Source organism: Strix uralensis, chromosome 5, assembly GCF_047716275.1.
Source record: "Strix uralensis isolate ZFMK-TIS-50842 chromosome 5, bStrUra1, whole genome shotgun sequence".
NCBI lineage: Eukaryota > Metazoa > Chordata > Aves > Strigiformes > Strigidae > Strix > Strix uralensis.
This window is the reverse complement of record NC_133976.1, coordinates 56138576-56194185: the sequence shown is the minus strand read 5'-3', so window position 1 is coordinate 56194185 and position 55610 is coordinate 56138576. Positions and strand designations below refer to the sequence as shown.

Genomic DNA, 55610 nt, shown 5'->3' with positions numbered 1-55610 from the left:
CAGAAAATTCAACCAACATGCAAAATGGGCTGCAATGGATTTGGATGCTCTTCAGCTATCCCGCAGGTTAAACTTCAATAAAGGGAGTAATTAGATGCATTCAACATCTGCTACAAAGCCACCAACATGGTTTTTTGAAGCTTTGTACCAAGACTCATAATTGTATTCCCGATCTCTTTCCAAGTTAATTAAACTGGGAGGGAAAAGAAAAATACCTTTTACAAGTGAAACGTGTTTTGTAACTGCTTTCAGTGAAAATACTGCTCCTTTCATGCCTCTTTTGAATGAGTGTAAAGTTGCCCCTGCTGAAAGGCTGTTATTGTTGCTAGTATGATGGATCAGTTTTCTAAATGTAAATGCAAGTAGCCACAACTATCAAGGTACTTCTAGGTACCTGAATAATGATACCCACAGTTTTTGCTTAAAGCAGTAAAAACACTGACATGTTATATGGCAGAAAGGTGTATATGTTCCATACACACCCAGCCTCCTTATTTTCAGCAAACTACCATAAAATCAGGACCAAGGCCATTGGCTTGCCTTTGACTGATTACTGAACATGCATTTAATGACCAGTCACAAATCTGCCTCCTCTTCAGCAAAATGAATATACTATTTCAACTTCCGCAGTATGAAGCAACACAGACCAACAAGACATTCAACTGGAGATTCAATTAGGAGCTTTAATGAAAGCATGGACAGTAGAGAACATGGTATTCAGAGTTTCCTCCCCAAAAGATAAAAAAATCCTTTGTAAGTATTTTACAAATTTACAAAATGTAGATTTTCCTTTTACAAATAAGATACAAATGTTTTTCACTACAAAATGAATAATATATTCCTATGTTATAACTGTTGCCTTCTTTTAGAATTATGTATTCCCTGAACTGTTCTCCTTAAAAAACAGGAGAGTATAATAAATCCAGAAGTATAATAAACATATTGCTAATGAGGGTGGTAAATGCTGAAGAAAATGATTCAAAACATCCAGTTCTTTTATCCATCAGATTGCTAAACTAAATGGATTACTCACATGAAGTATATTAACATAAATAAAATGTTTTGAATGTCAAACCTCAAAGCAAGATTGAACAATAGTCAGTCAAATCTCCATGCTCTGAAAAAGATATTAAGAGAGAAAACAATCCTTATCGCCAAAAAAAAGGAAGTGAAGGTATTAGTATTGAGATTTATCCAGAAAAGGACAGTGTTCAGAATATGGTTTGTATTTTACCCCAGACAGGTAATACATAGAAGTCTTTATGTATTATCTGATACCCTAGTAATGGCTTTTGGTTGTCACCGTCATCCTCTCTACGTGCCACATTCCATCACTTGCTGAAGTAGATTTGTCTCAGTCATTTAACAAATGATTCTTCTCCAGAGGCCAGAAGGCTTGCTGAAAAAAACCCCCCAAAGCAGTCCAGTAACTCATGTGAGAAATCTGGGGAACATCTGAGGAACATTTTGATTTGTGGACAGGTGTATTTACTACTAAAAAACTGAAACACTGAATGAGGAATGGAGAGTGGTGCAACAGAAGAGGTACCAGTAAAGCTTTAACAAAAAAACCCCCAACTTGCTGTATGGTTTGCAATCTCACTGCACTACACTCTTGCTCAGCTGGATCGACCTGTTTGATTGTCTAAAGTCCTGCACAGAAGGAGATACCCAGAATGCACAGGAAAAACCAAGACTCACATCTTACAGCCACACACAGAGTAGTAACCAACCCGGTCCATTCTGTGACACTAACTTAAACGGGGACTCTGTTCTCCTTGGCCCACTTTTTCATGATGCGGACAATGTATTCTACTTGAGAATTACCAGTGCTCTTCAGAAGATGCAGTACTTCCCGTAGAGTCTCTCTACAAAGGTGAAAAGCAAAGATTTAAATGAGAGTAAGACTTAACTGATACAATAACCAACTACCCACATCCAAACTATTTTGAAAAACATCATTCCTAGACAGAGAAGTCCACCCATCTGCAGAGCAGGAATAGGTAGAAATGCACAGTAGATGAGATCCCAGGGGACACACACAGAAAAAAGGTCATGTATACAACTGCAACAAGGAGAGAAATTAAGTAAAAAAAAATCAGCAAAATGTAATTAGTTTGGAGTTTAGTGTGCATGCATGAGTGTGTTTATAAATAAATCCTTACTCTTGTAAAATAGTTTCCCAGAACAAAGCACTTTTTTTTTTTGTCTTTAATGCTACTTGCTAGTCTTCAGAATGGCAACATCTAGCTTAATGCTGCCAAAGCGCCTTACATATAAATACAAATAGCATCAAAATGAATATTACCAATAGGATAAACCAATATGAAGCTGCGGTTTGCCAGCTACTTTACAGCAAGAACTTGTATGCACATTGAAAAACAGGCAAGCTATGTGTATTTTACTGCATTTATTACAGTAATTGCTAAAAGGACACTTGAAGGGTGCAGTAGTTAACGAGATTATTCCAGCAGAGAAGGGAATGCAAGGAAGGTGTAGAAGCCAAGATACACACCTACCAGTCATGCACGAAACAGGAACTTTGGCCAGAGGACAGTGGCCATCTGCCATCACAGCAGAATATTCACGAGGGGACAGTTCTTAAATACAACTTCACTACTCACTCTCATTCTCCCATCCAGTGAAATGGGTGAAAAGCAAAATTAGCAGTTACGTAGATAATTTCCTTCAAGCTTTCATCAAGTAAGTATATTTGTCTGACATGGACAGTGTCTTCAGAAAGCAAATTTTAGTGAAAACACAGTTGCATCTACTCATTGTTTAGAGAAATCATGTCCTTCCTACAGCACTGAGTAAATGTTTCCTTAGTTCTATGAACCTTAAAATGTCATGGGACAGTTTTCCATTCTTACGCTATCAACATGAAATGAGGTTCTTTTCCTTCAGTTCATGAACATACTACATTTATAACTTAGCTCTTCTTAGTATAATGACTAATGTAGTTTGGTTTCCTACAGTTCATAGCATTCACTGGTAAGTTATTCTCCACCATATATTCTATAATTGTTGGTGTGGAAGATACACTTCAAATTGAATACTGCATATGGAACCACTGGGCAGAGTGTCTATTCTCTGAAAGGTCAGTAAAAATTGGAAGAGGACATGTAGTCCTGAAGCTAAGATTATGATTCTGGCTTACAGCTAACTGGAAATAGGAAAAGAGCAAAATAAATTCAGATACAACACAGAATACTCACTTTGCTTCTCGGCCAGCTAAGATCATTTGAAAGACACCCACACAAGCACCTCTCTTGCCTTCCCAGTATTCAGGATTACTGTCTAGTTTCTCCAGAACATCAAACGCTTTGGCTGAATAGTAAAATTGATGCATCTGCACAGAAAGTGAAACATTATTCCTGACTATATGGACATCTTTCAAAAGGAGATTAAAAATTTTGAGCTCAGTTTTCTGAAATCAGCGAGTCGTAGAAGCAATGTGTGTTTTCCTGTTTTTCTGCAGGCAGCAAGTGACACAGAACAGGCACACTTCAATTCTACACAGGGAAACAGGTGGTATTAGAACATTACTGCTCTATGTCTTTGAACATATTATAGGCAAACGGCACTGTGAACTTTATCAGTAGGCAACAATCAGCACTGTTGTTTTGATCATATACAGGTAACATTAGCTTACAGAAATTCTTTTTACAAGGTGCCCTATCTAGTGTTGTACCAACTATACCAAAGTCCTTGATAGAATATCAACTTCAAACTAGTCCAAACATTTGAAAACAGAACCACTTTTCCTCATGTAGAGATGGTCACAGAGACATATTTGGATGTCTTTTGGGTTTAACTTAGAGCTAAACTTTTTTCTTCACTGTTACAGTACAGTATGAAATAAGATTCTGTGACCAAAATTTTCCTGAGCATAGGAAAATCCACTGTGTAGCCTATCTTTTCTGCTTTAGGTTCTTTACTTGTAAATGGGAACAAGAAGCAAGCTGGTTGGCAAGTCAGTGTGAAAGGAGTGACCACAGTAACTGTGGCTTTTGAAGGCAGCATAACTCGTGTGGACCTTATCTATGACTGTGAGTGTTCTTCATTTGGGCAAGCCTGAACAGCAATATGTTTGTGGCTAGCATCTTCCCTTGAGAGAGCACAGAAGGTAGACTGAGCACAACCTCCCATCCTTTGGTGGCTGGAAGCCTGCATCTGCTGAGAAAAAAGGACAGGCTGTGGGAGTTACATTTGGAAACCTTAGTCAGAGAAACACAGGCACTACAGAATGAGTAATAATTCCCCTTTCTTCACATAAATGGTGATTTTAACCACAGGTGGCTGGCAAGCACTTAAATGGATGGGAATAAAGATAGTACAAACAGCATCAGATGTGTCAGCTAAAAAGAAAAAATTGAATACTGATCTCTCCAAACTGGCATCTGATCTAGTTCCATGAAGCAGGAAATGCTTCACCCCAAGTCATGTGCTGTTCCCTATATGGATAAGATGGGCTATTGCATGAAAAGCAGCAAGATATTAGCCAGAAGTCCTGCATCCTAACTTCCTCGCTGAATAGCTTCTATCAGCATACCAATGAGGCATCCAAGCACACCTAGTCTCAGGACTCTGTTGACCTTGCTCCATCCATGTTCATTCAGCATTCTGTTGAATGAAGCCTAGTGCAACCGCCTTCTTAAGTTACAGCTATGGTGCTGTCTGTGGACCTCCAATATAATATGTTTCAGAAAAAAACTGGAAAATGCTACATAAACTCAAACAACATGGGCCTTGCCATTTAGTGGAAGAGGTACAACAGTTGGTAGTGTAGAAAGACAAATTATAATACTATAGTAATCATTAAATTCCTTGGTCTTTGGAGCAGTCATTCATGGCCATATGGAGGCACATAATTAGGCTGAAAAATTTAGTCCTGTAAGAACAGTTTTTAAGACCTCTAAATAAATCCAAAGTGTGGAGCTGCTTCTCCTGTAGAGTACAATAAGATTTTGAGAACAACTTAGGCAAAGCAATCAACTGATTCAAGTGAGACTTAAAATGGTCTAGAGAGAGATTTTACATAAGGTCTGATTGTCAACTTGCTTACACAAATTGCAGGTACAGGAAACAGAAGAGGCATAAACACCTGCTTGAGCAACAAGACTTTTAGGGTGACATGGTGGATTGAATACTTGAAAGATGTGCAAGAGATAATTTGCTCAGTTTTAGAAGAATGCTTTTGAGATCACAAGGCAGATTTTCTGACTTTCAGTTATGTGTTAGGATTTTGAGAACACATTACTTTGTCAGATGAAGGAAAAAAGCAAAAAAGAATATTACAAGTAGTATGTGGATATTGCTGCTCTTTGGAGAGCTTGTCTGAACTGAGAATCATTGGGAGGTTTTCCAATAGGACTCAGTTTACTAGCTTTCCTCTATGATGGCAAGTTTGGTCACTGTAATAAGCCTATGCTAATAGCTGCTAGCTCTTGTGTATTCACTTGCACTAGGCTCCACCGAACCAGCTTCATGAGCTTTACACCTATTATCTGTGTTCTGCTCTTCTCACATCAGCCTTCTTAAAAAAAACGAACTACTATATTTGCACAATCACAAAATTACAATCTGTCTTTATATTTAATTTAATCTAAAATAACTTCAGTCCACCTTCTGGCTCTAGTCAATACATTCTGAAAACTGGATGGCCTGTGTCTCATCATGACACTTTTCCAAAGAACGTAATTTTCTCCTATCACTGAGCTGCTCCTCCTCTAGGTCCCAGGCCAGGGCAATCATCCTTGTAGAGGGCAGAGAGGATGCTGGATGCAGCATCCTATTATTGTCTACTGAAATCTTACACAGTAGTACTCTGCACAGGACAACCAATTTTTCTTTCTCCTATAGCACCATTTACAATCCTGTCAAACAAGTTTTCTTTATATGCCTCTACATCCATCCTGTGGATCAAGCTTTCATGGCTTTTTTCCATGCTTTTCTAAACAGCAAAAAGACTTGAACCAGAGCTAAGTCTCACTGTGTATAGACACCATCTGAATAACTGGATGTTAGGAATTTAGGCAGAATTGTAATCAGCTTCCCAAAATCTCTTCATTATTAACATAGCTTTGTATAAACTAGAATTTGGAGGTGTGCCAGCAGTGCATTAGCACAGAGCATCAGAACTAGTAAACACAATCTAGAAGCTTAGTACAAGTGAGGTAGAACATATTTTAACTTGTTCTAACTTGTCCAGAGCATCCCTACTAAAGTGAATATTGTCTTGTCTAGCTCAACTTTTAAAGATGTTAGACAGCTTAGTCTAACCTCATCTCTTTAAAAGTCCCCTCTAGAAAAGGTTCAAAAGAAGAACTATTATGTGTTAGCAGGGATCCCACTGTAGGCAGTTAAGCTCACTGTTTTTTCTGAGTAGTTTTATTCCTAATGACTAGACACCCCCCATGTCTCTCTGCCCTGCTTGGGCAGATAGAATAGTAGTTGTGGGAATTCTCTTTCCATTTCCTTATGATTAACAAGGGAGAATCTCCCATTGCCATTACAAGCTTTAAGGAAAAAATAACGTTGTCCTAGAAAAAAAAAGGTAGCATGAGGTTCCTTGCTGAATCTATGCTAGATTTTTTTTTCTTAAAAGTTTCTTGTAATTTCTACCAACAATGAATCCCTACTAGGAGAAGAGACTGTTATCGTTATCGATGGCTCAAGCATGCAGTAATTTACCAACATTTTAATCAGTGGGTTGTCTACCAAGAAGGCCTGTAGGTTAAAATACTGACTAATCCTTGCCAACTCATCTACATTATTAGACATCCCATGGTTATAAAAGAAAGTTCACTAGTAATGACAATGATTGAAAGTATCAAAAAAATGGCTGTTGGTACAATCACTGAATTAACATGCTATACACCAAGTTCTAAAGAGAAGACTCACTTTGTAGCAATCATTTGCAATGAGCTGCAATAGGTTAAAGGACTCCCCTGAGGTTTCCATCTTCAGATAGAGCTTCCAGGCCAGCTGTGGTTTCTTATTCATAATATCTGCAATAACAACAAAAAGCTGGGTTTGCAAAAAGAATACGCCATGCACAATACTCAATGGCAGGTGGAATAAATGTTCCTAAATTTCTTTGCTTAATGTAAATGCATGTCTCACCCTGTGAGCACGAGGTTGGGAAAGGAAACTTGTCCTTATCTTCTGCCTTACTAGTGATAACAGCAAATTTATCAGAGAATACCAACGTCAAGAGGAATAATTATGGCATTTACATCTCAATTTATATTTCACAGATACAGCAGTAAGCACAACTCTCATGATTTCAGACGTGATTAAGGAACAGAATGGAAAGCACTAGAGAAGTTATTTTATGCAGGACAATGAACTGTGGCAATCCATTTAGATGGTGAGATTTAGGATTATGTGTTCTTACACACAGAAAAATTTTAATTGGCACCTAACTGAGGTCTTTAATACCTGGTGCCCACCTCAATCTAAACATTCAATTCCCATGATTCATAACAAACCAAAAGCGGGGGAGGAGGGGGCAAAGCCCCTCCAAGCATAAAAAAAATTATTATGCATCTACTAGAAAACTGTTTCCAAATTCCTGAGACTTTGTGCTGGTTTTAAATTTGCCTATATGACTAGAATTTTTCACTGGCCTTTAACTATACACAATTAGAAATAAAAGAATCTGAATCTTCCGTCTCAGCTAGTGGAAATTCTAGAAGGATGTCTGAACACAAATTGTTCTATAACTTCATTTTCTGGAAATAAGAACCCATTCTGTTGAATCTGAGGTTGATATTGGTAATTCCAGACTCATTCAAGTACTGGGAGAAAAGAAAATGAAATTAAGTATTCCTTTCTTTTTCAAGTCTTACCAGCTACTCAGAGAGTAGCTGGCTGTTCACACATGGACCACTCTCGTGCTCTTTCAAAAGAGGGACTCTTTAGCTTATTATATCTGTGCCCACTGTGCCAATACATGTGTTGCAGGTAGAATGGGTGGCAATCATCAACAATAAACATGTAACACCAAATCACAGGATTTATAGACACTTCTCGTTTAGGAAGCTGCAAGACATCAAATCAGGCTTTTATTTCATCTGCTCCAGATACCATACACAGTGGCAAACAGCCAGGTCTTAATTTCCAAATAACAACCCACCTATCTACAGAAATGGAATACTGTGCTAATTCAATGGTTTTTTACCTTCTCTAAGAAGAATTTGATATAAATAGTACAATAACATTAAACAAAAAAATACTGTCTAGGATCCCAAAAAGATGCATCTCTGGTACTTTTTGCCGTTTGGAAATATTTCAGCATTGAGTTGTTTACAACTCAATACCTAATCATACTCTGACATGAATGTATTATAATGCTTTGTAATTTCTACAGCAGCTTTTATCCAGAGGATCTAATAGTAATTTACATACTTGACACAAAAAGATAACTATATTCATCACTGAACAGTTGTTTCTGCAAAGAATTCTAGCAGCTGTTTTGGGAAGGAAAAATCAAAATTTTAAGACAGACACAAAAGAATACAGCAGCTCTACTGAAACTTCAGCAGGAATTCAGAATAGCAAAAGGCACACTCAAGAATAAATAGCAACTCCTATGAAAGAGCTACAAAATTTTTAATTGATAATATGTGTTAATTCTACTTGTATAATAAGTAGCACCTTCAAAGAGTTCTGCATCCCCAGATGTATGTCAAAGAACTAGTATAGCACAGAATCAAAGAGATGAACACTGTCTACTGAACAATCATGAACTCCCTTTGCAATGGGAGCTCTCCCATCAAAAAAAAAAAAAAAATCACATTAAACATTCACATATAAAACACTCAAACACAACCACGTACTGCAGCTTAATGAAAAAGGAAATAAACTGGCACATTCTAAAATAGAGACATAGATAGGCATCCATAGATGTGATGTGCCTGTCTGTAAAGATCACGTTAGAGATGTTAACCACATCTGCGATATGGTACAATGTCCCAAAACATACATATTTACATTCCAAGTACAACTGCTGAAAATTGTTTGATAAGACAACATTTTTGTATTGGGGCACTGTAAGGAAAACAAATTAGCCTAGGGAGTCTCACACTTGAGTCACTGGAAAAGCCCACCTCTATACTATTTTGCCTGTGGCACTGTAGCTATATCTGTAATGAGGTGTACTCTGCAATGTTTTAAAAACTGGTTCAGAAAAACTAAATAAAATTTGCTCTAGGATATTAAACATAGCAAAAGTTTTCTGGGTTCAAGGAAAGAACAATACAGTTTTGGAAGAAAAAACATGCTGGAGATTTTAAAGGACATCCCTCAGGCACAGGAATTTAGACAACACAAAGAGTAACGTGGTAAGAGGAAAAATACCGTGTATGCGTGCCTGATTCTTCTCTTCCTTAAAGATCTGACATTGGCTACTCTTAGACAGACCTTTGGGCCTGACCCAGTATGGATGCTTCTATTTTATGTTTTATTCTGAACATTTTAGAGTTGTAACTCAAGTCTTTTAAGACAGAAAATCTTCACCCAAGAAACTGAGTAGACAATTGAAAAGAAAAAGGTTCACTGGTTAGGACAAAGCTGCATTGATGGAACTATAACAGCATTGCACTGAAGGAGTAATTGCTTACTAAAGCCAGATGTATGAAAGGTGCAATAACCACCCACGCTATAACTAGTGCAATCAGCTTTTCACTTTCACAGTCCTGAATCCACCTACAACATTAAATTCAATTAGGAAAGTGGATTGCCAAGACTGATGCAATAGAGGAGGATCTGTATTCTGCAACGTTGAGAGTTAAGTGACTCACAGCAGCGAGCTAGCCAGCTAAGGTAAACAAAATCATTCTTTATCTTCTCGCTCTGGATCAAAAGGAACACCTGCAGGAAGAAGGAAAAAGAAAGATTATACATGCATGTACTTTTAAACAAACTGAAGGCAGACCTGCCTCGTTTCAACATGCAGCTAAGGCTTAAGACACACGAGTAAGAAAAATTAGGGTATTGCAAGCAGGTGTAGGGGCATTTCTCTGTGTTGGGTAGGTGGAGGATTCAAACAGTGCCATGCTTATCAAGGGACTTCTGCAGCTTCAAAACGCCAAGCTGTGCAGAAGGTGCGGCCTGCTCTGAACAAGTGCCAGTGGGTGGCCATGCAACACAAGCAGCACAAAGGAACACTGGGCCTGTGGGAAAAGCTATTTCAATGTGTTTGTTTAGAAAGCAATGCAAGCAATTACATTAGCATCTTCTTGAAATACCAGAAGTTTCACATATATAGGAGCCTTTCCTCCCCATACATGTTAGAGATCATTCCAGGTCAGCAATAAGCCATTTCTAACCATTTTGGTTTCAGTAAGGTTCTGAGGCAAAACATTCATCTTTTGTAACTTACTGTACAAATACAGGTTTATTACATTCTACATCTAAAGGGATGCATGGGGGGGAAGTTATACATTTTAAAACGTACTCTGGCTTTGCTCACAGAAAAAAGCCATTTGTGCCTCTCTGCAGGTATATTTGTAACTATACTAGGATGCTACTGGCAAAACTCAAAATATGTTTATAGGAGCAGATGCATGTACTGGAACAGCGAGTTCCACAAATTACTGACATTTTTATTGGTTTAACATTGTCAATCCCTTAACTGGGGGGGGGAGTGGAAGGGGTAAGAGGGGAAAAATAAAAAGAAAGCAGCATTATCACTGTAAGTAGCACTTTATCATAGCTTTTATTTCACTATGTCCAGGGAGATAAGCTTTTAAATAACTTAATAAGTTCTATATGTGGAGATATTTTACAAGTTTATGAGACACCAGGGAAGTGTGATCTTTATATGAAATTGTCATCACAATCAAAGATCAGACTTTAGGCCAGACTAATCAATTTAATTACATAATTCTGTTATTTAAATGCATCAGCTACATAACATAAGTTTATCTAGAATAATTTGTAAGAACATAAGAGGAAAAATGTGGATTAACAGCAGTTTACACCTTTGTGTTTCTGCCTGGCTGCAGTTAAAGCTTACTTACAGCATTATCATTTTTATGCCTCGGGAATCAGCACAGCCTGCTAGCATAGCTTTTAAAGATACCTGCATTTTTATTAAGCTAACTAAACTAAAGTAGGTTAATTGAAACATATATCCATTTTGTCTTGGACATTTTTCTTAAAGAGAGATGCAATTTCAGCTCACAGAAATTAAGGGTGCTGGGGAAAAAAAGAAAACAAACCTAAAACCAAACCAAACCAAAAACCAAACCAACCAAACAAAAAAACCCTCTAAAATCCCAAACCAAAAAACCCAAGGGGCTCTGTTGTCAAGAAACCTGAAGAGTTAAAAAGTTAGAAACAGAGGGAAAGAAAACCCCAAACAACCAAACCTATATGATTCACTTTAGACTATGCGGTTGTTTTTTTTTTTTTCTGGCTTGCCTTCTTTGTGGTCTTGTGGAAAATGTTGCTTCCATCTTCATAACTGCTATTTGCTTTTGCATATTTTAGTTGTAATTAAGTTTCAACGGCACATAGACACAAAAAATGCTGCATGTAGAAGTTAATATCTTCCAGCTGCATCTGGATGCTGCTGAATAAGATAGCGAGCACTTCCTCTTTTCCTCCCACATCTCCCAGAGTAAGAGATTTTATTTATTTTTTTTTTAACCACAGATTTCTAGGGACACCTAGAAGCTCTTAACTATTCAGTGTCTTTTACTCAGCATGCCCTAGTCAGTCTGAACAATAAATCAGCCTGGGATCCCAGACAAAGCATAGGAAATCTGATTAAGAGGGCATTCTTTGATCAATTAGAGATAGCTGCAAGCACTCTTGTGATGCCCCACAAGCAGCAGACTCCCCATATACCTCACATTACAAGATTAGCAAGATAATCTTTTCTGAATAGTGTTAACTGAGAGTTTCGGTTCCTCTAAGGGGAAGATGATGTTCCACACAATCTGCTTATTTTCAACCAACATGAAGATGTGTAAGGAGAAAAGGAAGGAAAGAGGGCACTGTGTGGGAAATGTTTCCATTGTTGTTTTTTAAAGAAAATAAATACATACCTCTTCAGCCTCACTAAAATTGCCCATGGCAGCTTTGGCTTGGGCATAGTTGAAGTTAAAAGTGTCATCGTTGTAGAAGTAGCTCTGGAAAATGAGACACACACAAACCCCAAATAAATACAACAAAAACCCCCTCCTCTCATGGTATAACAACATCAAAAGTATCTCCCCCTGCCTCAATCTGAGTCAAACTATATCAAGACAATAGAAAGGAAAAAGAAAAACCCACATTATGAATATACGGCATTTATAAACAGTGGGTAGAAAATTACGGACCGGCTTTCCATCCTACATTTGTGACTACAAACACAGCTGGAACATTCCACAGTATTAACCATGAGAGATCTGGAGAATGCTCCAAGCTCAAAATTGCAGTGGCAGCTTTTGTGGGTATAATTTTCACTTTGGGCATGTGAAGACATGCTGTGCTGCCATGGTCTCTCACCTCCCAAGCACTTATTTCACCACTAGGATGGTAAATAGGCAGTTGACTCCCTAATGGCTTAAGCAGATGAACAGTTTGTTTTTCCAAGACTTCTCAAGGTTCAACAAGAGATCCTGTGGATCTGGTTATGTGACAGATGCTAGTCTGACACACTGGATCACATGATGAAGATGGAACCACAGTACTGGGGTTCAGCCAGGCAGCACACCCTGTAATAGGACTTTCTTAAGCTTAAGCCTTGCTTACAGGCACCCTTCTCTCTCTCTATCTGAAGTGCAACACTAAGTGTTTCTCTCTCATAATATTAGACTGGACACACCTGGTTAATGACAGATCAGGTTGATTTAGCTGTATCTTTTCTGGAAAGCTGCATGGGCCAAAGCAGGAAATATAACTCTAGGTACTGGTTAGCCTGATGTTTGGGTTTGACCCATATAGCTTAGATTTGATCATGGTCAGATGCCCAGATTAAAGTATAACTCAGATGACCACAAGTCAGCTGAGTGTGTTCAACATTCAGCACTGTCCTACACTGCGGCACCAGTAGACCTGGCAGAGGTAAGGTGGAACACAATACTACAGCTACAAGTGTGGATGGGATTGAGGATCCCTGCTGAGGAGAGGGTTCCCTGCTTATGAAAGAGCATGGGAAACAAGCTAGGTGGTTCATCCACTACAGTTACTCTAAGAAAAGCCTTTCTGGGTGCGTAACAGCAAGGTGTGTGAAAGAAACGTTTTTCCTTATATAACATCTATAAAAGAAACAGAACATGTGTAGGAAGATCAAACTTTTGTTTTGTAACCTCATTAAAGATTGAGGAAGAGGTAAAAAGCATAGTTGGGACTGTACAAAAGATACAGGAAGCAAGGGGAAAAATGCTTTCCCAGTGCTCTCTATCTTCTTTCATGATGCAGGGACACTTGATGAACCTCTTCCCTTCCCTGTCACAGGCAGTCAACAAAGGGTACTAATCCAGTCCACCCACATACATCAAGCTCATGCCTTGAGAGGAGAGGTGGGGGACTGCCACCATTTGCCAGATGTCTAGGTTTCACCCAAATAGTCTATGTTAGGGTCCAAAAGCTGGCAAATTTAGCAAGCCATGTGAAAGCATGAGGATGAACCAATCGGGTGAATCTTAAGCTCAGTTTGTGAAAACATTTCAGTACCCTTAGGGTGAACTAACTGGTTTCACCGTATGAGAATTACAACACTTTACTGTATTCTTCCTCAGTGATAGTTTCGTGTGAATCAGCAGAAGTCCCAGGTTAAACAAAGCTGGTGAGCAAGATGCTTAGTTTTACTGCATTAATAGTTTCTTCTGTTCAAATAGCCCACATTGTATTTTTGAATTAAAATGGAAAATAAACTTGTTAGCAACCAAACTCAAAAACTGTGTCATTTTATCCTGGTTGTATTAGTGCTACATACCAGACCTGCTGCAAAAACAAAACCAGTAGAAATGAACTAGTGCCGCTGATAGTGCAACACGTTCACAGCAGCTAAATGTTTTGGTTTTGTTTTTCTTTCTTTTCTTTCTTTTTTTAAACCACATTATACGTACTGCACTTCACTCTTCTGTGGTCTTTTCAGTAGCCTTCAATTTTTTCATAAAACTGTGCTCTGAGTGATGTCCATTTCAATGAGATGCTCAGATACTCAGTTGAACAATGAAGCATTCATTGTGGCCAGAACTCAGCTGATCCTGAATTAGCTTGTCTTCTCAGATGATCCTCAGTGTTATAACGTCACCCTCAGGGCAGCTGGCAATACACTTATAATAAGGTGTCCTTTGAGACATTCTCATGCCTAAAGCAGTTTTAATCAATCATGGATGAAGGTGGTGTTTCCTGAGAGAATATCGTGCAAACAATCTTCACAGAGTACACAGCTCCACTTAAAGAGCTGCAGAGATTTTAATGAAGTTTATTCCTGTGAATGAAACACAAAGGTGACTGTAAAGCCACCTAAACCTTGCCTGTAACATGGTACACGAAGAATTATTTGCATCCCTATGACCTGAAGAGAAGGGGGATGACCTAAGTAAATCTGATCGGTGGCCAGTCTCAGCTATAAAATTATGAGAATGATCAACTACTTCCTTAGTCCTTGCTATTTATCAACTGCATTATGTCTCAAGTTACCAGCATTTATGATTCCCTTCAATTTAACAAATACATATTTTACTTAAGCTTGATCATTTTGCAACTTGCTAGATAAAAATCTATAAAACCTTCCAAACGTGCAACCTCAACCCTACCCTGAACTATGACAATGAGTTCCACAAACTGAGTTTTGAGAGAGACAAAATATATTTTCTTAGAAAAGACATTGTGAATTTGCTGCCATTCCAGCGAGCTGTATCTTGTTTTCAGCCTCTCCTAATACAAATGGAGGTTTCAGATCTACCTTGTTACTCTAATTCTCATTTTGTGCAATTTTATTTTCTTAACTTCTATCTATAGCAAAAAATATCTATCTCCTAAATCTCTTAAGACAATATTTGAATTTCTAATTATTCTCTGAATCACCTTTCTTTCCGCATTTGAGGGGGTAGTGACTAGTATTTCAAATAAGAGTATACCACTGTGCAATGAAAGGCATCAATCTTTTTTTATATCGAATTTTCTTTACTTAGCTTAATATTTTGTTTCACTTTTATAAATGCATTCACATTACAACTGTGTGAAAACCGAGGGAATATTTAAAAAAAAATTATTATATTTGCCTAAATATGGGTCAAATCAAAAGAGATATATGGTTACTGATGCCAAAGGAATGTATATGTGGACAAGTCCAGCTTGCAAGCTGAGATCCACATGCATGTGTTATAATCTGTGACAGTATTTCTACATACTTTCAGCAAAACATCTAAGTTTTTAAAACAAAACACAATACCCAAACAAGCAGTCAGATAACCCTTTCCCTCTCCTATGCACACATAATAAAATAGTTTCTCCCATATCTGACAAGGTAAGAATGCTCATTCTTCTAGTTGATAAACATAGCAGGATTGAAGGCTTGCAAATACCTGTCACTATTTCTGCTTCCCTCCTGAGAGTTATTAAACATTAGATCTATTCCTCACCTATATTTCCCTCTGCATGGGCTCTTACTAACATCTTACAAAATAACACTGAGTATTCTGTGCTCTTTCTTTTCCCTTCAGATCTTCTTTCCAACCCCTCCTACAACACTTCCCTTTATACCCTCAGATGCAAGAACCATCTCACCTAAACCCCTCCCTGTGGCACTGCTCTTGTCTCATGGCTCTGACCTATCCTCTGAGCACTCTAATGCCCACTTTCACCCCCTTAATTTCTGTTTAGTATCTTCATTTCTGGCTCTTTCCTTTACAAACACTAGTCTTACTTTCCAATATTAATGACAACTCCACTTGCCTCCCCAGATGCTACTCCTCTCTCATTTCTAAGCTTTCCTATATACCTTGGAGGTGGTGAGTAACTGCATTTAACTTGAACCTTTTCAGGTTAGAACTAGTTGTTTAAAGGAAATGGAAAGAACCGGGCATTTCTATGGGGTGATGTGGGAATTAAGAATTGGTGGTTAGCAAAATGTAAACTGACCTTGAGGTTAGAAGAACGTTTGTGGATAACTGAGGCAACATTATGGAACACCGTGTTGTGTGAAAAACAGCAGTAAAAAACACCACCTGCAGAGTGTGGTGAGCATGTGAGCAGTAAACAGGCAAAACCTGAAGGTCAGTAGGATGTAAAAGTAAAAACGAACCTATGTAAACAGGTGGTAATAAATTGGGAGCTTGCACACGGTGCAGCAGCATTTGCTCTTGGCAATGTCCCCCCTTCAATAAACTGGTGTGAGTTTGTCATTATTCAGTGTGTCACCCTGATCCTGGCTGGACCAAGATCGACCGGGTGACTTATTCCATTCCAGGATAAGTGTAAGAAATACATAGGATGAATTCTCCCCTGGAAATTACCATCTGCCCCCGTTAGCTATAGACTGAGACCAGATGAACATAACGAGAACTCTGACTTTTAGATGGCTCAGGTTAGGCAAAACAAATCTCACTGTTAGTTTCCAGCTATCCTTTTCTTCAGTTACACACACACTCCAAACTGGGGGGTGTGTGGTGGTGGAGTGTCTCTTCATTCCACTATAGTGGAGCCATTCCAGTGGTTACAGACACTTGGGGTTTCCTCAATGACCGCTTCCCAGACAAAGTTTAGAAACATTACACTTTCATCATTTTTCACCCATCAGCTGCTTTTGGCACCATTACAACCACGTTTTTCTTTAGCTCTCATCCTCCTTAGAACATTGTAATTATGCTCATTTTGTGTATCTCCCTAACAATTTCTTTTTAGATTCTTGTTCCTCTGCCTACCAAATACAAAGTTCTTACAACTCTAGTTTCAAATCACTGGAACAAGACTGCAATCACTTAACTCTATAATCACACTCCAGCCTCTCTCTTTTTCCTCACATCTGATTTATAACTGGATATTTGTAAGTTATACCCATTCTATCCATTGAATTCTGGTGATCTGATAATACTGCATTATGATAACTGCAAACTCCTTCTCTTACTTTGAAAAATGCAACATTGCCTGCAGGGTACCACTTAGATTATTTCTGCTAAAATAATATTCTCAGTTTACTGCTTTGGTAATAGTGCCCTATCTTAGCTCTTCAGCGACTGCTTTCCCTGTAAAATATAAGCATTAATACTTCTAGAGTTCTTCATGTCCTCTCTTCCTTACACACTCTTGTTCACGAAAATGTTGTCCCCAAGTATTAACCAGTGACAATAATCTCCATAATTTCATAAATCTTAAGAAAACATTTGGGTTTTTTCCTCCATATTGCCCACCCCATAAATATCCACAAATTTTTTCATTGTTTTCCTTTAATTTTCTTCATCTTCTGTGATGCCACCAGAAAGCCTGATACTGGTTAAATTGTGTGATGAGACCATCATGCCCACCATGCTGCACAATGCTATCTTATAAACTGCTTCTTTACATTTAGATCTATCTGCTGTAATGACCACTTATGTCCTACTCTTGTTCCTGTGTTTTGTTCTTACTGTTGTGTTTCTCAATCTTTTTATGTTTACATAGTGTCTCACATGGTATAGTCTAATTCTGTAAGTAGTGATTCCATGCATTAGAGTACTACCAATAGTAAATAAATACTAACCTTGATTGAGTTGAGGTAAATCAGGACATTACCAAACTGTCTAAGAAGAAAGAAGCAGGAGGACATGCATTGTCTCCCTGGAATGGTATCTAAAATTCGAAAGATAAATGCAGATTGTAGAAATTATCATTTAGAAAATCACATGGTAACGGAAATCACTGCCAAGATTGCTGGCAACTATGAAGCTAACTTCTAAAAATAGTGTAACTTGCCTTTTCAGGCAAAGGACCATACTAGAGGTTAGAAAAACTATTAGATCATCTTGTCAACTTTCTTTACACCATACAATAACTATTGCAAGACTGTATTCAAAAGCAAATTCTACAGAGACAAATTCTTTAAGTAACAGGCCTTTACCATGACACAATTTATGTAGCATAATTTTACCATGAATTATTCTTATTCTTGGGAAACAACACTTGATACAAAGCCTGAGTTTGTTATTTTATCCTCATTAGCCTTTTTTCTTTAGAAGTATGCTTTTCAGTTATCTTGGACAAAGAAGCTCTACATATTTAAATTTATTTCCAGTAAGAGAGTAAACTTGATACACTGAAAATATTGTTATTAAAATAAAATTAATGCATGCACAGGAAAAATACTCAATGATAAAATACAATATGAAAATTATTTTCCATGCCTTTGGGATTACCACATTGCTCACAAGCAGTAAAGTCATAAATATGTTAGGCATATCAGTTCAAATGAGTGTCAGTAAACTTCTCTGCTATCTACGTCATCATAAACTTTTGCTGCCATCATACTATGCTGTCATCTACTCTGAAATTGCAAGCTGTGTTACTGAAAAACTATTTCAAAGCTTTTTTAGAGACTCCGAGGTAAGTTTACTAAGACTAATTTTTGTTAGACCCAGCCAGCAGAGATTGGTGAGAGATGGATGAACCCAAGTAGCAGCCAGGAAGGCATAAATGCAAGTGATGTCAAATCACTACTATTTCACTACGTCAAATGATCTTTAGAGAGAATGCTGCTCTGTGCACTTTGGTAAAGTGACAGGAGATAATGTCCTAAGGCTATCAACAGCCCTGAAGTAATCTGCTCCTGTAGGTTAGTTACCATCAATCCAACCACACTAGAAAATGAAAATATATTTTCTGTATACTGAAATTTCATGTATCTGAAGACCAATATTTTGATTCCATACCACTGCACAAAATATAGCATTCCACTGGAAAATTGTACCTTCTCCTTTAAATAAGGTAGGGTAGTAATTATTCCTGGAAAGTACTATATAAGATCTCAAAATATATTTCAAAGGAAAGCAGAATATTCTTATTTTTTATCTTTTAGCACTAGGAGATACTCAGCTTGGGTGTCCTGTCATTTCCATATAGAAACAATCCATCCTTACCTATGTCTGAACCACATCATTCAGTCCTCCAACTTAAGAAAATTATTTGGTTATTCATTAAGTGTTCACTTCTGAACAGAAACTGGCCTGTATATTTATCTGTCCTTTTTTACATTCAGGCATACTTATCATGACAGATATCATGACCTGACAGGGCAATAACAAAAACAGTTTTCCTCCACTCTTTTTTTTATTGTAATGAGAATGCAGGTACCTCAGAAGTGCTCCTTTTCTCTCACATTCAATTTTTGAAGTTCATGAACTCACAGCAATTTATTTTAAACAAAATTTTAAAAATGCAAATAAGACTTAAAACTGAGAATACATTTTCAGTAAAAATGAATCACAGTAACAAAATATTAGAACCACGCTTTTATTTTCCCATATATGATTGGAGAGTTTCTAGGTTCCAGTATTTATTCTTAAGTTTGCATTTTGGCAGAAAATTTTGTTATCCCAGCATACCATTCTCCATACACTTTTAGTGAAAGATTTCATTAAAAACCCAAACAAGCAAAACATCTGTAAATCTCATACAACTCAGCAATGAATACTACTAGTGACAAGAAAACTAGAGTTTTATAGTTCTAATTCATCCCATGTGACTCATGCAGGAAGAGGAAAAAGTTCTCATTTTGAAAAATTACTTAGGGTGACCTAAGAATACTTCAAAGAAAAGACTGCACAAAGTCCAGAAGAAACGTTTCATTCCTCCCACTCAACATCAGATATGCCTGATTTGATCCTAAAAGAGGACCACTGAAAATGAAAGGGGTGCTTTTCTCCATTGTGGATGCAGAGGTTTTAGGGTAGTTTGTAAGACTTATGTTAAACACTTGAAATACTGCATTTAATGGAAATGTTAATGTTCATTTACTTTTACTAATGTTCCTCTTGCCCCATTTCCTCCTTAACTTATCTCAGAAATCTGATCTGTTTAATTTTCCATTCAGCTGAGATCCTGGGAGAAGAGCATGAGAATTAACTATAAAAATCTAGTTATATCCTCCTTTGTAATGCTGGTTCCATTTCATGTCATTGGGATTAAGAGTTTGTATTAAGCTTAAAAAAACCCTGTAAACCAAGCTGCTGTTCTGACTGTTATTTATTGCTGCTAGAGGGTGAATATTGACTCCTACACTGTAAGTGCTTCCTGGGTTTTTTTGTTGTTGTTGTTTTGGGTGTCCCTACTCCTCTTAAAGTAGGGACATGAGATGAAATGTGTACATATATTGGAAAGGACTTTCACATTAATTCTGTTTGCTTTATGTTCCTTTAACCTCCAAGTCAGAGATCTAATTAAAAATAGCAAAGGGCTTAATTGATGACTCCAAATTACTTTACAAATATATGACACTATTCTCCCTAAACTGCCTGTTGCTGCTTTTTTCTTAATGCAGTCATGGGATTTCTACAGTTAACAAGCAAGTCAGAAAGACAGGATCTTGTTTTGAAAAAATATTCTACATCTTCATTTTAATCCATTCATTTTTGATAATCCACATTAAAATCAGGAGCCTTGTAGGCCCAGTTGTGAGCAAAAACACAGCATATGATTTTCTCACTCTAGCAAACACAACCTACTTTTGTACTACAAATCTGCAAAGCAGCTAAGTAACTTGATAAAGATCTTAAACAGACAATCTAGTGGTACTAGCTCCTTGCATGGATTGGCCCAGTGGGAAGTGTTGAAGCATGACTTACATGCTTGAATAGCACAGCTGGCTACTTAGCAAAAGCCCAAGTATACAAACAGCAAGAATTCTGTTCTTCGTTCTAGATCCAGCAAACCAAAGGCAGCAGATCAAAAATGACCACAAATATACAACATTGTGGCTAATATGCTAAGTTACGTAAGAACATAAAAATTATCATATTGGATGCAAAGCCCATCTGGTTCAGAAGCTTGCTGAGTAAGAATATACAGCTATAGAAATAATATACTCTGATTTCACATATAAGACATGCTGTAGTATGTAATGCCACTTCCTTTGATGTTTCTCACAGCTTCCAACAATCTGCACTGAGGACTTTCATCACTGAAAAATTTGTGTTAAACAGCCAACGGACTTTTCTTCTACAGATTTCTTTATACCTTCTGGTTCTTGCAAGATTCTGTATCAAATAAGTTGTGTTATGTGAAAAAGTAATTTGTGCTGTTTGTTTTAGTTGTCTTGCATGATGATTTATGTCAATGACCCTTGTTTTTTGTATGGTACAGTAAGTAATTCTCCTCTATTCCTCTTCTCCTTGTCATTTATGATGTTCGGTATGTATTGGAACATAACCAAACTCAGTCATCATTTTCCAGGCCATGTATCCTCCTTCATTCAATCTCTCCTTGTTCAAGAAACTATACCCTTTCTCTGATCATCCATGCTGTCTTTATCGTTCCCTATCTTGTTCTATCATTTTTTTAAAATATAAGAACCAGAACTCCAGACAGTATTCAAGAAAGGGAACTAGATCTGTATACAATGACACAGTAATTATTTTTATTTTGTTCTTTCCTCATCAATTCCTAAGATTGCCTCCAACTTTTCTGATAATTTTGCAAATATATTTTAAGGGTTTCCGCCCCCCCCCCCCCCTTCCCCCCCATGTACTACTTTGCATTTATCAAAGCTAAATTTAATTTGCATATTATTACTCAGCCTCATATATTCTTCCACAGCTTTCATCATTGTGGAAGCTTTCATTTTTCCTACTATGGGTAATTTTGTATCATTGGCAAACCTAGTCATGCCATTATTTGTCTCCTATAGCTCATTAATTATGAATACGAGCCCTTTCTTTAAAGAAACAAAAGGTTCTTTCAAGTGTTCAAATCAGGTGCATTTTATCCTTTTCACTGCTACTTCACTGAAAATTTTCTGTTAGAAATGAGAAAGGTTATTGTGTAGCTTCCCTTCTTGAAATGAGTTCTGTGGAAATTTTTTTTGAGGTATTTGCTAACACATGGATTTTGAATTTGATTATACTCGGATCACACTCAGATCACTGTAACAAAACTGGATTTTCATAATAAATTTTCAAATGAGGTTCTGTGTAATCTCTCTATTGGTCTAGAGTCAACTGTTCACTTGTGTGTTCTAAGAAAGATGAAAACTTAGCATTTAAAAATTCATTCTCTATATCATGTCATGTCATTGCATTTACTAGGTCAATAGGGGCAGAATAGAATTCTCCAACTATTATTTCATTATCTTTCTATATAAAATCTCTAACCTCTTTAATATGCCAGTCACTGTTCCCATCCAGGCTGGCTGGTGAATAATTTAGCCTCAATACGATGAGTCTCCTATCTAAGCATGTAATTTAAAACAATTTTATGTTACTCACTGATAAAGAAAAGATATTTATTTTGAGAGAAGGTTTCTATAATGTTTAGAACCATTTCTCCACTGGCACCACCTATTTAGTAATATCCCATTGTAAATTAAATATGAACAATATCCTACACGTTACCATCCTCCTATCACATTTAAAAAATTATTTTACGTTTATAGCTTCCTCTTCTAAAACCAGGTGTTCCACTTTATTCATCTTCTTGTAAAACATCTAATATTTGTATAAAAACACTTACATATTTGGTCTTCATGTGTTTGCTTTTTGTTACGTCCTATCTAAACTGAACTCTGTTTACCACTTCTATTCCTTATCTACAGTTTGTTGACCTCCACCTGTCCTTCATTTGAGGATACAAAAAAACCCTCACAGTATTTTACCTTTAAAGGAGTTACCTTGAACTGTGTGCTCTTCTGTATATCAGCTTTCTCCCACAAGTTTTTAAAAAGATGACAAAGCAGTCTTACATGGAAGTACCAAGAATGTAACATGCTTGCAGTACTAATGTTTCCATTTACCTTTAGTTGGAACCAATCCTTCCCATAGGCTCATTTTTTTCAATTAACCCACCTTCCTAATTGGACTACATTTCTGTTCACCCTCCTCTTTTTTTTTTTTTCCCCTCATCCATACCTCAAGTCTCAGCCTCTCTATCTTGTTTCGCATATGGGTTTAAAAATATTTCACAGTAAAATTAAGTCTTCTAGCTTCCTAACAATTTAAATTTTGGTTTTGGGCTCTATCTTCACTACACATCTTTTCAGGATAACTTTTCTCTGACTATCTCTGTATTATTTTTACCCATGTGTGCTATGGTCACTCATCACACCTGCATGACTGTTATGGGCATTAGAAGTCTACCACCAGTCACCCTGTGACTTCACTTTACATCACAAACCCAGTTAGCTATATGCCCACTAACCGAGTCCTCCACTACTACAGTTCTTCACATTGCTTCTTTCTGTTAGCTGGGATCCCAACTTCATCCCAACAGCATGAGGTTTGCAAGGGCAACAGAATGGCTCAACAGTATTTCTGAAAGTTTCATCAGTGCTGCTGCTCTGTCTCTTAAGCTCCTTCTCTTTAGTCACAGTGGACACAGGAGACAGCATTCTGTCTCTGAGGACCATGAACTGTCTTCACTGTAAACATGCATAGGTTACCCACCTGAAAAAAATAGTCCTAGTGACAATGCTACAAAGAAAACTGGGAAGCCCCATTTCGGCTGAATCTCTGTGTTCCAGCTACTGGCTTTTTTGATTTGGGATTTTTCGTTTTACTTTGACAAGAGAAAGGGAAGACAAAGACTTGTTTCGGTCTATTATTGAATAAGTAAAAGCAAATATTGAAAATATATTGATTTTTTTGTTGGGTTTTATCATGTTGGGTTTTTTTGATTCAATCAATGAGTTAGTCCCAGAGCCTCCATTTCTCTCTGTAGCCAAACTCCTCTCTACATTTTTAACACCCTCAGTTCCAGGGCAGACTCCGTGCTAGGACTGTACACACTCAATAAGCTTTCATTAGCAGTCCTAGATTTGTACCTGTGAGGTTTCAGCCACACATTTCATCTAATTAGGCTGTTGTCTTTTGTTTCTATAATGGAGATTATTAGCTAAAGGCAAGCTGCCACAGCATCTATCAGTGAAGACTAGCAGTTTGCAGTATCGCCTCTTTTCCAGCCAAATTCATATAGTAAGGTTTGGAATCAATTGAGCCTTCTAATTTAAACTTGCAAATTTGTTTTAGACTATAAACTAGATTTTCTGTTACTCATACTATAGCAACAAAATGCCTAGCAAGAGTCATGCTAACAGTCAGCAGCGAGACAAAGATATGATGGTATATATTTGGATATTGTAAAGAAGCATTACATAATGGAGAAAGAACATTTCAAACATACCACATTCGCTGGCTGATTCACCCACCAACTGGAAGAACTGCTGAGCAATTTTCAGATGATCTCTCTGGGAGAGGAAAAAAAAAAAATCCAACATGAGTTCCAGAGTTGATGCTACACTACACAGTGAAGATACGCTCTGAGGAACAGATGGGGAGCAACTAACAGACAAACCAGGGCTGAATTAAAAACAGAAAAGGTAAATGTGCCACTATGTGCCTAGATACACAAGAACACTGTAGAAAGCTGTGGTGGTTTGACCTTGGCTAAATGCCAGGTACCCACCAAGTCGCTCTATCACTTCCCCCTGCTTCCCCTTTTTTTCTCAACAGGGCAAGGAGGGGAAAGAAAGTAAGATAGGGAAAAAAAACCCCAACCCTTGTGGGTAAAACAAAAGCAGTTTTAATATAAGCAAAGCGAAGCAAAGGTCCGTGTGTGGAAGCAAAAAAAGAAAACAGATTTATTCTCTACTTCCCGTTAACAGGCGATGTCGGGCCTTCTCAGGAAGCAGGGCTCCAATACCCGTAGTGGTTGCCTCAGAGGACCAAGGATGACCCCCACCCCCTTCCTCCTTTTTCCCAGCTTTATACTGAGCAGACGTCATATGGTATCGAATATCCCTTTGGTCAGTTCGGGTCAGCTGTCCTGGTTGTGTCCCCTCCCAAGATCTTGCCCACCCCGTCCCACTGCGGGGGAAAATGTCGGAAAGAGCCTTGATGCTGCGTAAGCACTACTCAGCAGCAGCCACAACACCAGTGTGCTATCAACACCCTGCCGGCTCCCAGCATAAAACACAGCACCGTGAGGGCTGCTACAGGGGAAAAACCAATTCTGGCTCAGCCAGACCCAGTACAAAAGCAAACAGGTTTTTTGGAAACAGGACAGAGAAGCCCAATTCAGCTTGATTTATTGTCAGGACTAGCAAGAGAGACTTGCATTTCACTCATTCTGGACTGAGTACTGTACAGAAGAAGATTAAGAGACTCGGATATCATGCAATCTAAATGAGAAATGACTGCTTCTTTCACTCCATTCCTACAGATCTGTTCATATTCTACTGTTGGAGAACCTGGAGAACCTCACAGGCTTCACTCACCGAGCCCATTTCTTGTCCAAGTGCTGCATTTACCACTCCTTTGAGGATGTACTCCTGAAAAAAACAAAAAGGATCAGAGAAGACAAGGTGAAGATTTCAGGAGACACCGAAGAGCCTACGAGTACATTATTTTCTTCCTAAATTCAACTCTATCCCAACTCAGTTTAATAGGTAGCTGGTTACTATGATATTATGATAGTGCTTCAGCAAGTAGTACAAAGTTACCCCCAAAAATCCATTCTACTTGCTAGCTAGTCACTTCTGATAAATATGTGTGTTGCAAAGGGGTAGTGTGTTTTCTGATAAGTCTTGCACTCGAAGACGATGCACTAGAAGGAACACCGTAACCCACTATCTTGCCCTCTTCACCACCATGAGACCAATAATCAAGTGCAATGTTGTTATATTAATGCACAGATCCCACTTTAAGTATGCACATCAGTTAACCATAACCACAAACATCTTTGCTCCAAAATGCATAGCGTTTCTCATCTAGGCAAAAATGTCAAGAGGTTTGCGCTCTGTGGTCATCTTACTCTACTGAAATTAGGAACAGCAGTAGAGTACCCTGTAATCTCTCCTATGAGACACAACTATAATTCTTCTCTGAGAAAGATTTTCTCAGCATGTAGCAGACTCATTTGTCTTATTCAAATCTTATAATTAAGAGTTGTGACTATAAACCTGTTTTAGTAGGTACTCCTAATAAACCTGGGCAGTCCTGTTACAAATGTTAACACAGAAAAAGAGACATCTACACAGATCAACAATGGAGTGTAAGGAAATAATCTGAGTGTACTAGCCAGCATGCTAAGTAATCATTTTAGCACATGAAGTCTCTTATAGATGCCAAATTATTATCCTATAGACATCATGACAAAGAAATTGGAGAATAACTGAAGGAGGATATACAAGCAGCTTTGTGAGTCTTAGTGGGGAGTTCCTTCCAAGAGTGAGTGAGAAAAATGGAAAAAAAGCACAAAGATTCTAATTTCAAAATGTGATAAAAAATTATACTGTTATTTATATTAGGCATGTATATGGGGAAAACGGAGGCTAAAGTATCAATAGCTGCAGGAAACTATTCAATTAAGTCTTGTTATACTGAAAAACACAAGGAGAAGTGAAAAACAACAGCAGAAGACACTCCTCAGCACAGAATCATAAGATCTATGTTCTTGAGGTTTTCTTTTTCCCTCTCTCCATCTAATCCTCACACAGTCTCATGAAAGGTCCCTTTCATGCCCAGCTATGTGACCTTTGGAAAATAAACTGCAAAGAGGAATAAATCAGAGACTAGAGATGTTGGAACAGCCACAAAAGAAAATTACAGTAGCAGCCAAGGGACACTGCAGTTTTCACTCATTGCAGCCAAAATGAGATGGGATTAGAAAAGACCTATTATTTAAACTGATTAATCTAATCTAGCTCATTTTTATTCAAATGGCTTCAGTACAAACCACATGAGCATGTGAACTAGCAGATCTGATGGATGGTAACCATCACCAGGGCAGAAGTGACAAGCAGTTGTTGGAAGAGGGCTTTTATCTACACACTAATGGTCAGCTCCCCAGAATCAAGTCTGCATACAACAGAGCTGCATTCTGAGTTGACCCCAGGTGGTACAGTAATAAACATGCTAAGTACACATATATGTACATATTAATACTTTATGCATGCACATTGAGTCTATTGTTGATAAAAGGATAGAAAACACAAGAGTTTTAAGAGTGGGAATGGGACAAGCTGTCCTCAGGATACCAGTTTTGTATGTGGCATATTTCACATTAGTTTATAACCTCTGCTTTTATGTACCATTACATCAGTTTCCAATTACCTGTGGAGCTGTAGGTTCCAGGTCTTTAATCAGGTTATAAGCCTCCTGCACATCATCTGAAATACCAGACGTTAGAATGCATAACAACCCATAGCACACTGTATTAGAACAAGTCACTCATCCTCTACAACATTTCCCAATAGCCATAGACTAAGAAATAAAGCATTTAGACAGGAGGAGAAAGGTAACTATAAATCATTGTGAATTTATATCACAATGGTGATGGTTTTCTAGAACTCAAATAACAAACATGGAGTGAGTAATAGCTTCTTTATTACTACAATTTTCCTAGTAGAGATGACTTGGCCCCCTTGTTCATAATCCAGTGGCTGCCTTCTCAACAGTACAAGGTCAACATAATAAATCCATCATCTTCCCGTCTTTTTCTCTTCTTATACTTATTTACCCCTCAAAGAGGATAGGGTAACACGATTCTGAAGGGAAACTTCATCTTTTCCTTATCAATATTTCAAGATCTGTCCAGCAGCTCTTACCTGATCCCAATTCTAACAAGCAAAAACCACTACTAGTATAGAAGATTAAATGTAAAGTTTGAATTCAATAAACAACTTCCTTCCCACCCAAGAGATAAGTAATATGAAAAGATCCTAAACTTTACCTAAGTCAAAAAAAGACGTTGGCACTATGGTTGGCTTCATACACCAGCCTAGTGAAGATGCCCCTTTTACTGGCAAAAGTTTGTTAACACAGCATTATACCAGCTGCTCACAAGAATAAGCCTTATCAAACAAAACTTTTTTTTTTGCTAGTACATACCATACTGCGGGGACAGTACTCCACGGTGACTTAAGGCAATATGCATTGGAGCTGCCAGGCTCCTGCTAACCCCTCCACTTTCCCACCCATTCCCTTGACCAGTCACATAGTAAGTCAGCATAAGGTACTAGACTAGCCAAAAGTCATCACTTATTTTAAAAAAAAAAAAAAAAAGAAAAAAAAAAGAAAGTTTTTTTGTTATTTTTTACTGGGTCTGATCACCACCACAAAAATGACAGCAGCTCTTTTTTTCATCACTGTAGACCATCAACACAGAACTATGCTCTTCAGACTCCAACACAAGCCTCTAGCAAATCTCACTGGAGCAGACTATGACTGGATACCTGGCCCCAAACCCTGCTAAAAGTTACTAACTTAGAGTTGAAAAAAATGGGATGCATATTTGTACTTCAGCCACTCCAGTTCAGAGCCTGTCTTAACACAAGCCTATGTTTACTGGAGACCTTGTAAATTTTGGAGAAAGCTGTAATCATTAGAGGTAATGATTTCTCACATTCTTAACTGGTGCTGCTACACTAGCAAGACTTTAAAATGGAAATTTAGCCTAACCAGGAAAGAGGTTTTAATCCTAATTCCCCTCAGCCTCCTTTATCAGTATGCGACTCATTTGTATATCACCATGAAGAACAGAGCCTAACTAATAAAAATTACTGCAAAGTTGACATCAAATGAGTAAACAAGACTGATTTTTAAATGATGCAGGAGATGTACTTTGCTTCTGTGTAAGCAGAACTTAATTTGAAACATAAATTAATAGCTCCCAGCTATTAAGAAGCTCAACAGGCTAAAAAAAAATGGGCTGAAAGAAATCTCATGAAATTCAGTGGAGGCAAAATGCAAGTCCTGCATCTTGCCTGGTTTGAAACTATCCTAAGCAACAAGATGGTGGGGGGCTGACTGGCTAAAAGGCAACCTGGGGGTCCTGACAGACAGTGCACCCTTGCAGCAAAGGATGCCAACTGCACACTGGATCATATTAGCAGGAATGTAGCCATCAGGGCAAGGGCATCTTCTCTATTTGGCACTTGTGAGATTGCACCTGGAGTCTTGCGTCCAGTGTGGGGATCCTTCGATCAAAACAGACATTGAAAGACTGAAGTGAGCCCCACCTGAGGGCTCCCAAGGCAGGTAGGGAGCTGAGAAGAGATTGAGAGAACTGTATTTGCTTACCTTTCAGAGCAGAAGGCTCAAGGGAGATCTTACCATTGTCTACAACTAACTAATGGGAGGGTACGGAGAAGATGGGAGACAGATTCCATAGGGTGAGATAAAAGGCAGTGGACATAAGGTGGAACAGAGGAAGGTCTGACTAGATGCTCACCAGGAGAGGGCTCTAAGCAACCTGATCTAATTGGACCTACCTTGAATAAAATGTTAATAAAACTAATAAATGTTAATCAAATGAATAAAATAAGATGTTAATAAATAAAAATAGTAAAATCAATTAATAAATGTTAATAAATTGAATAAAATGTTGTGTTAAGAGATCTCTAGAGGTCCCTTCTCACTAATAATGTGATTCTGTTATTTACCTAAAACTCTAAAAATTTATGCAATATAAGGCAGGCAATAATATACATTTAATAATATACAATTGTGACCCTTTGAATTTACTTGAGAATGTATACCTATTTTACAACCATGACGAAATGTAAGTAATCTCATATGAAATGTAAATAACCTTACTGTCATTCTCTAGTATCAAATAATATAAAATAGGGATAGAATTGCCATATTTTGTGAAGACTGATGTTTGCAGATTAGCAAAATCAGATTAATGAGATTTTATTGCATGGTATCAGACACAACAAGAATTTCTATAACCACTAATGGTCATCAGTAGTGAGATATTCCAAAATTTGTCACAGTCTGAGTTGAACTGAAACGATGGGGCAGTGTTTCAATTGTACATGCAGACAAAAGAAGCAGTCCTGGATACAACCGAGCACCAAAGAGAACTTATTCGAACTACAAAGATTAAATCTCACCAGTCTTGTTCATTACAAATCATAAAGATGTTACTCAGAATCAGTATCTGAACTCCAAGTCAATCACACTATAAAAAGCTCACAGAGCTTTTTCAATGTACTATGTTTACGGGTGCTCAGATTCTCTGATGAACTCACTGAGATGCAAAGAATATAAAGTTCGTGTGACTTCCTTCTGTCAGCAGAATATATCTCCTTTTTTCCTGGTAACTTTTCAACATTTTGGAAAAAAATCGCAGGCATGGACTTTATTTAATAAGTAAGAAAAGACATTTTTCTGCTTTCAGATTCTCTGGTCATCTAAATGTATTTTGTCACCTTTAAAAAGTGACAAAATATAAGGCTTACAAGAAAGCAGTGGATGGAAAAGCAATCATTGAATGACCTTATATTAGATGACTGCAGTTAACACCTACTCATCACTCAGTCAACTCACTGTTGAATAAAGGAACACAATGGGAGAATAGGAACGGCTTTGAAACTAAACTCAGATAAAATTCAAAGGAGTTGGTCAACTAAGGAGAGAAAAAAGTAGAAAATCCTTCCCAACTGATTCTGGCTACCTACCTGCATTCTTTAAGAGCTGTAAAGTAGATTTGGAATGAAATGTCTTGTTCCCAAACTGTAGCCTTGTCACAGTCACTTTGGCTCACATTCTGTCTGTGCTGTATTTACAGAAATAGTCATCCTTGCCTTCACAGGACATATGCCTACCATTCTCACATACTCAGGCAGGAGAGAGGTCCTCTCACTATAAACATATAAACACCGCCATCCCTAAAGTCATCTCCCACAACCCAAGAACCTCTAACACTCTGCTGAAGTAGATTCATTTGACTGTACACAATTAAAGCCCTTGTCTGCAAGCCATGCAAACTCTTACATCACTATTTTCCAGAGGAACAGAAAATGAAATAAATTACATTTTACTGCAAAGAAAAGAAACCATTTCATTGAATAGTCAGTTGAGATCAGGTGAATGAATGTCATCCCTGAAGGTATCGATATAGTACACTTCACATTTGCTAGTAGCCAATGCTTAATGATTATGCTAGTAGCTATAGTTACCATATGGCAACAATTGCTAGGTCAAGCAAGAAGTACAAGCTTTGATCTCCAGATCTCAGAAAATAGGTGGAACATCCTGGATCATAAAGACAATGTCTGGGATTGTTTTGAGGATGAAGTATTTGACAACTTGGCAAAGTGACTATTTGCTTACTTAACTTGGCAATGAAACTAACTTTTGAGTGTCCTTAAAGTGAACTGCTTTCATTATACTACTAAAAACCACACCCCTAGGTCAGAAAGACCCCTGCCCAGGTTAAGATCCTTCCCCTGAGCATACATAGTATTAGAAGCATTAGGTAAGCCGTATTATAATTGTATGATAATCACTAACTAATCAGTATCTAATAGGTGTGTTACTGATTTGTTATTAATCAGAGCTGATTATAATGATTTTTGGTGATTTAGTTTAAATAAGGAATAATTAGGCCTAATCAATTAAATGGAATTTTACAGGAGTATCGGCTTTACGATAGTTAGAAAAAGATAGTTGTATTTTAAGTAGCCGTAGAAATATTGTATTTAGTTTAAATAAGGGTGAAGTGTCATGTTTACAATAACCATACAACCAGTCATGCTGCTACAAAGTCCTTCGTAAAGCCCCAAGCTAAGGCCTCCTAGGCTGGTAATAATCATTAACCAGATTTCTATCCAAGGAATAAGATTCCTGACCAGGTACTATTGTTAGGCTGTTTGGTATGGATGATTTATTGCCCTGTCGACCAGGATGTTCTAAGGGATACATTGTGAAGCGACCTTGAAGCATGTTAAAACTGTAATGTGAGCCAAAGTCCTTGAGACAAGGACACTGAAGGGTCTTTCTTTTGAGTCAGTGGTCCATGGTGGTCGTAAAAGCAGCCCTTCAACTCAATTTAAAGACAAAGTGCGCATGACCGGAAAGGGGTGGGATTAAGAAAATGAGTTACAGGAATTATCATGTTTATGTATGAGAACTTGTTTATTATGTGTTACTGTATCCTCTATAATCAGCATGCTACACGAGTTAGGTGTGTGTTGTTGGTGAGATGACTCCCCTGCGCACCCGGCCGTTAATAAAGAAGCGTCTGCTTATCTACATCAAATTGGTGTCAATAAGTTTAGTGACAGGAGTGTTATAGAGAAGTACTAACTTCTGATTTTTGTGTACAAAAGGAGCATGAAAACCTGCAGTTGGTGAGCTTGATTTGCAGAAAAGTCCATAAAGCAGCCAGGCCTGAATAAATACAGTATCTCTCCTGAGCATGTTAAGATTGGGTTATTGCACGTCGGGCACGAATCCGCTTTTCAGGTAACAGTATGAAAGAGCCAGAGGAAGGTGTATTTACCTTGCCGGAGGTAGTAAATCACAAGATTCAGTCTTGCCTCAGGAATAACATCAACCAGAGGAGGCAGGACCTGCAAAGCCCCTTCTCCTCCTCGGAACACCACCTAGAGAGGAAAGCAGCATATTGATAACTGTATCAAAATCTTGTCTAGGATCTCTTAATTCAAGGAAATTAATCCTTAAATTCCTAATTAACAGTAGGAAAAGGTCAGTGGTACTGGCATTAGCATAATCCCTGCTTTAATAACTATAGAATTACAACACGTGACAGTCTTTATTCTGAAGAATATAAAGTATTTAATCCATCAGTAAAGATTAATTTATTTCAGCTTTTAGCAGCTCAAAGCAGTGATACATTATATATCAAAGATTTTAAAGAATAATATGGTCTGAGACAAGAGTAAGGGGAACACATACTGAATTACAATTTGCTTATGAGGTACTCATATGCAAAAATTAGGCTAACAACTCTACATTTATTTAGAATGCCACAAGATCCGAAAATGATCAGGAGCAGTCAAGTCTTTATACTTCAGTTTCACATGACAGTTACTCCGACAAAACCTAACATACTAATTCAACAAACCACTGGCAAAAAGACCAAGTTCAAAATAGATGTTAACCTAAAAAAGTCCAGTTTGAAAGCAGTTTTAACTCTTGGGGAAAAAAAGTGTTAGCTTGTTGTAACTGCTCTTGAAAAACAACAAAGGAAGTAACTGCACATCATTAAGTAAGAGCAATCTACTGTTACCAGTTGTGCAGCAAAGTAGTAATACTGCAGGGAAAATTAACAGGCGATTAGTGACTCTCTTACTGCAGAACACACAAGTATTTTGGCCTTTATGAGCATCTTTTTCCCTACAAGCTCCTTGTTAAGTACATTTTGGATGAAGACCATTTTCCCAAGTTATCTTAATTCTGCTCATATTGTTGCACTAAATAAGAGTTCAGGGTCATGCATTCTAACTTGTTTCTACAGAGTCCTTATTGGCTGGGCTCCACAAAATATCTTGCAAAGGTATTCTTACAGGACATAAATTATTTTAATACGCCTTTGGGTGTAAAAGCAACAGCATTATTATTTTCTTGACACAGTCTCAAAATGACAGGGAAAAATTCCAGGGAAAAAAAATACAGTCAACGGCACATTGATTATACAGGTAGGATTTCTGAAATGGGACTTCTATGGCAGCAAAGATTCAATTGGGTCTGCAATTCCCAAAATATTTCATTTTATGAATCATCAAGAAAAGAGCTACAAATGAGTGCAGTTCATATTAGATGCAAAAAAAATACATTACTCACCAGATTGTGCTTAATGAGCTCCTTGCCAAACTCAAAAGACGATGAGGCACTGTCCGTCAAGTTCTTGAGCTCTGTCTGGAATTAAATACATTCCAAAATTTTAACACGAAACCAAAAAGCACACGAGCCTAAATGGAGCTTCATATGAGCCCCAAAGCTGACAGAAAGACACCTCCAGCAGTGTTGGGTCACTGGAAGATTTTTGCCTTCCCACTTCTATGTGATGATTTTAGCAATTGGATAATACATATAGACAAAAGCTCAAAAGTGGAGTGGGAAAACTGTAAGACCACTGTGCACACTTGTAGCCAGATGGCTTAATACCAGGGAAACTGAAATAGGTGACATTGCTAAGAGAAAGACACAATGACAAGATAAAGGCCATTATCAACATTACTAATTAAGACAGGTAACAAGGAAAAGAAACCCGTACAGAATCTTGAACTAAAATAAAGGTGAATCGAAGGGCTGTCCAATAGATACCTCAGCAGCCTTCCCATTGTAAAGTCGGAAATGGTTACAAGCCTTAAGGTTAAGAGCAATGGTGCTGTCAGGAACTTGCTGAAGATAAACAGCTAGCACTTCCTGTGATACATCATAGTAATCCAGTTTGTAATAGCATAGGGCCACATATACATTCAAAGCCAGGTATTCCCTGCAGGAAAGAGTTAAAGAGAACATTTAAATCCCACCAGATAGTCATACTACAGAACATTAAAATCAGTGATAAAGCTTTCACATGTCTATACATGTTTTACAAGCACATCAAAATTGGGGTTTCTGAGAAACAGTTAGAGCTTTTAGAGCTCTAGTCTGTTAGCTAAGATTGCAGAGATGCAGATTTGCATTAGTTTTTTCAATGGCAGGTACCGCAGCTTTAAAGAATTACCTACAAAACTTTTTGTTTGCAAATCTGGGAAATGGTAGCAACTTCACACTAAGGAAGTGCACAGAACATGAGCACTGTATTTGGCCTGGCAGAATAGGATTTTGTATGCAATACACATAAAGACATTTAATATGCACATAAACCTTTGAAAATATTTTAATGGATCTTATTATCTTATACCAAGTACAATTATTAAAAAAAAAAAAAATTCCTTGCTATTACAAGCTATCAAGCCAGAAGAACTAGACCCAGAAATAAGACAGGCATTTGTGGAAACAGTAAGTAAAAGGATAATTGTTACAAAGGTTACTCATATAGCTTTGAGTGATTGCTTCTACAGGACTTGGAAGTTAAAATCTTTTCCCCAAGCATTACATGACATACTTACATACATTATGATGGACTTCTCTGAAGCATTCAAAAGGAGATACTGCCAAAAGATTGCTATGTATTCTGGGACAGCAGTTTCTATTTGATTAAACAATACTTCCAGCCACTTAAGAATTCAATTTATTCCTTGTTAAATTCTGAACTAAGGACTTGCAGAATATGACAGGAGAAACCATCAACAAGTGTCATAGCAGGATAAATAGAAATGGAAAGAACTTCAGACTTAAAGGAATACAAGGAAGTCTCTACATAAAAACTAAGAACTGAACCCTACTTAGAAAGGCTAAGAAATGAAGGAGAAGTCAGTAACCACAAGCAAGGGTCACCAGACTGGCCATCAGAGGGGGAAAAAAGAAAAAAAGACTAAGCAGGTGCATAACCATGTATCATTTCAGAAGTAAGTAACAAAATAAAAAAAGATCTCAGAATGAATTATACGAAAGTATCACTAAAAGAAAGCAACAGAGTGCAGACTTCTTTTTAAACATGCATTTTTCAATAATGTTTTGCAGCGGACAAAATTGAGGGGGCTGCAACTTGTGCACATTTTGTGGTGGGAAAGGGACATAGTAATTGGGGAAAATTCCTACTTTCAGAAACCAAGCAACTAAAAGGAATTAAAATACCAACAGTATCAGAGACACTGCAATAAGGTTTAGAATAGAGATGCCCACCGATTATCAAGAAGAATGCGTTTGTAGATATCAATAGCTTCTTGGTAGTGGGACCGCATGTAGTGGATAGATGCCAAGCTAAGCTGATCTTCTGTAATGTCTTGCAGATTCTGGTGAGAGCTCATCAATTTCTTCTCATCACTGAACTAAAAAGAGTGTGACACATTTTCAGAAGAGTTCAGTGAGAAAAATGTTTTAATTAGCTGGATTAGTTTTGTCCTTGCTGGCAAACAGCAGGTGATTCACATTAAACATCTGGAAAACCTCTGTTACTTTAAAGATAATTTGACCAGTGGAGAAAGCCAAACATTAAAGAGGCAGACCAGTTGAAACTGGATAAATGTGAGGCTAAAACTAAGAACACGTTTTCCTTTAAGGTGTGATTTAGACATAATTACATGTCACATGCCTTGATGGATAAGAGGGGAAGAGATGAATTAATTATTCCACAAACTGAGTTTTGCAACACATGATTTGACTGTTACTACTCGAGCCAGCAGAAATTTTGCTGTTTGTAGATCCAAATCTTATTTCTCATGGATAGCACAAAAATGCAAGACTTGCCAACACACCAGCACTAATTTTCAGAAGATTTCTTTACAGCACTAACAAATTCTCTTTCATTATCCCCTTAAAATTCCAGTTTCTTCAACTAAATGGTTTATTTTTAAAGGCGTTGCTGCATAGCACATAACACACACACAAGGATAAAAACAAGGAACAGAGTTAAACATACCTGTTATATTTGTAACAGTAAAGCTGAGGCTATTCACCTAATCAGTCTACTCAAATCACTTATTCCAGTGGTTCCCTTTGCTGGTTCTGCTGATTTAACAGTAATTCTGAATTTCTTTTACACAAAAATTCTATCTTATGTATTTGTTTTTCAACTATCTGCTCAGTTTTCTTCAAATCATTTTCCTTTCTCTTTGAGCCAGTGACAAAATGATACTCCAGTACAAACGCAAGAGGAGTTGGTTAACAGAACTAAAGGCAATGGGCTTTACAGTATTGTAACCCCCCTAATTTCCAAAGACTAACTAGATCAACTAGGAATTATTCAACTTCTCTATCACAGACATCTGTAAGTGCCCGTGCTACTACAAAACTGTTTTAAGATTTCTTTCTTAAATTTAACAGAGGTTTAAGTAAAGAGAATCTGATATCAAAGCTAACATTCAGGATTTATACTTTCAACTCGGTCTTCTCAGTAGCACAATACTTGTTAAGTATAACACAAGATGGTACAAAACCAAATTTAAGGGAAGATAGTTGTGTGTGGTAAGTGAAATAAGCATTTAATTGTTGTTGAAATTAAAGTCAATTTCATGCTATAAACAATATTACTTCTTGGATACTGAATGACTTAGGAGGATCAGTAATAGCACATAGACCATTTTGGTCAAATTGCCAAGTGTAAGACAGCTGCAAGTTAGGAAAACTTGGTACACTTGAAAGAAAATAAGAAATAGTGGCTTATACATTTCTGATTCTATTCAAATTCCAGGTTCCTCATGATCAAAAATACCATCAGGTTCCTGTTGTATGACTTATGTGAAATGCGTTGGTAAGACTTTCCTTAGATACATGCTGAGGGCACCTATTCTGAGATCATGTTTTCACACTTACTTTCTCCTCCACATTTTAATACAGTGGGGTGGTTATGGAAAACGTTTGTTCTCCTGCCACCACAGACATTTTAATTATCTGACAGGTTGCCAGCATAAATTACACATTACCAAACTGAAAAGAAAACAAAGTGTGAGTGAAAAGAAGACATCATACCTTATGTGCCAGGTGAAAGAGTAAACGGTTCTGGAGACGACTCTCAGGTGCTGAAAGGAAAATTCAGTAAATATTGCTGCAAAGAACAACTCAGGGTGCTTCTTTTTTATTTTTACCTCTTCTTCTCAATAGACATGGATGCACCCATATTCTTTCATTAACTAGCCCCAGTACTGACATAGCCTTTGCAGGACATGCCCTGGGGCAGGTTCTACCCATTTTAGAGCAGTTTAAAGGCCTTCCTGCTTCCTATCTTCATTCCCTGATCATTTATTTTGAAATCCCTGTTGAAAATAACTTTTCATTGGCCTTTGTCTTTCACAAGCTTTAAAACTTTTATGAATGGTGCCATCATTTCTCTGCTGAGCCTTCTGGATAATCCTCTGTTTTTGTGACACACAGCACTGTATCTTTTACAAAACAAAAAGCAGCAACAGATAAACTCACAGTCAAGGTTCCGTCTATGTTAGTAAGTTGTGATTTATAATTCTAGGAATCTTGTCAACTTCCAGTGTATTGCAAAACCCATTGCTGCTACCATTTTGTTATGTATGCACATTATATTATACTTAGTTCTAATATTTCTTCTGTCCTTAGGAACAAAAGGCACATGAAAAAAATCCTTCAGTCGGAGCAGGTAAAATTCAAACTAAGATATGGTGAGAGATTTAATGGAGACATCTCCTTTCTAGAGCCGCTAAAGTTCATTAAATTTCTTGCTCTAGCAGGATTAAGGAATTCCATTTAACTCACTCCATATGACACAAATTGTTAACTGTAGAGCTTTAAGTCACTAGAGAGAGCCTTGTGCTTCACTGAGAGCGACAAAGGTCCTTGTCCAACAGAGCTATTAATTTCTTTTGCAAGCAAACTTTCAAAAAGCCTTCCCTTGTTTCCTGTATTTTCTTTAGCCTACTCAGTTAATGAGCACTCTCATTCTTGCTCAGACCAACCAGCTGGCAACCTATGTTCCACAGAAAGGATGTACATGGAATCTTTACAAAATAGAATTACTTACGTGTTTATGAGGCCACAAAAGTGCAGAGTTAGCAAAGCAATAGCCTGTAATACAAGGCTATAATTCTTCTGACATCCTAAATCATGAAAGAGGGCTCAAACCACCAAAACCTCTTCCCTCTCCCCCCCCGCCCCAGATGGAATTTTCTAGTAATAAGTTAAATTTTTATTTTTTTTTAAAAGCAATTTAGGGAGAGATTTCCAGACTTCTTACTCTTTCTCCACATAGTAAGAAAACTTTGTAACACAGTGGACGATGCCAAAACCCAGGCCATTCTCATCAGGTTGGCAGTGTAAGGCTGCCCACCTACTTCTGATAGGTACAGCAATTATTTCTCCCCTTTCCTCCTTCCCAAGCTGTGTTATTTAAGCATGTTCCTAGAAAAAGAGGACAGTGAATATATCTTTAAAGAGCTGCTAGAACAGAGGAGTCCCAAAAGGCAAAGGCAGTATGAGAGCATTCTCACAAAACCACAACATCTTGAAAGGTATTACTAACAGAGCATCAAGTTGTTAAGAAGCTAAATGGTCTTCAATTTAGGATATATGTGGGAATTCTCATTAGCCTAATTATGGAAGAACAGAAAGTTTTTCTGATCTACAATCAATATTGTATAAGCAGCAGTAGTAGTATAACTGACACGATAACATATTCTAGAAATTGTATCATCCATTGACTTAGGAAAGTTAGGAGTACTTTAATTTAAATGCAAGTTCTTCAAAATGTTGTCAGCAATGATACTGCAGTAACTCCACATGTGCCCCAGCATTAACTGATACGTTTTAATATCAAAGTTTAGAAAGGTTGCACATGGACCCCACATGTGCTTTTGTGTGAAACTTAAGCCAACCACAACCACCCTTCACAATTCAAAACATTCAGTCATCAAAGACTCCAAAAATACAAGCAGGACAGATTGTGGGATTTACACTGAAAATAACATATTGTATAATCACAGCACTACGGGTAAAGACACTGAAGTTCCTTTTTTGAGTAGGTTTTGCTTTTTTTTTTTTTTTTTTTTTTTTGAGTGGGTTTTAGCATTAATTTCACTGTGAAAATTGTGACTTGCAAGCAGTACTGCCTCAAAAATCTAAACCAAGGAATTCTTGTTTCCCTGGTCAACCAATGACTGCAATGCTGCCCTCGCAAACCTGGCATCTGATCTGACATCAAAATCATTATTTACTTCTTGGCAAAAGCTGGAGGGTTAGTCCACGTTATTTTATGCCTAAAAACAGGCAAAAGATGAAACCTGAGTTTTGTGTTGTGCACAGATATATGGAGGGAGAAAAAATGTCCTGCTTCGTAAGATATTATATGATACTAACCATTTGATATTCTTTAAAATAAGACACTTCTACTTAACATCAGCCAGAGGAGGAGAGAGGTAGACACCAAAAAAATGTAGTCCTGTTGGTACCGTAAGCAGAACCATGGAAACATTCAATATCAGCAGTTTCTTTTCTCCCAGTGCAAAATGTATTTTTTGAGGAAGACAAGGAAATATATGAAGGTCAGATTATTTTCCAGAAAGAATTTCATTATGAATATTGGATAAAGCTGTTGTCAATCACTGGAGCAGGAAGTGATACAACTGCCTCAGAGACAGTGATTTTTAAAGGATGTTAGTCTGGTTCTTTTATTACTCTTTGCTGCTACCAAATTTCATTGTCACTGATCTATTAATGCCATAAGGAAGCACAATCCTTCTCTTCCCATCCTACTTTTTCAAGAAGATGACTGTACATTTTGTTATTTTTTTTAATTAGTATTAAGTAATCTAGGGATCATAACAAACATGATGACAATGCTGCATGGCAACAAACTGGACCCTGCTCCAGGTCTAGTATTGGCCTTGTGCTGAAGACATCACTGATGTAGCTGGATAAGCTATATCTCTTTCCAGACAGGAAACGCACCAATATTCCTAAGCTAGAATTTTTGTCATGATCAGGGCTGATGTTCCAGGCACTAAAGTCATAGTTGACATTGACCTTAGAAGTGTTCTGTGTATTTTTAAGTGCTGACACTGAACAGGCACTTAGCGAAGTATTTGCTAAAATATAATAAACAGCCAAAGTAAGAGTGAAGACAGTTATCTTCACTAATTATTAAACAAAATATTAAGCTCACTAGAAATGGCACTAGAAATTGCTGCCACAGGCAGTAAGATGATGATGAAATAGAGTCATGGACAATCTGGCATCTGTGTCCTCTCGTAAGAGTGCAAGGCAACGCTAGTCATGCATCCCGCATTAACAAATCCCACCTAGCAGATACAATGCATAGGCTATAGCAGCACTTCACACATTAACAGATGTAGAACACATCTTTAACATACACAGCAGGAGCTGGTAGGAATGGAACAGTGTTGAGGAGGCTCCAGCCTGACAGCACAGAAAATATGACCGCAGGAAACTTTATTCTCCTGTCCCTGAGAAACAACACCCTGCTCACCTGAGTACAGTAGCTGAATGAAGCTCTCTGTGCCTCAGAACCACAGTCTCACTGGTGGAGGAAAAACGCAAGGGTATGGGAAAAATGTTTGGAAAAAACCATGGTCCAACAGTGAGGTCCATGCTTGCAGACAGTTGAATAGTTCAACTGTTCATAATTTCCTTGAATGAAATTTACAGAGGACACTCACTGAAATTTTCCCATTACTGAAATACTTAAAAGGCAGTTCAACTATGTTCAGTTACTTGCAATATATAAACATTTCTTTTCAGTCATGCCTAAGCAGAATAAGTTAAATATCATTGAAGCAAAAAATTCTTCCTGTTCTGTAGCTTTCACCATACTTTAAAAAGTAAAACAAGAAAATAAGGTTAGTAGTTTTTAAAGTTTAAATATGTATAAATTGATGTTTTCACTTGTGCACTTTGAAAGTTCCATTTATCAAACTCTGCTGGTTCAAAACCACAGCTAATATGAAACTGAACTAATGAACTACTGTTCTCAATAAATACAGTACAAGCAGAAAGCAGATAATTTTGCCTGTAGGTGAACATGCAGCGTAAAGAAAAAGAAAACCCAGCAACCTTTCCATGACCACTTGTAACAGCACATTTTCACTGGTGACAACTATCTGACACCTGGCAAACATTAGTACATGCATAAGCAAAACTTGTTTGGGAAAATGTCATTGTTCTTACTAACCCATCTCTGTTCTGCTTTTGTACAATACTGCTCCTTCCAGTATAGGCTATGAAATGAGAAGTATCTCTGTTCAGTTAAACCACATTCAGATCTGACACATGTGGAGTTCTGAAGACATAAAGTAACTACAAAGCTTTGCCCATCAAAAATTAGAAGGGGGGGGGGGGGGAAAGAACTTTAACGACTGGTTCAGCAACACAACCCTGTCTGTGCATGAATCTTAAATTTAATTGCAAAATTCTGTTTATCCTAAAAAGACCGATTTTCGTAACAGATTTAACTGCAGCCCCACTTATGTGCATGTTTTGTGGTTTAAAAGAACGCTGTTAGTTCTTGTGCTTTTCTTAATGCAGTGCTAGCCAACGGCTTCTGAGAGCACTACGCAGGCTTCTAAACACTAGGATCATTTGCCAGGATCACCACGCAAGTGTGCCCAGCCGAGTTTCTGGTCCTTGTCCTTTGCAAGGCACAGGAATTGGGAATGCAACATAAGATTATTTGTTTTTATAATTAAAAAATAGTAATGTATTATTATAATTTATTAAATCAAGATGAAGATGTTCAGCCTTATTCTCCCAAGACTGGATAGGCTAGCACACAGCACGGAAAATATGTTCAGCCAATGGATGAGAACACAGATGCAAAACAAGTAAACAAAGCAGCATCACTTGGCAGCTTCACTACGGGATGACTATGAAACAACAGTAGCTGACCTGAAGTAACTCTACCTTCACCTCAGATCCAGGAATATTAGTAACTGTAATGTAAGGGGACAGCAGGGAAAAAGGAGATGCCAGAAATATCTGAAAGGAATTTGGAAGAAAGCCTAGAGGAGATAAAGTACAACTGTAATGAAAAACCTTCAAAGAAGGATTTTTCTTTATTGCCTTTTTGCTCTACTTAGGTTATTTTTGCAGTAATTCTGGTTTATATGACTTTTGATATACAGATTTATTCTCTCCTGAGAGAATGTACCATGAAGTTTTAATTAAGTAACAACAAGCTAAGAGAACACTTCACATCTATTAAAAAATAAACATAAAACCTCGCTCCACAAGAGATTGTGGACTATGTATCTTGTATGAAATGCAATAATTACCTCATGGCTTTTAATGCTAATTTCCTAATTTTTAAGTATCCTGCATATTTCTCCTCAGACAGTTAACAATAATTTTCTTAAGCAACAGCAACAGCACATAGCAAGAAGGAACTTCTGTTTGATTTCTAGATATTTACATGTCTGTGTGGAAAATCTATTCCAGGAAGCTAGCTGACATTTATGTTCCCTTTCACACAGAGATTCCATCACTGTAGAAATTTAGAATTACAGATGAAAATAAATTATTTCTCCCTCATTTGTTTTAGTACTATGCTGCTTTCAGGGGCTTAGCATAACTGCAACAATAAACAGCAAGCAGTATGCAAGAATTCAGGCAAAATAATCCCAAAGTAGCAATGGTAAGCAGCCCAACACTAACACCATCTATCATTTTTTTCAGCAGTATTCAAGGCAGTACTGGATAAATGGTATTCTTCTAGAGACTTCACCTGTTGTGTCTATATCCAATGAAATATTTTGCTTCTTCAGGATCTTTACAAAACCATGGAAGAGATCACAAGATGTAATGGCCTCAGCTGTCAATAATATATTGTGAACAGCCATCACTGATGCAATCCTAAAATGTTAAAAATACCTAAAAGAGGATCTGTCTTGAGCGAACATAAAATGGTTCAATCTCAATGTAAGAAAGACAGAAGTGATGGGAGTGGAAAGGGGAATATACAACACTTGAAAGTCTTCAGTGGAGAGAAGTGTTACAAATCTTCAGCTGTTGCTGCCTTCCCACCACGCTTAAGTAGCCAGAAATCATCAGTATTACAGTACTCACAAAAAACGTTTAGCACCTCACTACAAAAACTGGAATGCTGTCCTTAAACAATTACATAAAATCAGGAACTGATACTGCAAGCAGGAGCACTCAGTTATTCTCTGTTCCCTCCCTCAACTACACTCCCTATGTCTCGCACTCCTTTGTTAATATTCCTGCCCTTTCCTCCAGCACCTGAGTACCACTAACCACACCCCCTACCCTGCCACTCACCATGCTACTACGAACTAATCTGACGGGGCATGAAAAATTAACCTTCCCTCACTTCCAGCTCATTAATAAAGGTGCATGGCCAGCTGTGTATCTGTCATCTCTAGAATGGATTGCTGCAATTCGCATGATGTGAAGCTGATGACAATGACTCCAACTGGTACAGGATGCAGCTGCTTGCTTCCTCCATGGTTCAGGTCAAAGTGACACCTCAGGCTCTATTGCCCAATCATTTTTAGATTCCAGTTCAAGTCCTAGACTGTAATCTCCAAAGCTCAAATTTGTGATACATTAAAGATTAAATTATTATCTGTGAATATTAGAAATTTATGCACCTCTTCAACAATACAGATCACAAAGTTCTGCATGAAACTTTTTACAGTTAGAAACAAAAGATTTCCAGTTGTGGGATTCAAGCTCATCATGATCTTTCAGAGGATTTTAAAGGGATACAAGAATCTAATTATTTCTAAAAAATACTACAAAACTGTCCATTTTGAAGGCACTGCTCCACAGCAGCAGAAAGTACACCATTATTTTCTCCCTACCCTATTTTCAGCCCAAGACTAGAAGACTAAAGAAAGAAAGGAGAAAACCCATACTTCAATAAGAGTTTTATCCTAAAAAGGCAAGAGTCAGAAGTTGACTGAGAACATCACCACTATTCTACTTAGAAAGCGCTGAGATACTATGGTTATGGGAAACAATATAAATCACTAAGATAAATAGAAAGTGATGGGTAACAAAATTAAATTGCAGAAACATTTTTAGGCAGTAAAAACTGCCTTAGAATCTAATTTCCATTCCTCTTCTTTAAATGATTCCATGCATGTTCAAATTAAAGTAGAACTGTAACAGTGTGACTGCAGTGAATTCCACATCTTGAAGAATCACATGCCTAATATCTGACTTATAAGGCAAGAAGACCACTTACTAAGTCACTCAAACTATGTAAACAGAGTTCTTGTACACATGACGGACAATGCTGAACTCTCAGATGCTTTTTTTTCAAAAATGTCACTGGCCTAATTAGCTTTATCTGCACTGGCTCAGAGACATGGAATCAGTCAAAAGAAAAGTAACTTTTTATTGCTGGTCAGCATATGCTGGGTTTTATATTTAGAAATTAATAAGAGAAGTTATTTTGCAGATGCTTCTTTCAGTTCCAGCTGCTCCACCAGCCCAAGGTATTTTCAGGAAGCAAACTGCATTACAAGTCATCTGTTAAATGAAAAAAAATCCAAAACAAAAACCCAAACTCCAAAATCTTAGTTCAAAAGTATCCTTTATTCCTACGAAAAAATATATTGAATACTTTCTCTGGAAATCACCTTAAGTGTTCAAATCAACAAGTAGTCCTTTCCATCAGAGACATACATCTCACCTTTCAAGGCTGCTTGTTCAGCTTGCGTATACATCCCCAGAAAGAAGTACGTACAGGCAAGGTTCACCCAAACATCTGGATTGCAAGCTGGTTGTTTGGTTAAGGCCTCATATTCCTGTAATAGAAGAGAGGGCGGATTTTTTTAAAAATGCATAATAGCACAGACTTGAATTAAATACCATTCTTTCTTCCACCATTTTACAATGCATCATTAAATTACTGAGATCACACAACTTACTCTCGAGTTCATTGCAGTTCTTACTAAACTAATACATTTTAACCTAAGATACGTCCCTAGCTCTTTTTTGTTTACAGCAATAGAACAGACAACAGGGACAAGCAGCACTACAAATTTTCACTGTAGCGGCATGAATTCTGTCAATACTGAAGTTATAAATATATTAAAAATATTTATATTATATATTTACATATTATAAAAGTATATGATTAACATATTAATCTTTTATAAATATAAAGTTAAAGGCATCAACACAACCAACTTGTCCTCAGTCTTCTCTAATGCTTTCCTGACTTCTCCAGTCAAAGCCTGGGAGCCACAGACACCAGTGAAATCTCCCTGTGAATGCTTACTGAAGCAAGTGTTAAACACACTTTTATAAACCTGTAGGTAATGTCTTAATACAGATTAAGACAGTGGTCTCCAAAGTGGGGTGTGTGCACTCCAGCAGTTGTGCAAGACAATACCATCAGGTGCAAGAAGAAAAATTTTTTTATACCATTAATAACTAAAATAAATATTTTTAAAATAGTGATTTTTTCATCTTTAATCCTTTTTAAATTTTATTTTTGTGTATGATTTATAATTACATATTAGTACAGTAGTACATGTATATAATTTATAAATACATATACATATCTATGTATATTGGGAGTGCATGCTCCAAAGCTTTTTTACTGATATGGGTGCATGATCAAAATTGTCTGGAGACCACTACATTAAAATACAAGCCTAGAAGTCGGTATTGGGCAAATTCAAGACTTCCTAATAGATAAAGATATAATTATAGTAAATATTACTAAACTGTGCCTAACTTCACCATTTCCCATTTTAAGATTTACAGCCAACAGCTACAGAAAATCACCAGATACCATATTCTGATATTTCTTACACATCCACATTCATTCCATATCCATTAATACTGCCACATAAACTACTTAATGTCTTGTTAATTCTGAAATAGTAAAAAATTAACAGAGCAGTCTTTCATTCTACTTTTTTTAATGAAAAGAAACTTTGCAGCTACTGAACAGTGATATTCCTGAAGATAAACATCTTTGCTCTGTGTAACAATAGGTACTAAAACCAGACGCAGGTAGACCTCTCAATGCCATTTTTTTTCCTCTTTCAGGTTTCTGTTAAATTACTAAGAAGGACCCCAGCGAAAGTGCCTCCTGCTCGTGCTCCTGCTCTCCATCCAGCCATGCGCAACAGGCAGCATAAGGCAAAGCAGGCAGGGTCATGCAAGGTTCCCACAAGACCTTCTGAAAGAGTGCCATCCACATACTCCCAATCACCATAAGCCTCTCATCCCTTCCAGCAACACAACCCCTTGCTGACTCTCTACTCTTCCTCCAAACATATGAATTGGAATTTCCCTCTGCCTAGGGAGGGTTTACCAGATTGTGCCACTACGGATGGAAGACTTCTTACCTTTGAGGGAAAGGCACAGATGTATATACAGCACTAGATAAAATAAGCCATGCCCAAAGGACAGTGAATCCCAAGAACAGAAACACACTGACAGCAATAAAGTTTACAGTTTGCAAGCATAACGAGTTTTTTTTTTTCTGTTGCCAAGTGAAAATAAACTGCACTCCCAAAAAGAGAAGATATTGGTAAGGCATGCCCTTAAAAGCCAGCTCAGTCTTGCTAGTACTTTAGGGACTAGCTGCCCTTCAAGAAGATTTTAAATAAATAAATAAATAAAAACATTTACATAGAGGCCAACCTTTCCTACTGAGGCCAGTTCAATCTTGACATAGGCCTGTCATGGAGCTCTGAGAGTCAGGCCACTGCTGTTTATTGGGACCATCTGGAATCTTTCAAAATCCTTTCAGATTAAATGCACCCAAAGGTCTCTTTCAGCTATGGCTTCAGGCAGATTAATTAGAAAAGACAAAGTGCATAAACACAAGTCATGTTCTGGCTTGGCCATTCAAAGCAAGCAATAAATAAAGAGTGCTCTAGCAGTACCAATGTGAATCTATGGAAACACAGTAAATAAAAATGAGGACTATTAGTGCTCCTTACCCTGTACTTCTGGGCCACGAGCCCAGACCATGCGCTGTTGCCCCTTTCCTCAATAAAAGGCATTTCACATCAGTTTCTCAAAGACTACTTCACAAGAGCTTCCCCCCCTCCTCTCCAAAAAACCAAACTAACTAAATACTCCAAAAGCTTTCCCAACAGTTGACCCGTGGCATATTTTTGCCAACCAGGAGCGTAACAACTTCTTGCCATTTTACCCTCCTCCACCTCTTGTTCCTATCACAAGACACATGCACTTTTCCTCAAAAGCAGGCTGCCAGATTGATTGCTCAGTGCCCTTATTACTTGTCTGGATTCTCCAAGCCTGTAAATACGGATCCTAAAGAGCCAATAAACAGGTCAACCTATAGGGCTGCCCCACAAGAAGCCTAGAGAACTTCCCCAAGCCAAAAATCCATCTTTTACTTTCTAGGCTCAGCTGTTGGGAACTTGAGTGTGTCTGTATTCTCACACTTCCTGCAGAAGTACTCAAGCAAGACCAGATACTGCTCACGGATGAAACATTACCCTAGTATAGCCCTGTTCCTTTCATGACTTACTATTTCACTGAAATCATCCTGATCAAAGTCAGGGCAGGCAGGAGGTCCCACCCAGTGAAGAGGTGGAATGGCTCCTGATACTCTGCTAGGAGGGAGGCAGCAGATAGAAGAGGCTGTCGAAATCGCTGGCTGTAGTTTGTGAGATTTTGACAGAAACAATGCATTGAAGGCTCTGGCCTGGGGATCATGCTTTGCTCTCATGTGTGCAGCTGATGGGCCAAAATGGCATTATCACGTCTGGCAGCTGTACCATACCAGCATCCTTTGTGCCTAAGCCCAGTCAGAGGTGCACAGTGCAAATGCGAAACCTGTTCTTGAACCCAACCTAGCAGCGCACCTGCCATTGCCAATTTGTCTCTTAAACTGTCAATAACTCAAATATGTCTTATAACCCTCCCTTTCTTAGGCCCTGGCTGCTTCAATTTATAAGATCAGGCAGCTCAGAAACTGAATCATGCTCTGATCATGACTGATGCTCTGAATCTGGTTCTTGGGTGACACTGGGAAAATTTTCAGGAAAGGTTTAAGATCAGTGCTATGAACAATTCACGGCAGAAAGACCGGTGGATTTTTCCCCATTAGGGATAGTAGATGTGGAAGACTCCAGAAAACTTATTAGATGCTGCCATCCACTAGTGAAGTTCTGGCTGCCATATGATGCCAGGAGGACACTGACCACTCAGTGTTAGTAAAAATCAATTTGTCAGTGAAGGAAGCTAGAGAGTCCCCAGGGAGGGACTGCTACCATGACTGCTGTAAGAGTTGAGTCCAGTGCAGTACCATTTGAAAACTGGTGTACAGTAGTAGAGATGATCCCACCAGACCAGTGTTGGTGGCATACCCTTTGAGAAAGGCATCTACCTACTAAGAAGGGGAAAGTGTGACCCTAGTAAAGCTGAGGTTAGAACTCTACCTGGAGAATACATGACTGTTGGTGTGCCTATAAGAGAATGTGAATTCTCTCATGTGAATGTGCCAGATATTTTGCTGTCATTCTCTATGAAGATATTCTTGGACCTGGAGGTCTGCGTGTTTTTAATTTTTCCCCTACTTCTCCCAGTAGTGGATGATGGCCACCTCACCCCAATTCCCAAGCCTCTCCAAAAGTTGCCATACACCCAGCATGCCTGGCTTGCTACGAAAGTGTAATTACAAATAAAAGGATTATCAAGCAGCATAACTTCTGAAGACCTTCCTCAGGTATATGGAACCATGAACCGGGAACACAGTGACACAGACTCTGCGTTGTCACTTTTGCAGGCACTTAGGAACATGAATCATTTAGATTGTGTGTAATGTCATGCTGGAGAATTCTGCAAAATCTTCTACCCACAGTATTTTATTTACAGTGCTCTTGGCACTCCCCAAAGAGTGCTCCAAGATCTAGAGGGTATAGATGATCATGGAATTTGTCCTTAGAAATACAGCAACAATGCCTCTGTAACATAGCAGAGAAGGTACAGCATTACACTTCAATCTTGAAGCTGATAACTGAAAGGCAATTCAGCCTCCACAGTCAGCACTCTTTCCCTTGATTACTACAGGCTTGGGAATTACAGCTATGGTGTTCTGGACCAAAAGAAACTAGGTTGAGATGCACAGGCTCATTTCCCACATGCCACCATAAAATGAAAAAGTTATCAGGACTCATCACTGTGCCAAAAATCAGTCTCAGATCTGGAAAGATAGGCCCTGTGATCTCTCACTTAACACACACACACACACAAACAAACAAACCAACCACAAACCATGCACACAAACCTTTTATTGTCCCTACTCGGGCAGAAAAACGACTACGTTGCAGTTTTTAAAAGCCTGAATCAACAGCATCACCTAGTGGTGAATCAATCACCACATACAAAACCTAATCTAAAAATAAAATAAAATAAAAGCTGTTATTTTTTCGTTGAAGGAAACATTTTAAATCTACTCTGTCTATAAAAGCACCTACTGGGTGTTCCAAATAGCAAAATTTATTTCAAAGAGATTGCAAGCTATTTTTCATTTGTATACAAACATTTTTCATCTTTTAAACTTCCACTCTCTAGGTATAAATTAACTACAGCAACTGATTGTCACATTCACAAACTTTAAATTCCACAACTCTCAACGTGAATATTAAGTTACCACTATGTCTTATATTACTATTCTACATTCTATACTGTCAATTTGTCAATTTGAATCACTGAGCATTTCTAATCTCCAATGGATGTTTCCTCTTCAATTTTTTAAGGGGGAAAGTGGCTTGTGAATTTACTCGGAAGCTTTAGAAATTCTATTTCCACCTCACATGTGAATCTTGTGCACATGACAATGTATTACTGTAGTTAAACCTAATTTTAGTTTTTACTAAGTTGAAACACCTAATTTTATCTGAGAAAAGATCATTGTTGTTCTATAATCCATTTCTCCATGGTTATTTTCTTTTGTGAATACTTTAAATTATCATCTGGTTTTAATATTTCTTTCAGGGAAAGCAAGTTAAAAGACTGCAAAACCAGATATACTTCACAGTTACGTTTCACAGTGCATTGTGATGGAGATCTCCCTCAGCTGACATTGACCAAAAACAATAAGCCTTAGACAGTACAATACAGCATTGTATGGACCCAGCAGTTCACATCTGTAGGAATACAGCAAGGAGACAAACAATATTCAGGCAGACTGAGTTGTTTTCAAATCTTTACTAGCTTAAACGCAGCCTTGTGGGTATCACCACACCACTCCACAACGCTCCCTGTTCTGGTTTGCAAGTCTTAACTTCTACAGAGAAATATGCTAGCACAACGGAGAAGATAAAGGAATCCCAGGGATACTGGCCATAACTTGAGTTTCACTGGAGACAGAAATGAACACAAGAATTGCATATGGACTCATACACTGAAGGAGATACAACAGCACTGTATGGTGCAAATATTAAAAATGTATGTGTATTTGAATAATCAACATGTCTTTTAGTGACTCAAATCTTATGGAGAATGTCTCATTTCATTGAATTACCTAATACAAGAAAACATAAAGAACAACAAAGTACATTAAATAGCTAGAGACATCAACCTCTAAAGAAAGAATTTAAAAAGCATGTGTATTACAGACAAGCTACACAATGAAGACAAAAACATAACTAAACCTGAAAAACAAACCTGTGGAAAGCTAGCTGCAAAAAGGGAATGGAAAATTTAGGACATGAATGATGACATTTAAAAGGGCAAATGAGGTTACTGAGCCTAGTATTAAATCAGACAATAGATAACATTTTAAAAGGTCTATTTTCATAGGCAAATACCTTTTTTTCCCAATTCAAACTGCTTTCCACAGCATCTGCTTTACTACTATATATTCGTACTTTAACTGGCTGGCAGAACTGTTCCCTATTACAGAACCTCGTCCTCCTGTTGTCATCGCTTTACCACAACATCCCGATTTCCAACCTCGGGGAGCAGGATTTTCCCACCTTACCTCCAGTGCTCTCTTGTAGTCACCCAAATGAAAGGCAGAGTATCCAATCCAAAGGTCTGCATTCTCCTCCTGCTCACCCACGTGCCGTTTAAACTTTGTAGAGAAGGATGTACGTATTTTATCAGCTGCCACACAATTTGTAAAGCCCCTCAGATAGTGAAAGCGATACTGGGCCATCTTATATCAGGGGTGGTTTGGCAGCTGGGGATGGGGGCTGCTCTCGCGTTTCTGAGGGAAGCGGCAGGCAACCCTCCCATGCCAACCCCAGCTCTGCGACGCGAGGGGAGAAGCTGCCGCAACTGGGCCTAACGGGTGCGGAAGGAGGCGAGGGGGACACGAGGCAGGGGAAGAGCCCCCCCCCGCCCCAGCCGGGTCGGGCACAGCCCTGGCGGTGACGGCACCGCTCTCCCGGGGGGACCGGGACAGCCAGAGTGCCGCCGGCGCCCTCGGGCCGGGGCCTCCGCCCCCGCCGCGACCCGTTACCTCCAGCAAGGCGATGGCGCCGGTGAAGTCCCTCAGGGCCAGAAGCTCTTCCAGCTGCGGCACCTTCTTCCCTTTCTTCTTCCGCCGGTCTCCCGGCGGCGGGGTACCCCCCACGGCCGGCTTGGCCCGGGAGAGCATCTGGGCAGGGAGCAGAGCGAAGCCGGGTCAGAGCGGAGCCTCGGCGCGGCCACCCCCGCCCGAGGTGGGGGGGGAAGCACCGCGCCCGCCCTACAGCCCCCCACCCCGCCGCCTCTCACCATCCTGCCGCCGGGCCTGGGCTCCGCGCTCCACCGACGGCGCCGTTGCCAGGGTAACCGCGGGACGGCGGAAGGCAGCGGCGCGGGCCCGGGCGCGGCGGCGAATAGGCGCCGGCTGGCGACAGGCGCCGCCCCCCGGGGTTCCGCCTCCGCCGCTGCGGCGGGCGTCGGTCTCCGTGGCGACTGCGGAACGGGCGGGCGGTGCCCCAGTCCGTCTGTCCAGTTGTGGCACCCCGGACACACAGGGCCCTGTGGGTTGTGGTCTGTGCCAGCTGCTGGCGCCGACACCTCCGTGCACGCACCCACATCCAGAACGTGGGTGAGTCCCCTCACCCCGGAAAACAGTTAGAAATGGGCTTTAAGAGGAGGGCAGGAGGCGCGGCCCTGGGCAAGTGCGGGACACGGCCAGAGGAACGTACAGACGAGCAACCGGCTTGCACGTCACCAGCCCCTTTTATCCCATTGCCCCGTGTCCCATTGTTGAAGGTGAAACTTTTAGAACAGTGTGGCAATATTATGCTTAAGTCAAGAAAGTAATTCAATGTCCTTTTTGTAGTGAGGGGCCCAAAACTGAACACAGCAATCGAGGTGCGGCCTCACCAGTGCCGAGTACAGGGGTAAGATCACTTCCCTGTCCCTGCTGGCCGCGCTATTTCTGATACAAGCCAGGATGCCATTGGCCTTCTTGGCCACCTGGGCACACTGCTGGCTCATGTTCAGCCGGCTATCGTTTGCGGGAAGCCATGGAGCACCTAGGCTTGCACAACCCTAAAATAAATAAGCAATGTCTCTCCTGAGGGTGTGATTATTGACCTATTGTACACCAGGCGATGAATCTTCTTTTTGGACAACACCATACTGGTTCCTTCCCCAACCCCCTTGATCTCTTCCTTCCCCCACCTTTGGTCCTTTGCCAAAACAGCCCATAATAAGTCTTGTGCAATCCCAAAATGCTCTTCCCTGGCATGCCATAATGAGTCTCATATGCTCGGAGTGAACAACCCCCCTCAGCCTGTGAGGTGATCCAGAGACCTTCTTCCATTGACCAGAGAGCTTCTCACATTGATCTTGATGGCTTGATCACCCTCCTGTGACAGCCCAATGCAAGGGAATCCCACAGATGTTTACACTTTTCTGGTAAACATAGCCATTCCATCTGTATTTCTATAATTATAAAGATGGAGAGCATCATAAGAAATGTTAGGTATGTGGGTTGCTTACATTTTAACTGCATACAGTAGCTGATCTTTCTGGCAAACTCTGGATAACTTTCAAGCACAGCTTGTTTCCAGTAGCATCTCTGACATTGCAGTTTGCTGTGAATAAAACAGACCTCTCTGGGTTACAGAGGAACACCATGCAGTGGAATTCTACAAACTTTCATTTTTATATTGCTTGAATTGCACCATTAGCAATTCCAGTGCAGAGGATCAATACATTACACTACTGCTGACAACTCAGCTAGCCAAAATATACATGTCCATGGACAGTACTAATAAGGTATCTGTATTTCTACCATTTTTCCTTCTTTGAGAAGAAAATTTTTTTGCACTCTGTCAGAAAACCAGAGAGGCTTTTTTTGTATGAATAAATACATCATGTCACACTGCAATCATCTGTAATACAGTCCAGCAGTAAAGAACTGCATGCTGCTTCTTCAGAGCATGGGTTCCACCTTCACCTTCTCCCAATCACTTCAACATGGCCTGACCCAGGAATGATACACTCAGCTTGCAACTGTCCCCAAGAGGTTACTCTGCAACCAGGGACCACAGGAACACAACAGCACCATGACGGTGTCCCTTGCTTATGAATGTGCTTTCATACCACAGGCCATAAAGAAGGAAGGCAAATAAGCCACTCTTCCACAGAGGATTTCTCTGCAAGAAATTAAGTTTGAGTTAGTAGGTCAAAGTGATAAAGAATGTATGCCAGTGATTTGGTCTCCTTTTATAGCTCTTCTCTATTAAGTATTATTTCTGTCAGGAGAAAATTAATATTCCATAAAGAATTCTGAAATTATTTGCCTTTTCAGAGATTTGATTTTAAGTGATTATGTTGTCGATTGTATATATAGACTAATTAATACAATACAGATATATGTCCTCTTATCAGTTGTCTATTATCTAACAGAAAAAAAAATCAGCAGGCTAGAATGCTTGAGAGTGTCCTCTGTCAGAACCCTGTGAAATCAAGAAAAACATCTAGCTTGACAGGGATATTGTAAGATGCCTTTTTCCTTTTGGATCTTAAACAATGCCTCAGAAGTACTTAATTTTAAACTGAAAGAAAATAATAATTGTTGTCAATACCTTGCAGTAATTTTCAGTACTGTCATAGAATATTCTGGCTCTGTACAGTAAGCTAGAAAAACTGAAGATTTTGGTTTGATGTTTTTTTTACTATAGAAATGCCAATGTAAACTGGGTAAAAGAGAAGAAACAGAAGGAGCAGAAGGTGCCACTGATGAAGGTGTTGTGTTTTTGACTGAAATGCAAGCAAGCAGACAGTACAATTAGGCAAGATTCTTATTTTTCAGAAAAAGTAACTGAAAATATAATTTTGCTACATTGCTTTCTTCCATTTTTTTATACAGATCTTTCACAAGATCCTCCCATTCTAAGAATCAACATACTAAATACAGCTAAAATATTGACTAAAATGGAAGAAAGCTCTCAGCTGCTCCACTGGTTTCTTCCATTTCCCAGTGGCTTCCTGAATTCTTCCACGGTGGGTCCAAACCTGGGGAATGTGTGAGAGCTAACAGATGTGCAGTGCCAGTGTGTTAGCTGTGGGTACAAGGATAGTGTCACCTGAGATAGAAAGTAATAGCAGGCAAAGCAGTTCCTTTTGATTTGCAGTGTTTTGCAAGGACCAGTGGGATTCCAGCATCTATCTGCATTGGGGAGTGGTATTTTCTTGACCGAAAGTTTTATGATCATGCGGAGCGGGGACTGCTCAGAAGCATGACATGTCTCTCTGCTGTCAACTCTCTGCCTGTCAAGGGGAACTCAGATGGGGGACATCTTCTAACCTTGACTATGTTTTGGAGGCAAGTCCCCTAAGCATTGCCTGTACACACATACACCTCCTTATGTGTAATTTCATTGCCTCCAAAAAGATAATGTGTTCCATAAGGGTTAGCTTCAACTGAGCTTCAACTCACCTGCAAGATGAGAAAGTAAAAATTTATTCTAACTGGACATAATGGTCTGGCTTCCAATTACAAAACTGAAGACACATTACACGTAAAGTAGAACTGTAGGTTACATTTAATAGCAAGGATCCTTCTTAGCTGCTTCAGAATGACTCAAATGGAGTTCTTCTGGCACATTCTCAGCAGGCAAAGCTGTGACTCTGCCTGTCAGATCATTCCCTCATAGATGGGGTCTACAGCAGTATTAAAGGACAAGGTGGTGACTTTGGTTGTTATTGTAATGAATCAAAACCATA

At 38.6% G+C, this 55610-nt stretch overlaps 1 protein-coding gene across 3 annotated transcripts; it reads right to left on the bottom strand.

The window, feature by feature from the left end:
• Positions 1-663: 663 nt before the first annotated feature.
• IFT56 (intraflagellar transport 56) lies at positions 664-52234 on the bottom strand. Of its 3 annotated transcripts, XM_074870978.1 has the most exons (18): positions 52158-52234; positions 51901-52038; positions 51418-51510; positions 45130-45244; positions 37467-37516; positions 35682-35827; positions 34212-34383; positions 33729-33803; positions 32425-32527; positions 27246-27301; positions 25409-25462; positions 24316-24379; positions 17693-17781; positions 12063-12146; positions 9810-9879; positions 6907-7013; positions 3219-3352; positions 664-1868 (listed from the first exon to the last, which is right to left on the bottom strand). In XM_074870978.1, exons 1-18 carry the CDS (start codon positions 52158-52160, stop codon positions 1757-1759), a joined length of 1665 nt encoding a protein of 554 aa, XP_074727079.1. In that variant the 5' UTR covers positions 52161-52234; the 3' UTR covers positions 664-1756. The 3 variants fall into 3 exon arrangements, 2 of the variants coding, with proteins under 2 accessions (XP_074727079.1, XP_074727080.1); XM_074870979.1 differs by lacking the exon at positions 51418-51510; XR_012629245.1 differs by lacking the exons at positions 664-1868; positions 3219-3352; positions 6907-7013; positions 9810-9879 and adding an exon at positions 14073-14440 and having other exon boundaries at positions 12080-12146.
• Positions 52235-55610: the final 3376 nt, after the last annotated feature.

Bases quoted from the DNA above. Each gene is read 5' to 3' on its own strand.
- IFT56 (XM_074870978.1), bottom strand. The intron at 27,302-32,424 runs GTAAATACACCT...CTGGTATTTCAG, and splicing joins GATTTACTACCTCCGGCAAG to ATGATGTGCAGGAGGCTTAT. The intron at 25,463-27,245 runs GTAATTGGAAAC...TGTTTTTTTCAG, and splicing joins TGGAACCTACAGCTCCACAG to GAGTACATCCTCAAAGGAGT.